This window comes from Pezoporus wallicus, unplaced genomic scaffold (genome assembly GCF_028554395.1).
Source record: "Pezoporus wallicus isolate ANWC-B61680 ecotype Strahan unplaced genomic scaffold, APGP_CSIRO_Pwel_v1 contig_8166, whole genome shotgun sequence".
In the NCBI taxonomy this organism is placed as follows: Eukaryota; Metazoa; Chordata; class Aves; order Psittaciformes; family Psittacidae; genus Pezoporus; species Pezoporus wallicus.
The window spans coordinates 2923515-2975322 of NW_026638114.1; the positions used below are offsets into that span (position 1 = coordinate 2923515).

The 51808-nt window shown below is 48.6% G+C and overlaps 2 protein-coding genes across 2 annotated transcripts; one reads left to right on the plus strand and one right to left on the minus strand.

Moving 5' to 3' along the window:
• Positions 1-5601: 5601 nt before the first annotated feature.
• On the plus strand, positions 5602-24975 carry HMGXB3 (HMG-box containing 3). The gene is made up of 20 exons (XM_057409546.1): positions 5602-5740; positions 6401-6551; positions 6958-7132; positions 7581-8144; positions 8780-8878; positions 10378-10509; positions 12527-12939; positions 13283-13458; positions 13745-13842; positions 14399-14497; positions 15039-15188; positions 16335-16636; positions 18037-18164; positions 18705-18836; positions 19120-19304; positions 19906-20125; positions 21135-21268; positions 21667-21783; positions 22207-22416; positions 22966-24975. Exons 1-20 carry the CDS (start codon positions 5632-5634, stop codon positions 23434-23436), a joined length of 4065 nt encoding a protein of 1354 aa, XP_057265529.1. The 5' UTR covers positions 5602-5631; the 3' UTR covers positions 23437-24975.
• Positions 24976-25558: 583 nt separating this feature from the next.
• Positions 25559-46188, minus strand: CSF1R (colony stimulating factor 1 receptor). Its single transcript, XM_057409549.1, has 22 exons — positions 46081-46188; positions 45630-45773; positions 40633-40878; positions 39544-39828; positions 38887-39023; positions 37993-38152; positions 37037-37226; positions 35933-36048; positions 35581-35701; positions 34753-34940; positions 34068-34180; positions 31969-32095; positions 31406-31510; positions 30984-31094; positions 30573-30735; positions 29932-30032; positions 29667-29785; positions 28810-28932; positions 28579-28690; positions 28251-28350; positions 27583-27688; positions 25559-27090 (listed from the first exon to the last, which is right to left on the minus strand). The coding sequence occupies exons 2-22, from the start codon at positions 45676-45678 to the stop codon at positions 26959-26961; spliced, it is 2904 nt and encodes a 967-aa protein (XP_057265532.1). The 5' UTR covers positions 45679-45773; positions 46081-46188; the 3' UTR covers positions 25559-26958.
• Positions 46189-51808: the final 5620 nt, after the last annotated feature.

Genomic DNA, 51808 nt, shown 5'->3' on the forward strand with positions numbered 1-51808 from the left:
CTCATGATCTTCCCTCCCCTCATGACCGCCCCCCCCCCCCCCCCCCCACTTCATCTTCTTCCCTCATGGCTGCCCCTCATGATCTTCCCTCATGGCTGACCCTCCTCTCCACTCATGATCTTCTCTCACGGCCACCACTCATCTCCCCTCATGACCTCCCCTCATGGCCACCCCTCATGGCTGCCCCTGCTCTCCCCTCATGATCTTCCTTAATGGACACCCCTCCTTCCCCCTCATGATCTCCCCTCATGGCTGCCCTTCCTCTCCCCTCATGATCTTGGATCATGGCCGCACATCATCTCCCCTCATGAGCTCCCTTCATGGCTGCCCCTCCTGTCTTCTCATGATCTCCCCTCATGGCCGCTACTCCTCTCCCCTGATGATCTTCCCTCATGGCTGCCCCTGCTGTCCCCTCATTATCTTCCCTCACCGCCACCCCTCATCTCCCCTCATGATCTTCCCTCATGATCTCCCCTCATGGCCACCCCTGCTCTCCCCTCATGGCCACCCTTCCTCTCCCTTCATGATCTTCCCTCATGGCCGCCCCTCCTATGCCCTCATGATCTTCCCTCATGGCCACCCCTGCTCTCCCCTCATGATCTTCCCTCATGGTTGCCCCTCATGGCTGGCCCTCCTCTCCCCTCATGATCTTTCCTCATGGCCACCCCTCATCTTCCATTATGGCCACACCTCATGGCTGCCCCTCCTGTCTTCTCATGATCTCCCCTCATGGCTGCACCTCATTGCCACCCCTCCTCTCCCCTCATGGCTGCACCTCATGGCCGCCCCTCCTGTGCCCTCATGATCCCCCCTCATGGCTGCCCCTCCTCTCCCCTCATGACCTTTCCTCATGGCCACCCCTCCTCTCCCCTCATGATTCTCCCTCATAGCCGCCCCTGATCTTCCCTCATTAACGCACCTCATGGACACCCCTCCTCTCCCTTCATGATCTTCCCTCATGGCTGCCACTCCTATGCCCTCATGATCTTCCCTCAAGGCCGACCTTATTTCCCCTCATGATCTTCCCTCATGGCCGCCCCTCCTCTCCCCTCATGATCTTTCCTCATGGCTGCCTCTCATCTTCCCTCATGACCGCACCTCATGGCTGCCCCTCCTGTCCTCTCATTATCTCCCCTCATGGCCACCCCTTGTCTCCCCTCATGATCTTCCCTCATGGCTGCCCCTTATGGCCTCCCCTGTTCTCCCCTCATGATCTTCCTTCACGGCTGCCCCTCCTCTACCCTCATGATCTTCCCTCATGGCCACCTCTCCTTTCCCCTCATGATCTTCCCTCATGGCTTCTCATGGCCGCCCCTCATCTTCACTCATGGCTGCTCCTCATGGCTGCCCCTGCTCTCCCCTCATGATCTTCCCTCATGGCCACACCTCATGGCCACCCCTCATCTTCACTCATGGCTGCACCTCCTCTCCCCTTGCAATCTGCTCTCATGGCCACATCTCCTCTCACTTCATGATCTTCTCTCATGGCCGCTCCTCATCTCCCCTCATGATCTTCCTTCATGGCCACCCCTCCTCTCCCGTCATTATCTCTCCTAATGGCTGCCCTTTATGGCTGCCCCTCCTCTCCCCTCATGATCTTCCCTCATGTCTGCCCCTCATCTTCCCTCATTAACGCACCTCATGGCCGCCCCTCTCTCCCTTCATTATTTTCCCTCACGGCCGCACCTCATGGCCACCCCTCCTGTCCTCTCATGATCTCCCCTCATGTCCACCCCTCATCTCCCCTCATGATCTTCCCTGGTGGCTGCCACTCCTGTCCCCTCATGATGTTCCTCATGGCCGCCCCTCCTCTCCCCTCATGATCTTCCCTCATGGCCACCCCTCCTCTCCCGTCATGATCTTCCCTCATGGCTGCCCCTCCCTCTCCCATCATGATCTTCCCTCATGGCTGCCCCTCCTCTCCCCTCATGATCTTCCCTCATGGCTGCCCCTCCTCTCCCCTCATGGCAGCCCCTCCTCTCCCTTCATGATCTCCCCCCATAGCAGACCTTTCTGTCCCCTCATGATCTTCTCTCATGGCCTCCCCTCCTCTCCCCTCGTGATCTCCGCGCATGGCTGCCCCTATCTCCCTCTCCCCCTCCCACCAGCCAAGGCGCTGTCTGTGATCGAGTGGCCACAACGCTGGGTGTGTTCCTCCCGGTGAGCTTTGCACAGCTTTGCTTCAACTGCACTTTCCAAATCTCAAGGAAATGAGAATTTTCAATTTCAAAAGCTATCTCCTTTCCTTTATTGGCAATAACGAAGCGATGGGAACGCTTGCCTCGCCTGTTCTGTGCTGCTCATTACTCTGCACAAATGCATCACTAGGTTTCTCTCCTCCCTCAGGAACCCTCTACAGTCTTTTTAACGGTGCCTCTTCTCCTGGCTGTCATTATTTTCATCACCTAACACATCACAATCCCAGACTGGTTTGGGTTGAAGGGACCTTAAAGCTCATCCAGCTCCAACCCCTGCCACAGGCAGGGACACCTTCCACTAGAGCAGCTTGCTCCAAGCCCCTGTGTCCAACTTGGCCTTGAACACTGCCAGGGATGAGGAAGCCACAGCTTCTCTGGGCACCCTGTGCCAGCGCCTCAGCACCCTCACAGCGAAGCATTTTCCCCCCCTGTGTGCTAACTGTGGCTCTAGCAGCCTTGCAGAGCAATTGAAATCTTTTATGATCCTGGAGGATTAAATGAGAGGTTGGTACAGTAACTCCATCAGTTTGATGCCCGCTTTTTTTGGATAAAACAAGAAGTTACCTTTTGCTACCAAAATGAAATATAGAACTTTCGTTTCCTTTTCTTGCTTGGTTATTTTGTGCTGTGCCTGTTCAATACAGACACCTTGAAGAGACAAAGTACTGTTGCGCTGTAACCCCCAACTCCCCAGACACCTGTGTATATAATTAGAAACACTGTAAATGTTAACATTTCTAAGATCCTTCATGTTTGTTCTTGCAAACAGCTCCCAAACATGCCAGAATTCATCAGAAATACAACCCCCTTTTTGCTTTTCCGCTGGTGCCATTGTATAAATAGCAACATCTTTACTGCAACATTTCTGAGGGGCTCCTTTACCCTTCCACAGACAGACAGACGCTCCTTCCCTGTCTCCAGCCCTCTGACGGCTGCTCCATCACGCTGCTGCAGTTACTATCAGCACAAAGGCTGTGGATGGCAGGGTGAGATGGGAGCTGTAGCAGATGTGTGCAGGGCTTTGGAGGAGCTAGTTCAGTGTCGTTGTACTCTCAAAGGCAAATGTGACCCTACGGTCACCAGTGTAGTGTCCTAGTAGTTTAAAATGACTTAAGACTAATGAAAACTGCTCCTGGTGACTGCAGCTGGTCTACCAGAGTGCTCTTAAATTTCCCTGCACACCTCCTTCACCACAGATGAGGCTCAGCACAGGTCCCATGAGGGTTTTAACCCCTCCACCGTGAGGATCAACCCCCAGAGTCCCTGGCAGTGTTTCCCTCCTCACTTCCACGCTGTCTCAATCTCACACAGCTTTTGTTTCAAGGGCTGGTGTAACGAAAGCCTCTTGGAAGCTGGTGCTGTTTGAGGGGCTGACACAGAGATGATCTCAAATTGCACTGAGAAAAGACGCCTCAGCCGCACATTACAGCCTGACAACTTTGTGTTGATTGAATAGGAGAAGGGATTCAGCCTTGGAAAGCTTTGCAGATGAGGGAGCTCGAGATGGATGAAGCTAATAATAATCTGCTAAGATTTCTCATCTGTTTAAGCAGACTCTGAAGTGACTCTTCAAAAGTAAAGGCTGGTACCTGCTCTAGTTCAGCATGCCTGGCTGCCTTCTGAACTCCCTCCAAGTGGCCTTTGTACTTTATCAGGAAAATGAAGAGGGAGATCCCTGTGTGATCTATCTCCACCATTACCTTTCATTTCTTGAGGTAATGATGCATTAACTGTCCAGGGGGGAGCGTGCCTTCCCCTTCCTGACACAGCTGGTACTCCTTTGTAAAGTCCCTTGGGCTTACAATAGATACCACTAATTAATAATAAATTGTTAATAAATACTAACTACAGCATATTAATTTACCTGCTGTTGATGTCATACTTCTGACATAAAGACATATGTCCATGGAAGAGTCAAGATGCCAAATTCAGGTGTTTCAGTTTCTAACACCATTGACAGCATGCATGCCATTAAAAACTCCTCCACAAACAATGGAAGCACAGCCACTGTCCTTCAAGATTTTTTCTCTTAAATTATCTTTTCCGTCGTTCATGAGTACTGCAAAACCTTTTTTTTTTTTTTTTTTTTAATATATATATTTGGGTAGGTAATAATTCCAACAGTATTCTAGTGTATTGATCCGAACAAAAGTACGGAAAAGCATAGGGCTGTGTGAAGCCACACAGTGTTTGATGCAGAACAGACAGTTTGCCACCAATTATTGCACATAAACACTAGCAGAACACATAAACGCCTGTAGAACTTCAGAGTAACTAACTGGTTGCAGATTTCATACTGTCGTATTGCTGCTCTGTGGCATTTATTAATGGTTTACTAGACAAGAGGAGCCCTTATTGTGCTTCTCTGAGATCCAAAAAGGCACAAGATAGATGTGGTTTGTGTTTCTCTAAAGTTAGAAGCCATGATGTAAAACACAGAAATAGGCATGAATAAAACCACCACAATGTGTAATTTGAAAAACATGCTAAAGCAAGGACTGTGCAACATCCCACTCTCCAAAAGGTGCAAAGGAAGAGGGTTATGAGTAGAGAGCCCTAAGAGGCTATTTGTTCCCTGGAGAGCAAAATGCTATATTTTAGTGTTCATGGAAACAGAGGAAACAATTCTTTTGTTGTGTTTGGGAACTTCTATTCCCCAAAACTAACGAGAAATGTTAAGAAATGCTGGGACACGATGACCCCAAAAATACTTTAAGGGCTGCCATTTCCTGGCAGGAGGATCTGTGGGCTCCCATTCCGCTATGGTGGCACGGCGCTGGATGTACACCCAGCAGTCTGTGGAACACCCACCACCTTAGTCAAGTGGCACTGAGCTTTCTCAGATCTGAACCTCATGCTGCCACTTCATCTGCCTCATCACCAGGAACGGGAAGCAGGGCTGACTACGTTGCCAAAGGAGCAGAGCTTCACCTCCTCCCTCATGAGGGGAAGGGACATGCCTGTGCCTGTGCCTGCGCCTGCTGCTTTGAGACCATCAGGCAGACAGGCTGTGGTAAGCCACACCAAAACCCTGGCCAGCACCACTGGAGAACGCAAGCACAGAGCTCTACTTCCACTTCCAGCAGACAGAGCCCTTTGCTAACCGCGCTCTAACGGCGCCGCGCTCCGCTCCTCCCGCGGCCCCGCGCCGCCGTCAGAACTGGCGGGAAACACCCAGCGCGCGCGCGCACCACCCATTTCCCGCCTCACGCCCCTTCCCGCCACAACACCAACGGACGCTGCCCCAGCCCCGCCCTCCCCGCCGGCGTGGCTCCGCCCTCTCCAGCCGTCACGCAGCGACCCGGATGTTGCCGCCTGCACTTCCGGTGGTGGTGCCGGTGCTGCCCCAGTGCTCCGGGCCGGGCCAGGCCTGCCGCCGGCGCAGTATGCCGGTGTGGCCCGCCCCGCACAGCCCATCTGAGCTCTCCTCTCCATGCGGCTGGCCCGTAGCTCCGGCGCTGCCTCCCCCGCGCCGCTGCGCCCCGGCTGGGATGTGACCACAGCTCGCTGCCTGTCCCGTCGCGCGTCCCCAGTGCTGCCCGGTGAGTGCCCGAGGGAATGGGGCTTTTCCTCGGGGGGCGCATGGGAGGAAAGTTGGCCATTGCTCTGTGGGCGCTGTGCGGGAGACAGGACTGGGTTTAATGGGCTTGCCCAGGATTAGTGACTGCGTGGGGCCGAGGTCGGGTCAGGTGTGGGCTGCGCCTGAGCCCGGGTAGCGTTACCCTTTAGTTCCTGAGGCTTATCGTGTCTTCTCTGCCTCCCAGCGCCCCGAAGGCTGTGGCCGTCATCGGTGTGAAGCCAGGAGCCTTAGAGATCTGGTGGCTTGAGAGGCTTCCGTGCTTATTCAGGCTCTGGCGTCATTTTTTGGGAACATGGCAGGGGTACCTTGTTGCTGGACACCTGCTTCCTGGGCGTGAGGCTCCTTCTGGATTGCCAAACTTAACTGTGAGGTTCCTGGGGAACTGCAGCTTTGGAGTGCAGATGCAGTGTGCCTGCACTGAACAGACGGGATTGAGGTTGTAGTAATAAAAGTGGTTTCTTCTAAAAATTGATAATAGCTAACATGTACTTACCTTAGCTAATAACAGCCAAACTCACAGGCCATTGGTGCTGGCAGCTTACAAAGATGATCAAGAGTGGTCTTTGTTCTGAGAAATTTGGTATAACTTGGCAAGTGCATAACATAAAATACATGTTTTTAGCAATGGAGGCTCCGTATGATGGCACTGAAGTAACTGTGGTAATGGAGGAAATAGAGGGCACTTACACTTATGCATCATCACCAGTGCCATCTAAGAAGAAAAAGAAGTACAAAAGCACTGGTGATCATGGAGAAAAAGCCAAAAAGCCTAGGTAAGTTCCTTGTGTCTTCATTCAGCTCCTGTGTGCTGTGGGAACAGTTTCTGATGAGAATGAACTTTGCCATATGCTTGGGACACTTCGTAGTGTAACACATCACGTAGAAAACATTAGTTTGACACTCTGAGCCTACTCTGATATTCTTGTCTTTAGAGGTGCTACATTGATTGATAGAAAGTTTGTCTACCCCAGAATATTTGCCTTAGACTCTTTGTCCCTACTTAAGAGGTTCTCCCTAGAATGTTAGTTTTCATTTGGTTAAAAACCACATTTACAAGTATAACTGAATGTAACATACTTGTCATCTGACCTTGAGACAAATATAAAACTTGTAGATTTCTTTTGCCAGAAGAATTTATGTAGAATGTCCTTACCATTGTGGTGTCTGATTTAATTTCAGATCTGCTTACCTCCTCTACTATTATGATATTTACTTGAAAGTACAGCAAGAGCTCCCCCACCTCCCTCAATCTGAAATCAACAAAAAGATCAGTGAGAGCTGGAGGTTGCTCAGTGTGGCTGAAAAAAGCTATTACTTGGAGAAAGCCAAGTTAGAGAAAGAGGGATTGGACCCGGTAAGTCTGCTTCCTGACAGCTCTTTGCTGCATAAAGGGAGGCACTTAACTGCTCACCCAGTGCTGTTTGTTGGAAGATCATTTAACTGCAGTTTCCAGTTTGTATTTCTGCTTAGGAGAGCCTGTAAAGAAGCAGTATGTGAGGCCCCTGTGTCTTGCTTTCGCTTTCTGTTCAGTACGGAATAATGTCTTTAAATTCATGACAGATATGTCTAATACGTGCTGATGGGGATAGTCATTTTTGTGTTGTGTCATCAGGCTGACCGATGGTAAAGTGGGTGGTAAAACCAGGGCTGAAAGGGATTCTGCCGGCTCTGTCATGGGGGAAATTCTCAGCAATCTACTTCAGGAAACGATTTAAACTTCAGGCTCTAAAATAGCTGGATTGAGACCTGAATCTCTTCCCTTTCTCTTATTTATTTATTCTGTACTCTGTTTTTGCCAACAGAATTCCAAGGTGTCCGCTCTAACTGCAGTAGTTCCAGACATTCCAGGTTTCCGTAAGATTCTTCCTCGCTCAGACTATATCATTATTCCCAAAACCACTCTTCATGAAGAGAGGAGCAGGCAGTCTCTGGAACTGTGTGTCACACAGGGTCAGGCAGCGTCTGAAGGCTTAAGAGCTTCCACGAACATCACCAGTGTCCCCCGTGATGCTGTGCAGAACGTCCTTTCTGTGGACTCAAGCCATGTGGGCATTTCCCAGCAGTGTCTCGCCATCGAAGGGCTGGCAGAAGACACTGCTTCCTTCACCCAGCCAGATGCTCTGGAGGAAGCAGTTGCAACGGAGGTTCTCTCTCATTATGTTGGGCCTGTGACAGAGAAAGTGGTTGGAGATATCCTCTTGGATGAGGCTTCTTTGGAAATAGAAGGGCAACCATATCAGACAGCTCGGGTAGTTATTGAGGAGACTCTAGTTAACAACCCCACAGACATGTCCAATGGGAACATTGCTGTGGCCCGTCCTCAGGTGTCAGATGGTGTGTCTGTGGTGACCGTGGTGACTGGGAGGGTAAGTTTTAATAGCGAGACTCAGACTCCTGCCAGACTCTCACCTGAAATGCTCCAAATGTTGCTTAACACATTTTACTTAAGATTTTTGATAGCTGCGAAAGGCTTAGGCTCAGTGGGGAAGGAGACAGCACCTTTTGTAACTCTGTGATTAGAGTCCGCTTGCAGATTGGCTCTAACATGTGCTGATATGATGTCTGTCTTCAGATGACTGCTTGAGGTTTTTTAGTTTTTTCTTATAAAAAGACTTGGGGTAGGTTCTACAGTTGAACAGATTTGTGTTTTTTTGGACAGATTTTTAGGGAGGAGAAAATGTTACCTCCTGATAGCTGTTTTTTGGTTGCAGAGAGGTAGAAGGGAGTCATTTTAAGTTGAGGTTTTAGGGATAGGTTATAGAAACCTTTATTTTGGTAAGAATGGGATTTGCTGATTTCAATTTCAATCTGTGGAGAGTTTAGTAATTTCCAGAGTGAACCTGCTAGGCCATTGCTTTTGAAATGATCACTCCTATTTTCTGCTTTCTGTTCTCATCAGTCCTTAAGACACATGTTCAATGGTAGTGTTCATGAGAGAGTGGAACACAGATCACCATGTCTCTTGTTTTCTGGATTTATTTTCCCTTTGACTTCATTTCAGGATACTGAAGAGAGCAGCTCCTCCACACCAGCTACACAGTTCATTATGTTACCTTTGCCAGCTCATTCTGTTGTGGAGAACCCAGCGTCCATTAAATTGGTAAGAGATTCAAAGTCTTGTGTGGTATTTTAAGGTATGGATATGTCACTATAGGTTTGTCGTAACTAGAGTAGGAAGGGTTTGATCATGGTCCAATATGGAGCCATTGTGTCAGTTTATATCTTGTCCGGTTTTATGCATTGTATGTGCTAATGGGGGTCCCTGAATTCTGAAGTGTCTTATAGGGTCTTCTGCTGCCTTCTTTCTCAAGGAGTTCTTGGAAACAGTAGATAATGCTATCACAACACGTCTGGCCAATAGCACTTTGTGTTGCCCTTTCCAGGGTCTGTGTCCTTTACTTTGGATGCGTATTTGTCTTCATAAAATGCCAGTGTCCATCCCTTTAAGGGCAAGAATCTACTCTTTTGACAGGAAAACGTGAACTCTCCAGTCTCTTGGGTGGCTGTTGCTTTGGCCATGTGACAGGCGAGGAACAGTCACTTAAGGTTTTGAGAACTTGCATAAAAGATTTTGTGGCCTGTTGTATTAGGAAGAATACCATTATTTCTCTTCAGTCTAACCACTGCAGCCACCTGTGTTTCTGTAGGCATTGTAGGAATTTATTGTACAGTCAGCACAGCTCCTTGGATTGTATAAGCTAGCCTCAAATCCTGTTTTCCAGGCTCTCTGTACTTCCAGCTGGTGGAAAACTGCAGATACTTGTAGTGGCACATAGTGTCGTATTCTTCCAGGTGTCTTGGGGAGACTAGAAATACCTCAGGTGTTAGTTCCTGAGAAGTACTCGGGTCTTATTTCTTTGACAGCAGCGCTTGCATTTCTCAAGAAACCCCATACCTAGTTAGGGACCTATGGCACAGCAACTGCCACGGGAGTGTTGAGTTCAGAATATCAAGTGCTGTGCTGACAGAAGCTCAAATGTATTGATGGAGTTTTCCTGGCAAAGATGACAGGTTCTGCTTTAGTTGGCTTTTATAAATAGTGCCTGGTGCTGCTGCTGGTGTTACAGTAGTTCACAGTAAGTTACACTAAAGCACCAGGGAGGTGCTTGACCACTGCATCCAAGAGTAAGTCACCAATGAAAACTGCCTCTACATCATGAGTGCTTGGCTTCATGTCTTGTTGCTCTATTGACATGAGTCTATTAATCCCACCTGGCCTTGATGTGGACTGCTGTTCGAACCATTTTTTTTACTCTCTTACTATGATTTGCTCAGAACTGTTACATCACTGTAAACGCAAGGTTAGCGTCTCCTTATGGTAGTTTATACAAATTGTTCATCTCTGCTCTGCAATTTGAACTTAATTCTGGTAACAGTGAAGACTTGTATAGACTGAGCGTTTACACTCAGAGTAGTTATGGTGCTGACTCACTCTGATCCAGCTGTGTGGTGGTTGATCAGTGAAAGGAATAATAGTGGAGTGCTGGTGATTTGCTGAATAACACTTTGTAAAGTGCTTATGAGGAGAAAGGGAGTGATGACCTCAGCTCTGTGGTTTTTTCAGCTCTGTAGAGAAATTCTTGACAACTCTCGTTTCAGACAACCACCTATACTCGAAGGGGACATGGAAATTGCACCAATCCTGGGTGTTCCTTCACTTATGTCACCAGGCATAAGCCACCAAAATGCCCATTATGTGGGAACTTCCTGGGAGGAAAATGGATCCCAAAGGTAAATTTGCCTTTTCTTCCCTGTTTTTTAGACAAAAAGTACTGTCTTTGTGAATGTCTGGTATTTCTAGATGTATAGATCTAGTGCAGGAAGTCAGATAATGCCAGAAGCAATCTGTGTCCTTGTGTTCTGTAGTTCCTGCGACTGGAAGACATTGCCTGTTCTTCCTGCTGCAGCCCTAGCTAAGCTCAGGAAATCGGTTAAGCCATTTTTTTTTTTTTGGTAATTTCTCTATATTTGAAATTCTTCTACAAACTGAGGTTTTCTGTGGTCTTTCAGCATTTTTTTCAACAGAAGGGAGGAACGGTTCTCAACTGTAGTAGGTATATGATCCTTTGGGAGCCAGCTAATAAAGTTGATCTAGTGAAAGCTGAAGTGCCTTTGGGTATTGTTGACTCAAGGCCACATGTCTGATCATTCATGATGTTCTGACCTTTGGCTGGAAGGAAATCACCAGGTGTTGGTGGAGTTGTGAAGTTTGAGTGGAAAAGTCTTCCTCCACATGATACCTACTCTGCCCAAGTTGTTGGCATCTTTACTAGCTGTATACAGCCAAAACAACTTCCTCCAGAAACTTTGGCAATGTCATGGTAACTGGCCAGCTCTGAATAGATGTATGTTCTTCCTTAAATCTCTGTCTGAAACAAGGCTGCTCAAGCACAAGTTCAAGGATAGTCAGTGTGACATTTACACTGACATTCGGTGACTTTTTATGGATTTGTTCTGAAGCTTCTTTGTTTCATTTCCAGGTCCATTAAACATTTAGGGGCAAGAACTTTTGTAGGCAGCTTACAAACTCTGTAGTGTCTGATCTGATGGCTGGACTTCCTGTGTGGTAGGGCATGAATAGTGACGATGGAGTCTTAGCTTTTGTTCTGTAAACCTGCTGAAGTAGGTGACTAACGGCAAAAATGTGTTTCTGGCTAAATATGGCATGCCTGCTCCTGTTAAATCATGCATTGATTAGAGCTGAAAACTTTTAGAGGAGTTTTCCTGCTTTCAGTTTCATTCTACTCTTCTGGGTACACATTTGCATAAACAGTTCAACTTTTTTCCTATGGTATCATGCCTAGGAAAAACATGCACCAGCAGACTTTTTAACTGGCAATAACATCAGTAGGACTGAAACTGAATATGCACATACCCTTCTGTTCCTTAGGAAAGAGCATAGGTTATAAGATGTCAAGGGCAGATTGGACTGGGGCTTTGAGTAGTCTGGTCTAGTGGAAGGTGTTGGAACTAGATGATCTTTAAGGTCCCCTCCAAACAAACCATTCTAAGATTGATTCTGTGTCTGTTTTTAAGCACCTGGATTATCCTTCTGAGTATGAACTCTGTAGAGAGCTTAGAATTAATGTGTTTATCATGCCAGAAGCTCTTGGTTCTATTCCTGGTGTCTTTTTGCATACCAATTCAGTGTTACATCAAACCTTTCTTGGCCCCAGTACATGGGTTCTGTAACCTTAGCCTTGAAGGTAACATTTTTCTTAAAGCCAAAAAACCTTCCTAAAGTAATTCTGTTTCATGACTTGCTCAAATGTATGGTTTTCATATATCAATAGATATATATTTCATATATCAATAGATATATGAAAAGATAGGAAGATAGGCATTCTCTGTCTCCCTCTGGTTTCTCAATCTTGTGAAAGGACAGCATCAGAGCTGAAGCTTTGAAAGGGGAGCGTAGGAGGTGGGCCCTTGTTACAGAGGGTGGTGGGTGAGTTTGTGATGTTGGTGCTAATGATGGTATTTGAGGGAGTTTAAGAAAGACTGATACTTCACAATAAACAGTGTCTAAAAATAATACATGGAGGGCCAGGAGGCTAGGTAAAATGTTAACAGGGACTTGCTTTCGTAGGAGATGATGTCTTTCTGCTCTTGTACAACTTGCTGCTTAAATACTTAGGATTCTGTTGGTTTGATCCAGCATTAAATAAGCCATGGCAAACTGGCATATGTGAAGCGAACTTATCTGTTAAAGTGTAGAGCTCTGAAATATAACTATCTCTATTTCCAGGAAAAGCAACCAAAAAGCAAATCTGAGCCAAATTCAGGCACCTCTCTTAAAACTCCAGCAGCTAAAAGAGGTCAACAGTCAGTATTCACAGAGCCAGCAGCTGTGAGTGAAAGTACCTCCAAGTCTGCCCTGGAAAGCTCTGAAGCTGTCAGCCAGCTGCTGAATGCTGTGCCTGTTGGAGAGCAAATGCAGGAGCTGGAGTGGGAGGAAGTGATCGTCTCTGAGGCTCATGTTCTTGGAAACAGTGTGCTTGCTGAAGCTGGACAGAGTGCTGCTGGAGTGGTGCTGAGTCAAGAGAGTCAACAGCAAGGAGAGTCATCCACAGAGCAGGCAGAGAAAGATAGTGTAGGGATGGGGATGCCACTGTCTTCTGAGGTGACAAGTCCAAATGCCTCTGCAAAAAAGCCAGTGGGGTAAGTCAGTTTTCTGTGTTATGGGAGCATATGATGTCTTGTGTGCCGATGGGACTAACCCAGGAAATTGAAAGCCGTTGGCAGTGCTTCCTGTAAGACCTGTTCTGTTTGCTGTCTGTTTTGTGCTAGTTCTGGATTGTTCCTTTGTGAGTTTGTTTATCAGGGCTGATGTTTTTTAAATGACAAACTGTGGTCACAGGGCAGATGTATCCTTGGTGCTGCTTCTCCTTTCACAATAGCTGTGATTATTGTGCTAATAAAGCACAGCTCAAGAAAGAGAAGAAAATTGAGGTTGAGGGGGAATCAATGGAATTTTTTACCAATTGTAGCTCTCCTTTTTCAGAATTGATGCTCCAACTCCTACACACAAAGGACAAGAAGTAAAGAGTAAACCAAGACCGAAGCCCTCCTTGCTGGCTGCAGCAAGACCCATGCGAGCCATTCTGCCTGCACCAGCCAACGTGGGGAGAGAAGCCAGCACTGAACAGTCAAGCAACAGACAGGCTTTTGGGAATGCTGGTAAGAGCTGTATTCTCTGGAATGCTTTGGGAGCAATTGTCTGTCTTCACCATATTGAGGTGCTCTCTCTCACATAATAAGATAAGCCTGAAGGGAGATAGTGACCTATGCTAGAGAAAAGCACTCTCTGAGTGTGCAGTAAATGGGCCATGAAACACCTGCTTGGGTCATTCCAAGTTGAGAGGAAAAAATCTCACATGACTGTGATGGCATTTAGCAAAGATGTTGAATGAAACAGGTTCTATTTTCTCATATCTAACCTGCTGCATCCCTTTTCTCTTTCAAGACAAGCATTCCCCTGTGAGAACATCAGGCTTGAAGCCCAGTACACTGAAACAATTGGGCCAGTCAGTTCTGCAGCCACCAAGTGCCGAGGAGCGAAAGGTACCTATACTTTATTCTTCAAATGCATATTATTTTCCTGTTTGTTTCTGTGTGTTTTGTTGGTTTTCTTTTCACAGATGATATGACCTGAGTGATGAGAAATAGAATATAAAAATGTAGCAGTCTTATGATAAGATCTATGACTGACAGCTTTTATGATACAGCTCAAAAGCAGCATCAGTGTGACATGGCTGCATGTAGAAGTGAACTGAGAAATGCTGTTGGACACTACTTCTGTTGACTGCATTGAGAACCAGTTACTTCCAGAAGATGTTTTGAGGATCTGCTAGTGCTTTGATAATCTGACATGCAATACTGAGTGTAGAGTCTTTCACCTGTGAAATATGACAAGAGTATGCCAAGATGCTGGAATACTTCTGTGTGAATTGTAATGCCTTAGTATGCAAAACAGTGTGTTGTAGTCCTCTGATATTAAATGAACATTAATTGATTTATTGTGAAGGGAAAAATGCTAATAGGTATTGCTTACAGGATATATGTATTCAGAAGTAGGGATCTCATGGGTGTTTGTTTTTTTTCTGCTTTCAATCTCTAGCCCCACAGTGCTTTGACCAGCAGGGCATCTCAGGTTGAAGTAGTGGAGGTCAAACCAGACATATTCCCTTCCTACAAGTACAGCTGCACTGTAACTTTGGTGAGCATTTTTCAGATGGTCTGACTTGTGCTGCAGGGAATGTCATCTCTGGGATAGGCTGTTCTGTGACTTTACTGACTTGCAGAAATGTCTCTCCTATTTAATGTGAGACAATCTGTACTCTATCATCTGTTGATCTAATCCAGGGTGACTGTATACTGTTCAGTCTTGCTAAGTACTAGATTTTCCTTCATGTCCTAGTGTAATCCCCACCCCTCCTTGAGTTCAGCAGGGAGGATCAGTGCTTTCTGAATGAACTCAGTGTGTGAGTGCTTATGGGCTCTGGAACTGGCCGCAGAATGTTTGAATGCCAGTTAGAAGTATTCTGTGCAAAGTGACAGGGCCTGTTTGACCTTTAAACGGGGCATCGTAAAGTGGGGGAAAAGTGTGATATTCAAGCAGACTTTTCTAGAACTTTGTTGGCTTAGAATCACAACAAGATTTAGGTTGGAAAGGACCTTTGAGATCATCAAGTCCAACTGTTAAAAGTCTAAGATGGCTAAAAGTCAAGTTCAGTAAATGCTTCTTTTGTGTCATTCAGGATTTGGGATTGGCAACATCACGTGGCAGAGGGAAATGCAAGAACCCCTCTTGTAGTTATGTGTATACAAACAGGCACAAGCCACGCATCTGTCCAAGCTGTGGATACAACCTTGCCAAAGACAGAGCTGAGAAAACAGCAAAATCCCTGGTAAGGTTCAGAATAACTTGTATTTTCAAAAGGCTGCCGTGGGGTGGGCAGGGAAGTACCTTAGTTTGCTAGTGCCCATGGGAACATCTTACTGTTTTTTTTCATTATTGTAAGCTTTTGTAACAATAATGTCCTATTGGAAACACTCCTGATGTTACTGTCCAACTCCTGCAGTATTGGTGTTTCAGGCTGAGAATGAGCCTGAGAGCACTCAGTTCTACCACTGGATGTCTCCGTAGCTTAAAAATGCTTATAACATGTCAGTACGTGCTGGGGAAATCACCCCTAAAGTCACGTTCGTTGTGTCAGCTTTGCTGAACTTCATCAAGAAACTCCCAAGTATGCTCTGTTCGTGACCAGTTTGTGGCTAATGTCAGTTAAGTTAGTACATCTTCTATTAGAGTTTCCTATTTTTAAGGGCTTGTAGTGCAACTTCCAGCCTAAATTTATTTCAGGGTGTAGTATTTGTTTCTTGTTGTAGAAAGGTGGTTTTCATCTGTCTGCTATTCTACATGGATATAAATCATAAATTCTGGGGTTGGTTTGTTTGGGGATTTTTTGCATTCAAAGTTTCAGTTTTTCTCATACAGAATTGCTTTAAAAAAAAAGAAGAGGAGAAAAAGGAGGTGTCCTGTTCTTAGCTGAAATGCCCACTCAGCACAGACAGGCTACATTTTAGTCTCTGTGGTAATATGACTCTTCCACTTGTCTTTTTTATTTTGAAGAACATGGCTGTGTAATGTTTTTTAAGTAAATAAACTGAAATGGCCTGTGTGAAACTCAAGTGTAAGCAGCTGTGTCAGGAACAGCAGTGCCCTTAGCTCAGCTTGCATTTTGAGGGGCATGTGCCTCCTCTCTTCCTCATTTAGTTTGTTTTCTTATTTTCTGGTTCTAGATGTGTTTTAACATTCCTGTCACACGGTTGTCCTCACCCTCTTGATCCTTAATCCAAATGCTCCAGTTTAATGACAAATCTGGTGGTTTTAGCAGTATTATAGGAGTTCCTGAAAGACTGAGCTCTGTAATTAAGTCAAGTCTGCTGGGTGCAAAGATTACTGTGTTTCTCCTACCTTTTTTGACTTCTTTGGGCTTCTTAACATTTCACCCCGTGCCTGCCTAGTTGAATATGTTTCGCTTGCTTTTTAGGAGGTGAGTCCATGTCAGTCTGATGTGCTGAACACCAGTGAACCCTTAACCCCCTCCCAGAAAGAGATCCAGCGTCAGTCCACCTTGCAGTTGCTGCGCAAGGTAATGCAGATCCCAGAGAATGAATCAGAGCTGGCAGAGGTCTTCACGCTCATCCAGGAACTCAACAGCTCACGGCTCATCCTGTCCAACGTGAGTGAGGAGACAGTCACCATAGAGCAGACCTCCTGGTCAAACTACTATGAGTCTCCATCTGCGCAGTGCCTCCTCTGTAACAGCCCACTGTTCAAAGGGGGAGAGAAGTAAGATTCTGTTTTAGACTTGTGACTCTTTCAACCTTGTGCTAATACTCTGTTAAAGCGTGCCTGAAATAGTATTTGCTGTAGCCCTGGTACTGAAGCATATATAGGTGGCACTAAGCTAGATGCATGTGGAAAGGGTTTAGCTGCTTTCTCCTGTGCAGTATAATTTGTCATAGTTGCCATTTCTATACAATGGGAGAGCTTGATCAAAAGTGACTGCTAAGTCTAGATCTATTTTTTTCTATCTTGAAACAAAGTCTTTTCATTAGTCATCCCTTTTTTGTTTTCCACTCTGTTTTGAGCCTGACAGATGCAAACTTGTGGGATATGCATTATGTGATTTCTCTTTTCTCTTTCTTCCTGATCTGAATATTTCCTGTGTGATCTTTTTGCTTATGTTGTTTTCATTCTTTTCATGGCTTAGCATGGGCTTGAGTGAATCCTTTTTTTGAACAGATATCCAAATTGAAACCTGAAATACTTTCAGAAGCTACCAGTATGTAGGCTGGATTACCTTAAGCAGGTTTCTGTGAAAGCCTGTAGGATATCTCCTTACCGAGTTTGCCAGACATCCTTTTGTTGTCAAAAGCATGAGCTGAAATGTTTCCCACAGCAAAATGTTGGGTAGTTTACTGTTGTGTTTCCTTCCTCAATGAAAAAGATTTTCTTTATAACCAGTTGTGTGTTTTCCCTTTGGTCAGATTAGTACTAACTGAGGTTTTTTTTCCAGGAGAGGTACTTTTTATACACAGTAATTTTTGCAGAACAGTGCTATCCTGCCCCTTGTCCCTCACCTCGTGACTTACTAACCTGTGCTTTGTAAATCCTTGCTTCCATGCTGGGCTGCTTTGCAGTTGGACTCTCATACGTGTCTGTGTAGCCTCTAATTAAACTCGTGCCAGTGGGAGGGAGCTTAGCTTTCACCTTGATTCCTGGTTTCTCAGCTATATTTCTGGCATTAGGGCAAAACTGGCATTTTTCTATCTGAACTTCCTCCTCAGCAGCTGTACTGCAGAGGAGCAGCCTTTCTGAATCTCTGTGCAGGGACAGGCTAGCAGGGAGAATGTGTTACTAACCACCACTTGTTGTACCAGCAATAGGGCTGACACTTCTTCCAGGGCAGCTGGGGATGTAGATTTTCTCCAACTCTCCAATACTATGTGCCTGATGTATGGAGCTGGAGAGATGTTTTAGTGCTGTTAAAGGAATGTGAGCAGTGACCTGACTCTGCCAGGGGGATCATTTTAATGTAGTTATTTCTTTTTCTGGTGTGAAATGATGTGAACTGGCTTAGACTGACTTACTAATGAACTCATCTCCTCTAGAACATCCAAAGTTACTGCAGGACTGGACTAAAACCCCTTTTGGCTTGACTTTTAGTTGCCTTTTGTCTGTTACAGTTCCCTTGCTGGTCCTCAGGAGTGCTGGCTGCTGACAGCGAATAGATTACAGGTGGTTACAGCTCAAGTCAAAGTGTGCTTGAACCTGCAGTGTCTGGCGCTCCATAGCTTCACTGATATTTACACAGGTAGGAAAAATGTCAGCGTACCAACTTACAGAAAAGCATTTTGCCTTTCCCAGTGTATTCAGCTTGAATTATTTTTGACTTGCACTATTCTTCTGCAAGTAAATCTCTATTTCTGAGGGAAAGCATGTATGAATGCTTTGAGGAAGACTGTGCCTTGCTTCGCTGTGTGAGTGGTAAATGTGTTCTGCAAGACAACCCCTGAGATGAGTCAAAAACATCTCTGCAGGGAGCTGTTTCTCAGTGTTGGCTGGTGAGGCTCGAGTGGCAGTCAGTGTGGGCCTCCTGCAATGCAGTGTGGAGCTGAGGAGATGGATTTGCTGCTGTTCCTTGTAGCTTTTTAAATTTAAAAGCATTTAAATTTAAATGCATGAAGTCTGAGATGTGCTAATCTGTAGAGGGAACAGTCCCAGAAGCACTATCCGCATGATTCCATTATCCTCTGAACCATGTTTGTATGTTACATATCAGTAAGGAATATATTTCTTTGTGAGGAAGATCTGGAACTCTATGAACAATAAGTGTTTTGTGTTTTAACTGCAGGCCTTTTCAATGTGGGTAACAAGTTGTTAGTGAGCTTGGATCTTCTGTTTGCAATCCGAAACCACATTAAACTTGGAGAGGATCCCAGGGTGGCTATTGGCAATATCCTTGACTCTGTTCAGGAGCAAACTGGTGGGTTTTCCTTCTTGGTTTTTTGTGGTTTTTTATTTGTTTTTTTTTTACTGTAACAAACCAAACTGACCTCCTGATGATTGTTAGGTTACAGAAAGGCAAATTCTGGTGTGGTATGTTTCTGTTAAATCACTTCCTAAACCAAACAACATCTTGATGACCAGTTCTTTGTAACAGCTCTCTGGAGAACAGCTTTGTTTTTAACTCTGCATAGGAGAGTTCTAGCACCTCTCCACTGACTTTAGGAAGTGAAAGCTCTAATAGTGGCATGTTCTCTTTTCAGAAAAAAGTCTGAGCCCTGATGAGCAGGTTCAGCTCCAGGAACTGCTGTGCAATGGCTACTGGGCCTTTGAATGCCTGACAGTCCGGGATTACAATGATATGATCTGTGGAATCTGTGGCATAACCCCCAAGGTGGAAATAGCCCAGAGGAATGTGGAAAATGTCCTGGCACTGAAAAACATAGAGGTGGGCTTCTCACAACCTTCAGATCCTGTTTGTGTTCAAAGCAGATCGTAATGATTTTTGCTGACTCTGGTCTTTCTAATGCATAATAATTACATTATACATTTGTGAGCAGTTTTTTGCTGATGGCTAGTAAGAGGATGTGGCTGGAGTGGTGATGCCTGCACTTCCTCTTAGAGGGGTTGATGTATGGTTTGGGGAAAACAAGATCCTTTGTCTCTGGACCACAGCTTTTGTCCAGTAGCCTCTCAGAGTAAGGGACCTTGGATGAAAGCTGCTGAACTTGGCCTTCTTCCTGTGACATGAAAGCATTCTGTTTTTTCTCCAACAGCAGTTTCCTTGAGGTGTTGTCCTCTCTAGTGGGGAGAAAAGCCCCACTTATCCTATGCAGCATGTCTGGCTTTGATGTCAAATAAATGGTTTTGACTCTCACCCGAGGAAAAGTGATGGTGGGGAACTCTAGGAGTCTGAAGCCATCATATTGTATTTGGCTTGAGAGCTCTCCTGTGGAGTCCTTATGCCTTGAGTGAGGCTGTCTCACTCAAAACTGTCAGTTGAGCTAAGGCTATTTGTATTTGACTAGTGTATTTCTTGCTCTTTCTAGTTTACTTGGCCGGAATTCCTGCCATCAAGTGAAGTGAATGTAGAAGACTTCTGGTCCACGATGGAGACAGAGGTGATTGAGCAGATGGCTTTTCCTTCTAGCATCCCCATCACAAAGTTTGATGCTTCTATTGTTGCTCCTTTCTTCCCTCCACTGATGAGAGGAGCAGTGGTGATCAATACTGAGAAGGACAAGAACCTGGATGCACAGCCAATGCCAGGTAACTGCTGAGGTTGTGCTTATTAAGGGAGTGCTTTATGTGGTGGTGGCTTTTGGTGATCTTTAGAGTTGAGAATTATCGATTGCAATTATGTCTGCTGAGAGAAGGCAAGAATGCTGGGGTGAGTAAGCTTGAGCTTTGGCCTGCCCAGGAAAGCTTGAATACATTGGTGTCCTCTGATGCATCTGAGGCTGCACCTCAGATGATATAGTTTGATTGCAGAGGGATGCATGCACAACTTCAATGCCAGTCAGTGTTTGTTTCCTGTTAGACTGATACTTGGACTGTGACAGCTGCAGGCAGTGCAGCTCAATATCACTATTTCAGTAAAGGGTGAATAAGTTTTTACAGAACTTAAAGAGTCTAGGAGGTGGGTGTGGTAGTCCTGATCAGTGTTGTCAATACTGAGTATATGCAGGTCATTGATGGCAAGTAACAAGAAACCATGAGATGAATAAGCTCAGATGTATGAGAGCTGAATTTAGTTAGCGCCCAGTTCCCTTAACAGTTTAGGCATTAGGTATAAGAAGGAAAGCTGGCTTTGCAACCTTAACAAGTGTATGAGTTGGCTTTGCAGATAGGGCTGCAGCTGTTCTAGAGCTGCAGGGGGGTTACATGGGCTTTCCTGGAAATGGAGCTCCAGAGGAAGAACCAGGGAGATGTGAAGGGTAAGCATAGAGCTGCTCAGCGTGAAGGCTGCAGTCACATTTCTCTGCACTCTCCAGTCACTTGTTTATCCTTGTGTCAGTCCAGCAGTAATTTAAAGATTACAAACGACAGGATAGAGAAGTGCTCCTGGAGTCTGCAGCTCTGCTGAGCTCAGTCTGGTGACCTCATTAACAGAGGGTTCGAGAGAAGTGTGGGCTGTGACACACTTCAAGCTATTCATGGGTTTCTCTTGCTGGGCAGTTGATTGTGCAGTCTCTGCTTCTGTAGTCTTTGGAATAAATTATTTGGGTGACTTTCCTTCCTGAGAATGAATGCTGAGACTTGTTTCCTGCCTTTGCAGGTAATGGGAGTGCCTTGGTGAGGCTCCTTCAGGAAGAAATCCTCAGGCTTGAGCTGTTAAGCTCTTACAGTGAAGAAGAGCTGCAGAGCTTTCTGACACAGTGCAGCATCCCCTGGGAGCCTTCAGATACAAAGGTAATGGCTTGTTTGCCCACACGCTCCACAGGAGTGGAGCTTTTCTTCACTCTTTCCCTCATTCACACTTGCCATCCTAGTTAATTAACTTCTCATCTGATTGCACTGAGGGCAGGGGTGGGTTAGAAGTGAATGCCTACACATTATAGGATAATTTACACATGGTAAAATAAATTGAACCTTTGTGGGCTAGAAGAAAGGAAGCCTGTAATTACCTTGTCACAGGCTCAGCATCATGCAATTGCTTGTCATCCTAACAGTGCTGAGTGTGGGACTAGGAAGTTATTGGATGAAGTGCAGATCAGGATTTGGGAAACCTTGCCTGCAGGCTTCTACCCCTGGAGGAGTCCATTAATTTTAACCACATCCAGACTTTTTCTGGGGCCTGTCTTTTCTAGGCCCAGCTCTGCTACTCCCTCCTGGCTCTCTATGAGTTTGTACAGAATGGGACAAGTATTGCACAACCCTCTGCTCATCACACAGGAGGGAAAATCTACAAAGTGTGTCCACATCAGGTAAGGAGGGCTGGAGTTGCAATGTTTTTTCTTGCTTTGCTATATTCAGTGTTACCTGACTGACCAGTGTGGAACTCCCTCATTAAATAGAAGCAATGGAGTCGGTGCCTCTGGGCCTCTGGAATGAAACACACTGCCTTGGGGCTCAGAGTATGACCAGTCCTGGAGGGATTTTAATATCAGCTAGTGATCTGAAGCCTGGTTTTGATGTTGCTCCTGATGTGTAGCTGAAAATTACCTCTTCTTGAACAAGATAAAGTTGAATGCGTATGAGGAGGAAACAGAATGTATTCAGAGACAGTAACGGGCTAGTTACTGTATTTTCTGGAATACCTGAAAGGAAGCTGCATATTTTAAGGCTATATTTTTCCCATAAGTTTTCAGTTTTAGTGTGTTGTTTGGTGTTAATCCTTTTCTTTCCAGGTTGTGTGTGGCTCCAAGTATATTGTAAGAGGAGAAAATGCCCGGGATCACGTGGACTTGTTGGTTTCCTCACGTCACTGGCCTCCAGTGTATGTTGTTGATACAGCGTCCTCAGTGGCACTGTGTGCAGATGTCTGCTGTTCCAGCCTGACTTCCCAGATGTGGGGGAAGAACCAGGGCTGCTTCTCTGACCCCATGGATCCTCCAACGGTTAGTTATGTTCACTTTGCACTCTGCTGTGACAATCCCATATGGAAAAGTTTCAAGTGAGATTTAAGTAACTTTAAAAAAGTATGTGTAACATGTGTTGTGCCTCAAGATAATTTGGCCTGATCAGTGTCTCCTGACTCTCAGCTTTGCCAGCTCACAGCTTCTGAGCACAGTGGAAAGTGTTATCTGTCGGTTGGGGTGTTACATTAAGTTCATGCTTCTTAATAGGAAGAGCAGTTCAAATCCTGAAATTTTGAGTATGTCACTTTGACACAAACACTCCTTTCTCTCAAACTACTGCTGTTGCTTGAAAAATGGGAGAAGAAGAGGGTTGCTAATGCCTTGGGGTTATCTCTGAGGGCATATGAGTGAGGTGGGGTGCATACAGGACTGCCTTTATGGTGTTTAGTGGAAGCCTGAGTCAGTTGGCCCTCCCTCTGTCGTTGGTCATAGTGCTGTTTGGAGTTCCACCAAGTGCTAGCTTTGTCTTGTTCTTCTCAGCTGCGGGAAATTGCTTTTTGTTCTACCTGGTACATGTCTCTCTTGCAGTACGTGTCCTGCCCTGAACTGCTCGACCAGCACTACAGTGTGGACATGACTGTGGCTGAGCACTCTGTGCAGCACCCGATCACCAAGTCCGCAGCACGCCGAATTGTTCACACGGGTTTGGAGCAGAACAGCTCCCGAGACCCAACGGCTCAGCACCACTGCATGTCCCTGTGCCGTGAACTGGAGCCATACAGCGCTATCATCGCTGCTATCAACGACAGCAAAACCAGCAATATCCGCCAAAAGCCCATCACCTTCGAGAATGCCACACACTATTACCTCTACAACCGCCTCATGGACTTCCTCACCAGCAGGGAAATTGTCAATCGGCAGATCCAGGAGATTGTGCAGAGCTGCCAGCCTGGGGAGGTGGTGATTCGCGATGCTTTGTACCGGCTCGGGGTGGCCCAGATTAAAACAGAAACGGAAGAGGATGAGGAGGGGAAGCAGGAGGATGATAGAGGTTGCTGAGTAACAAACCAGCCTGCTGGTGTCTCTCTCTGGTCGTGTGGATGGGTGGGCTTGGTCAGCTTCTGCAAGCTGTCTGGCTTGGGTTTACTTTTTACAGGTTGGAGATGTGATGCTGGTGGCTTTGACTGCTGTTAATGACCAAAGAGCTGTGTGCTTCCATAGTGTCATGATAGCTGCTGTGAGCACAGGTTCATCACCCCCTTGACGAAGGCTGGAGCTGCCTCCTGAGGTGTGTGATGGACCCACTGTGCAAAATATCACCCTTCCTGCAGCAGGCAAGTGGAGAGGGCAGAGGCCTTCCTGGGAGCAGGGAGTATCAAGCACACAGGGATTTTAATTCTGAATCTTGCTTGCTGACTTCTTTGTGCATATTGGTGGCAGGCTGGGGGTGTGGGAGCAGCATGAGTGGCAGACAGCAAAGATTTCCTCCAAAATGGTCCAAATAGATTAATTTAGGACACTGACTCCTGCTTGGAAATCTTGCAGAGGTCTTGTATGCATTGGTTGCAAGGAGGTTTTAGTTGAGGAGGAGCCACGCAGCTTTAACCGGCTGTATCTGGGCAGCAGTCCTGGGTCCAGGGTTATGAGTGCTTCAGCTGCAGAAAGTTGCTAGAATTGTTTGTCCTTTTGATAAACACTAGTAATGTAGAAGCTGAAACATACAGTCAGTGAAGAGTCTTCTGTATGTTAAAGTCAGAATTAACTGGGTGAGCCCCAGGGGAGCCAAGCTCGGTGGTGGGCAGTATGAGCATGATGTGAGGAGGTGGCTGTGGAAAGGAGGACACTCAATTTCTGTGCTGTTGTCCTGGACAGCTTTCTTCAGTGGTTTCATTCTGTTCAAGGACTTGCCTTTCTGTTGTCATGCCCTTAGAACAGAATCACAAAACATGTCTGTGGAGCCAAGGAGGAAGGACGAATGCAGTGTGAGCAGGGCAAGCAGAGTTCTGTCTTCCACCCTCAGGGGAAACACTAGCAGAGCTGCATCCGCACAGGCAGTCTTAGTGGTCTATTAGGTGTCACATTCCTGCCCCTGTCCACACAGTGCTGTGGGGGTTAGAGCAGCCTCCTGCTGCCCAGGTTGCTTTATCAGCTCCTTGAGAAGAGTCAGGCTGAGACCTCTGCCTCCGCAGCATGGCTGGAGAACACCTTGGGCTGCAGCTGTAAAGTTACATGCATTTTTTGCTGCCCTCTCCCTTTTGCTGTTGCTGGTGATGAAGGTGAAGGTGGGTGGGTGGGTGCTGTGACCCACACAAAAGAGAAGTGGAATGCTGGACTGCTGAAGTTGCCATCCAGGAGTTTATTTTGCCGGAGTAAGCAGTGGGGAAGATTCAGAGGCTTGTGGTGTGGTTGAAAACTCCCTTCTGTGAAGGGGAACCTATTGAGTACCATACTGTTAATGTATTAAGTCTGAGCAAATGCAGTATATGGCTTGGGGGTTTTCTGTTAAGAACATTAACTTATTATTAAGAGACATTAGTGACTTTTTCAGTCAGTGATAAAATTTAATAAATTATCTCCAATTTTTGGGGTGAAACTGTGGCTGAGTAACTTGGTTTTTTGTGTACAAGACCTGGAGAGCTGCAGTGTGAAAGGGCACAAACACTGGGTGCACATACATCATGACTCTGCTCAGCACTGCCACGGTGGTAAGGAAGAGCCTGGTGTTCTGAGAGGAGCAGCTTGAGACATGGCTTGGGTCACTTCACCAGAGTGTCAGGTAAAATTATCCTGCTAAATAGAGCTGAGGTACAGTTCTTATAAGCTCTTTTGCAGATGGTCAACTCCCCTGTTCTTGTTCTGCCTTTCCCAGGGCAGCTCCTGAGGTGACTTTCAGAGGTCTGCAGCACATGACAGTAATTTCTCTTCAGGATTGTTTAATAGCCTGGGTAGGAGCTCCTGCTGCATCTAAACAATTGCTATAGGAGGTTCTGCTGCAGTAACCCCGAGTCTCTGCTCACCAGGGCTGTTCTGCCTCTCCCCTGCCCTTGGTGGCTGCCATGTGCTCATCTCAAATGCAGTGACTATTAGATTTCCCATCATCACAATTCAAATTACTCCTCCATTATATCCATTCATGGGGACTACAGTTTTCCTCCGTTACAGACAGGCCACTCAGAGCAAGTGTTTTAAAATCTTGGTTTTAATAAGTTTTTGCATTACACAAGATTGAAGGGTTTTGAGAACTTGTAAAGGGAAAGATGTGTGTGAGGAGTTGGAGCAGAGTTGCAGACCTGTGCTCTGATCCATTCCTCTTTAAGAGCAGTTCTTTTAAAGCTCTAGAAGAGACTCATTTTGCTAAACATTTCATTTTTTTATAATGCTGACAGATAGAAATAAATTAGCTTTGTGTTTAGTAAGGAGGAAAGAATCACTCAGTGTTAGCATAAACCCAGGGTTACTATAATCAGAAGTGGCCCACAAGCTAACTGCTCAGGGTATGACCAAGGCCACCTGTGATAGTCGTGTCTCACTGTAGTTTGCCTGAGTCCTGTCAGTGCCTGTACCTGGTGTACAGAGCCAGGTGAAGTTGAGAAGATTCATTAGCTACTTCCGTTACTGGCACTAGTAGCCCCGAACAAGAGCTCAATGAGAAATAAGTTTAAGGGCATCAGGCCCTAGCTTATGAAAAACTATTCTCTATCTCAGCTCTCCTATTAAAAATACGCTCAGGAAAATATGTACAAGAGCATATCTGTATTTGGGACAAAGGCAGTGATTGCTACATGTTTAATAATGCAGAAGGTTTGTAGGATGTGTGTTATGTTGATCATTTCCAGATCTGTTTAAGCTGCCATTCTTTCCTGGATTTGGGATGTGTTCAGTGCTGACATGGAAGCACACCAGTTATGTCTGTGTTTTACCTGAGAAATAACTGCCCTTCGTCCCCAGGTTCACATAACCATGGGGCTGGCTCCTTGGCTCGCTTCACCCAAACACTCCATGCCAAAGCATCAGCTGTGTAGAGGTAGATTGGGTGAGGAAATGTAGAGGTTAATGCATATTTAATGCTAAGTAGAGGCTTTACCTATATCTAAACACTCACTCTGCACCATCCAGGGTCAGACTGGCAAAGGGAAGAGAGCAGGACCACCAAGAAAGAGGACTGCTTCTGCTGTGTGAAGTAGTTCCTGCTTCAAGATGTGCTCACAAAACACAAGGGTTCAGGTGTGGGAATGACTTACTTGGCTGCAACTAGTATTTGAAAAACCCTCCAAAACCAAAATACTCACAGCCCCACTGGGGATGGGGAGGCAGGTGCCAGGGACCTCTCTGTACCTTGTAGAGATGGAGCGTTTTCCCATCCTCACAGCCTATGCTACACTTCAGGTAAGGCATCAGGGACCCCACGGTGAGTCTTGGTTTTGAGTCACTCTAGCGCTGTCATTTCAGTGAGGGAGTCAGTAACACTCATACTTCAGAAGAAGGAGAGCCAAAGCTGAAGGCATCTTTGTCCTAAGGCAGGGCAGCATCATGCACTCTGCAGATCCAGGAGGATGGGATCCACCTGGGCAATGGTACCAGCTAGCAGAACTGGTAGTTGTTGCCCTTGAGAAGGGGCTGCCCGCTATCCTCTTGCTCGCAGGACTCCTCGCAGCAGCCAGAGGTATCACAGCCACTGTCTTCCTCGGTGGTGGAAGGGAGGTTGGTGTAGTCCTTGAAATCAAGAAAAGACAAAAAACCCACCCCAAGTGTGTTTCAGTCCCTTCAGTGGTGTAGGACATGAGAGGATGACCAGCTAGGGCTGGATGCTCAGTCAGTGCTGCCCTTTGTGCCCACAAGGCATGGCTAGCCCATGCGTTTGTGGAGCTGCAGGAGGGCTAGTGGTAAAGGAGTGTGCCTTTTGTCCAATCCAGGGGAATGGGATGGGGCAGGGCTGCTGTGCTGCCAGTAGTATCACTACCCCTATTGCTGCCCATAGAGGTTGCTGCAAAGCAGCTGTATTTCTTTGTCCAGCCTCCTTTGGTCATGGTGGGGAGTGGCTTAACCCTTGAGCACAGGGAAATCTGGATGCCTTTCTGCACTGCCCACCAGCACTAAACTGCTCCCGTCAGTTAAAGGCAAGGACCAGCAGCCAGGGAGTTGTCCAGGAGGTAAGTTCATGTAGGGGGCAAGCGCATCTCCCCCATTCTCTTCAGAAGTCCTCACCTGCTCCTTATGCACCTCCAGTTCTTTCTGGATGAAGCAGCCGATCTGGTCGAAGGTAGGTCTTGCTGTGGGCTCCAGGCTCCAACATGCCTGCATGATGGTGTACCTGCAGAGCCAAACAGGGACAGGATGGCTGCACTGTGCTGCTGCAGGCTCTGTGCTTCCTTGTGCCATACTCTCAGGCAGGCAGTACTGAGCAGTCCCCTGACTATAAAACCCAGGGTCAGTGCATGTGCAGTGCCCCAGGTAAAGGTGAATATGGAAGTGGATAAACTAATCTATCAATAAGGAGCTTTATGCCTTCAGTACTTCAGTACTTTAAGGTTAAACTCATTACCTTCCTGTAACCTACTCAGACTTGTCTTACAGTCCTAGAGTCAAAACTAGCTGACTTTAAAAGGAGGAAAACCCACCAAGGCCAGAAATATAACATATAACATAAGCACTCCCATCTTCCTGTCCATAGGCAGGAGATAGTGGATACAGCATCCTCACTGACTGCCCCAGGTCCTGCTTTCCTACAGGAGCAAGGAGCAGCCAGTAGGATCCAACCTGAAGCTCAAGGGCATACACTCCTGCACCAAGGTCCCAGTGCCAGCTTCCTGCCCCCCAGGAAGCAGCTCCAGCGACCCTGTCACCCCTAGTGTCACTTCATCATATCCACTCACATTTCCAAGGGAGCAAAGTCAGGCCTGGCCATCTGGTATCCCTGCTTCACCATGCTGTAGAACTTGCTGTTCACCACCATGCCAGGGTATGGACTTTTACCTGTGACAGGAGCAAAGGTGACTCAGGTCAGAGCCTGTAACACTCCAGCCTTATAGAGTGGCTAGGAGCAGCCCGGAGCATCGCCTGAGCTGCTGCTACTTGTTTTCGGGGAGTTCTGAGTTAGAGTAAATCATCCAGAATCCATTTCTTTGGAAAATCTTGCTGAGACATTAGGGCAATGGTAAAGCCATAGAAAACAAGAGGTTTGTAAGCTCATTTCTTTCTTACCAAGGGAGAAGATCTCCCAGAGAAGGATGCCGTAAGACCACACATCGCTCTGCACTGTGTAAATGCAGTCAAAGATGCTCTCTGGAGCCATCCACTTCACGGGCAGGCGGGCCTGGAAGAGCAGAGTCCTGCAGCCTGGGACAAGCTGGCAGCTTACCCTATCCCACATCCTTCATGCTCCAGCGGCACAATACCCTTGTACCTTCCCTTGTCCTCATTTCAATTACTTACATTGCCTTTTACAACATAATTCGAGTCATTCATGATATCCCGGGCCAGGCCAAAGTCACAGATCTTGGCTACCCGTCCATCTGATATGAGCACATTCCTGGCTGCTAAATCGCGGTGGATGCACTGGAGAGAAGAGAGCACAACTGAGACCCAGCCAACATCCCCCAGCAGTCCCAGCTAATTCCCTACAGCCCGGGGCCTGTCACTGAAACAACACGTAACAGAGGCAAAAGGGAACATGTACTGCTTGAAAAGCCCCTGCCATAGGCACTGTGTCACATATAAGGAGTACAGGCTCTGCAATGCTGGTGCAACATAACATTTCTACAAGCTACAGTCACCCCTGGGGGCATCATCTTCCCCGTGGGAGGAGGCTCGGAAGCAGGGGCTGTTGACACTGTCCTCATCTCTGAAACAGTCACACAGTGACTCTCTGGTACTGACCAAATGAGCCAGCTCTGGCAGACAGCTCAATGGCTACTTTTGGTTCCCTGTCCTTGAGGCAGTGGGGAAGCTGCCAAGGTAAGAAAGCTTTGCATCAAGTTCCTGACCTTGTGCAAAAGCTGGGGAGAAGATGGTGAGACCAGCAGGACACACAGCCCTGGGTTCCCAGCCTTAACACTGCCTGTAACCCCTGGGAGACAAAGGCCCTGAAAGGGACACCAGACACCATGGCACAGCATGTCTGAACCCAGCAGACAGAGCAGAGTCCCATTTCCAGCAGCAGTTTGCTTGAGCTTGGCCACCCCATCCAAAAATATCCCAATTCCCATGCAGACAAAGATGGATGGTGCCTGCTGCCTGCACTGGCATTTCCCAGTTGGGACGCTGAGAGCAGTTGTCCTGTTGGCACTCACGTTCTTTGATGCGAGGAATGCCATGCCCTGGGCCACTTGGCTGGAGAACTGCAGGAGGTCAGAGAGGTTGAGGGGACGGAGGTCCTCCCTGCTTCCATCTTCTTCCTCTGGGCTTTTCCCTGAAATTCAAAGTGAAGCTGAAGAGCTGATGCAAACCTGGCGAGTACCAAAAGCTGTGCTGTGCCCTGGCTCCCCAGGATAAACCACATGGGGTGGGGCCAGGATAAAGCAATCACGGAAACTCAGAAGTGAACCTTTATCTCACCCCTGGCTTGTGCAGAATCTGATGATGCTGAAGATGATGATGACGACACGGGCTTCATTTCAACATACATTTCCAAACCCTGGCTCGAAAAGCCACTGTCACTGAGTCAGAAGCAAGAGAGATGGAGGCAGGCTGTTAGCAACCCTCCAGCAGTACCTTCTGCCCTTCACATCCACTGAGAGAAGAAACCAAGTCCCTGCCTGGGGGAAGTGGCTTAGCCTGGGGCTTGAGGATGAAAGGAGAGTCAGTGTTGAGGCCAATTCAGAAAGGGAACCAAGGTGTCTTATGGTGTGGAGGTCCAAATACTGGTACCCTTTTGTCAAGGGGCTGCCCTTTGCTGGTGGGGAGTGCTCAGCCTCTTGTCCTATAAAACCCATGCGCCCAAAAGTGCAGGAAGCCAGAAAGTTTTGATTCCAGATTGTGGGAGGACAGACTGGATTGAAATACGCATTTATTCTGGGATATTCAATGACTGCTGCCAAACACTGAAAAACTTGGGTGTGTAACCAAATCTAAACATACACAGCCCCAGGGGCTTTTACATCCTGGTGTTCTGCAAGCCCCCAAAGCTTTGGCCTCAATCTTTCCCCAGCAGACTTCTCCCAGCAAGTACCCTGTGGCCACCTGAACTCTGCCCTTACCTCCGGATATATTTCTTCTCTAGGTCAATGTTTTTGTAATCAGCAGCACTATCTAAAGAGATGTCCAGTGCAGAATCCTGGATAATGATGGATTCAGCCTTCTTCCGGAGGAAATTCAGCAGGTCTCCATAGCGACAGTACTCTGTGATGACGAGGATTGGGCCTGGGAGAGAGGCAGGAAGGGTTAATTAAGAATTGATGTTGCTGTGGCCTGTCCTGGGGACTGCTTTCCCTGGGAGGGCAGCAGAACCCAGACTGCACCATGAGCACGTCTGGAAACGGGCCCTTGCACAGTTACACATTCAAAAACACTGCCAAGATCATCAGCTCTCTGTTGTGAGATGAGGGAAGAGCCTCAGAGGGGCAGGCAACGGGAGGTGTCCATGGGGAAGCAGGGCTGTAGGATCCTACCTCCATAGGTACATGCTCCCAGCAGGTTGACAATGTTCTCATGGTGTCCCAAATGACTCATGATCTTCAGCTCAGACATGAGAGCCTCCTGCTCGTCCGTGTCTGCTGATGCTGCAAGACAAGAGAGGAAAGGCTGTGTGAAGAAGGGAGGAAGGGGCAAGGAAGAGATGAAGGGAGAGGACAGAAAAAGACGTAGGCACAGGTACGGAACAAAAGGAGGAGGCACACTCAGAGGAAATTGCATCCCCTGTGCCTTTGGCCATGCATGTCTACAAGGATGGCAGCAATGTGATTCCAACACCAGTACTTGTCACAGGAACATCCAACAAAAGTAGGAGCACCAACACATGGTGAGCACACCCTGCATCCTGCCCAAAGGATATGGGGGGGTGTTCAGCCTTTGCAGATTGCTCTGGGCTTACACTTTAGCATCTTCACAGCAACTTTGAGGACGGAATCTTCTTTGCCCAGCCCAAAAGCAGTGGCTTCTACCACTTTTCCAAAGGCTCCTGCTCCAAGAGTTTTTCCTGCAAAGGGAATAAAAAATGTGCTTATGAGATGCTTCATAGAAAAAGATTGAGCAGTTGTCCCGCATGAGCCTCAAGGAGGATGTCTGGTGGGAGGGGATTCCTGCTGAGCCCAGGCAAGATGACACATCCCTTAGTCAGGAGCTGATTAACATCTGAGGGGAACTCTGCTGTGAGCAAAGAGGGTAGGAAAGAGGCCATGTCCAACCGTGGGCTCACCAGCTCTGTTCCAGAGGGACATGATTCTCTCAACCTTCCTCAGAGCAATAGAGGGAGGTTGTACCCTAAGATTTGCCACCCTGTGTGGAAGAGGGCAGCAACACCTGGGCAAGGATGTTGCTGTGATGCCTGGATGCAGCTTTGGATACTGCCCAGTTGCTTTGGCTCTGTCCCTTGGAGCATTTCAGCTCTGTAATGAGCTGCACACCACCAGGCAAGCAGTGAGGAAAGTTTCTTACCAAACTGGAGGTTATTCCTGGGGAACTCCCATTTCTCATTGTATGGGAGCTGAGTGGGATCGATAAAGATGTAGTTATTCCCTTCACAGGCCTCAATGATCTTCCACCGCACCTGGTACTTGGGTTTCTGTAAGGAAGACACTCCAGTTATTCAATGTTCCTCAAGTCCCGGGGGTTCCCCAGTCCCAGCTCTCACTGCAGGCACAGAGGGAGGACAGGCTTCAGCCCATCAAAGACTTCTTGCTTTGAACCTGGACTGAGTGATACAGGGTCTTCCTGGACAACCTGGTCCCTTTGCTGTTCCAAAGCCCTCCAAGTCATGACCCATGGTTGCAGGAGGCTCTCTTGCCTCTTACTCAAAGTAGCCCTCACTTGGGATGGCAGAGCTGGGACCAGCAATGTTCCACCAGGCCAGTGTCTGGCAGTGCCCAGCTGGCGCTGGAGGGAGATGTCTGCACTGTATGCCCTTGGCTGGTGCCCTGTGCTGCTGAGCACAGCAGAACAATGGCGTTGCCCCAGCCCCACCTCCCTTACAGGGGAAAAAAGAAACGGAGAAAGAGAAGTCAGAATTTCTTCTCTTTTCTGTGAATCTCATGGCAGAAGTAACCCGGCAAGGCAGGGAGAAGCAGTGCTGGATGGAGCCTGTGAGCAGAGCTTGTGCCGCAGGTTGTCTTTCATGTTGAGAGGGCTCAGGAGCCAGGCTGGAGCACACATACAAATACAGACAGTGAAATAGCTTTGTGTGCGTGGCCTTTGCTCCTGTTCAAGGAGACAGGCAAGGACCAGCGTGGTAAAGGCAGTCTCAGATCCATCAAGGCAGACACAGGGTGGAATGACCATGGCTGTGATGGAGACCCTCAGGTCCCAGCTACCAGGAGGTGTGTGCCGGAATGCTTCTCCTCACCACTGCCACATAGTTGCAGAGAAGGATGCAGTGTGTGAAGAGATGCTCAAAGCTCGGTTAGCACAGGCATGAGGGACCATAACTGAATCAAACAGATCTGCAGTTTTGATGCAAAGCATCTGCTTGTTTTCTCCCCCACACTGCTTCTATTTTCTTTGCCTGAAAGCTGAACATCCTCGCCCATGCAGGCTGCTGAAAAAGGCTCAGACAGGATGCTCCAAGCAGCACAGTTTCTGGTGGAGATCCCTTATAAAAGATGCCACATGCACTCAGTGTATTCGCTGTTGTCTGCTCCTAGAGGGTGAGCATTGCTGCTTTCTGCTCCACGATTCACCGGTAGCACTGCAGCAATCAGCCATGGCTAAAGAAGCTTATGGCTGAGACTGTTTATAAACACATCTCGCTTCTCTTGAGCTTGCAAGACCTTCCTAAAAGCTATTCCTTCAGAGCTACTTGCACATCAATGCACCCTTCATGTCTCTGGACTACAGGCCCAGTACAGCTCTGCCTGCAAAGCTGTAGGTGTTTGGGAGAGGGCTCTATTGGATCTTCTGACAACCAGCACCAGAACTTTGGTGTGAAATCCGCAGCCTTGATAGGCTGTCAAAGGATGAGTGCCAAAAGGGAGAGCTGAGAACCAGGAGGTTGTCACCCACTGATGGAGCAGGGGTGGCTGTTGATGGGTACAGTTTATGGAAACAACCAGAAGATTCTAAATGCTGCAAATGAGTTCTTGCAGAGAAAATGGGGCAGGTTCTTGTATAAAAATAGTGACCAAGTCTTCCTGGAGACAAACGCCTTCTAACATCATCCTGTTCCCCCATAAAGACAACGTTGCATAAAGCAGGGAGGAGAATAAGAAGTAGCTGCAAGCTGCAAACCACTTTTTGTTTTCCCCTCTGTTAATTCAGCCTGTGGATTCAGGCTACCAGAGCGAAACCATCTGCAACTGACAGCCCAGAATGAGCACCTTTGACGCCAAGAAATAGCCACACTGACCTCTGGGCTACAGGACTAAGGGGCCAGGGCAGGAGAGGTGTTAACAGAGTGGGTACAGTGCAGGGAACACCTGGGAGAAGTTGGGAGGCATCGGAGATGAGGGAGGCAGTTGCCTGGTGCCTCCAGGCTGAATGGTCCCTGCCTGTGGCTGCCAGCAGAAGGTGGGCAGCCCTTGCTACACAACAGGGAATCTGACCTGGTGGTACTTGTAGAGGAGGAAGAGCAGGAGAAGGAGCAGCAGAACCGATGTGCCGATGCAGGTGGAGAGAATGGGGCTGAAGAGTTTGTTTGGGGGGGCCATGACACTTCCTGGAGGAGAAAAACACAGGAATGAGTTAAACACTCTTATTTCAGCTGTACCTCTACGAGCATTTTGCCCATCTAATCACTTCAGCTTCCCCCGTACGCAACACAACCCAGCACTGACCTCACAGACACCCTAAAATGCTGCTGGGAACTGAGAAAGGTTCTTGATGCCAAACTTAAAGCTGCAGTGGCTCCCCTCATGCACCCAATTTCCACACAAACAGCACCAGGTACTGGTCAGACTGACTGGGGACTGAGATACGTGCAGCAGGAACAGTCCCATTAAAGGATGCAACCCCCGGACTCCAGTGGGCAACAGCTCCTGCGCTCTGGAGCTGGGTCCTGCAGTTATAAGGTGTTCATGGCATGGCTCAGCCTTTGCCCAGCCAGCAATTCCCACATGGCTCCCAGGACTGACAAATGCCAAAGCCTCCCCACTCCTGGGAGGACAGGCGGCTTGTGGAATCTATTCCACCTCTCAGGAAAGACAATAGGGATATACGTGTAGAAAGATGCATCCTCAAAAAGCCCCCACATCCTTCCCCACTCTGCCAAGCTACCAGTTTGTATCTTACTGGTGATGGTGAGTGAATGAAACACGTCAGAAGCGTTCCCCTCTCTGTTAATGGCCATACAACAGAAGGTGAAGTTGGCACCCAGCTCCTGGAAGGGGATGCTGCTCTCCACCTCCATCTCTCGGAAGGGCAACACGTTCACCACTTGGGGATTGGAGTCATTCAGTAGCAGCCTATAGTCCTCGTATCTGCAGAGATACCAAGCAGGAGAGAATGAGTGTTCCTTGCAGCACAGTTGCTCATAAATGAATTGATGTCTGTATCAGTCTAGGGAGGAGACACAGGGAACTAATGCAGTTCTGTGATTTAATACTCTTGGCCCAGTTAAAGACCTGCCTCTTAACATAAAGCCCTGTGTAGACAGAGCCTTGACTGCCTTTATGTGGCTACAACTGTGTTCTGCCAGCAGTTCCCTCCTTGAATGGGTGTGAGACACAGCAACCGCTGACCAGGCAGCCGCTGTTGTCTCCATCACACTGTAGTTCAGTAATCCTGTGCTCTATGGAGATTTAGACCAGTGGAGGCCCCAGAAAGACGACTAGGACCAGCCAGGATGTAGCTCTACAGCAAGGCGCTTTTCCAAGGGATCCACATGTTCCTCAGAAAAGCATTGGGAGAACATGAATCACAGGTGTCTGAACTCTTTAAGGTCAGGACTTTAGGAACAGTAACTGCTCCTCTCCTCAGTCCCCAGGAACCTTTTTAGGAGGGCAGCATCCCTGTTGCTGTTACTGATCAGGCTCTGCTATATTACCTGCTCCATGGATGTCAGCATTGCAAGAGGAGCTGCGCACCTTGGAGGTGCTCGGTCTCCTGGGCATTTCTTACCTATCAGAGTGAACGGGGCACTGGTACCACTCAATGCGTGGGGCAGGGTAGCCGATGGCCATGCACTGGAGGATGCTGGAGTCGTTGGCTGCCACCTTGATTTTGCAGAGCCTTGGAGGAGCTGTTGGGGAAGGCACATGAACAGTGAATGCTATGACCACATTCTCTGTGCTCTGATTTACTTTCCATGTGCGCAATGATAAAACAGAAGGAAGCCCTGTGCTATGCATGGGTTTGGGCTGTGTGTTGTGTGAGCACTGGGCTGCAAGCACCCTCGTAGTCCATCCTACCTGCTGCCAGCTGAGCAGCAGCCCCAGGGCAAGCAGAATGAAAGAGCAATGAAAGCACTTACATTTCAAAGAGATACTGAAGGTAACTGATGCATTGGTTTCATTGTTGATGGCATAAAACATATAGAGACCTCCTTCTCCTTCCTGCAGGCGGTTCAGGAAGAGCGTGTTGTTATACCTGCTCACACAGAGAGAGTAAACACCATGAATAAGCTGTTCTGAGGAAACCCAGGCACTCATAGTCTTTGCTCAGTGAGATGCTGCTGCTTCCCATGCCCTGGAGTGGGTGAACATTTCTCAGCATTGATCCCAGCTTTTGCTACTTCTTCTGCAGGAGAAGGTCTGATCTTCCTTAGAGGAAAGACCTTTTGCCATCAAGTGCACAGCACTTCCGAAAGGCTATGGTGGGTGAAAGTTCAGAAAGAAGAGTTTAACATCTGAACCATCACCTTTGAAGGCCCAGAGGATGCTGGTCCTCCTGCCTTTGACAGAACGAGTTATTCCATTTCTTAGCCCATCAAGTCACAGTCCCTACTGCCCACTCCATTCTGCCCCAGCCCATTTCTCAGACCCCAATGCAAGAAATAATTTGCCCTAAATCCATTCTGCTTTGCTGAGTGGTGCAGTTCCTCTTGTGGATTAATTCTGTTTTCTAAGAAAATGAAAGGGGAATTATTTCCTTTCTTTTGGTCTCCCTTTGGCCTCAGTTGGCTGGTGGCTTTGGGAGAGCAGGCCTGTGCCCTCCATGAGGTCCTATGGCTCCTCTTGACATGGGTGCACAGTGCCGCTGGATGCATACACTCCCCAGACCTCAGAGCATGGGGCAGGTCTGAGAAGCCCCAAGGGAATTCAGTGTTTTGTACTGTTCATCCACCCCTGCAATGTCTTCCTTCAAAGAGAGCGTGCACTTGAGCAACCAGACCACAAATGGGATCTGACTTCAGCAAGGTTTTCTATAGAGAAGGCTGCCAAGTCAGACAGAGGTGGTGTCCTCCTTGACCTGATCAGAGCTGCTCACTGTGGTTTGCTAATAATAATGTCGGAAAGGGAAGACTGAAAGGCAGAACAGCTCCCCTCTTTACATCCAGTGTTCCGTCTGGCTGTATCACAAGGAAAGCCTTGCTGGAAACACGCCATGGCCTGGGTATAAGCCAGAAAGCACATACCGGTTGTTTCCGGGCATCATCTGGCCCTGCACTGGGGTGCTCTCAGTGTTCTTCAGGGGGTTTGTGTGCTCCCAGCCCCAGCGGAGAAGTTTTGGGTAAGCCTCAATCTGGACCTGCAGCATCAGACTCTCTCCCAAAGCAACCTCCTGGCTGGTGGCTTGCAGCGGGGTGAGGAACACGTAACCTCTCTCTGGAGGATGGAAGAGAGCATGGCCATCAGCAGGCATGTCCGGAGACATGGAATAAACTCCTACCAGCTTCATAAATGGACTGTTATTGGAAAGGGCAGCTTCAGCAGTGAGACTGCAGGAGGGAATGAGGCATTGAACAGCTCACGTTGCCAGAGGAGTACTTGTAAGGGGCTGCTCTGTGATGGCAGCTTGGATTACACTCTGCCTGAGGAGAGCTGGAAAACCTTAATGAACGGGCAAAGAGGTTTTACATGCCATATCCTAGTAAGTGATGAGGCTAAAACTGTATCTCCTTGATCACCTGTAGAAGACAGGCTGCTGAGCTGAACTGCTGGCTTCTCACTTGGAAACAGACCAAGCCCTTTCTAAGCCATGGTATGCACAAATCTGGGTCATCAGCAAACCCCAGTTATGAGCTGCAAGGATGAATTTTCCTTCTTGAGGTACAAACAAACATATAATATACCTGAATCCTCTTATGTGGGTCTGTTTCTGAAAGAGACAAAGATCCATACTCTGCTCATGTGGCTTGCCCTTCCTTGTAGCCAGTCTTTCCTGGTCTTTTTGTTTTAAAGATCTTTATAAACACACAGAAACTCAGCAGAGCTTTCAGGTGTTCATCCAAAACACGACTTTCTTCCCCTCAAGACACGGAAGGAACACCAGTTCTTCTCCTAGCAGCTCCACAGCTCTCAAGCACAAGCAAGGACCATGTTTCCAACAACAAACCTAGGAACAGGATGGAGGCAGGATCAAGGCGCTCACCTACTACCCGAAGCATTGTGGAGGCATTCCTGACTCCTACTGAGTTGTTAGCTACGCAGGTGTACTTCCCACTGTCTTCCATGGACACCGCTGGAACGGACAGGACATCGCTGATGAAGTAGTTCTCATTCTCAAAGCTACGATTCTGAGCTGTGGAGACCTGTCAGGCAGGGAGGGAGCATCAGGCACTTCCTTGGAAGGGGGAAGGTGGAACCGAATATTTATGGCACAAACACCCACCCCCTCTTGTTCTGGGCTACTGAGCTTGGTTATGGAGACTGTCAGTGAAAGCCATTTGGGTGGAGACCAAGAGGCATATTAAACTGAAGTATTCAGGGCAGACATTCCACATCAGTTCTGGTTATAATAGCTGTTGTCAGCCTTTTGACTGCAAGCTGGGCTTACATTGTGTGATCCAAACGTATCTTGTACGTTATTTCAACTCCTTAATAAAGACATCGGTATAATAAGGACTTCTAACAAACCCCATCTAACCACCAGCAGTTAAAAGCCAGCACCACAGATATTCTGAAGCGCATTCCCTTTCATTACCCATATTTTTCCTCTGGGGAATTGGGTGTCCTGAACATATTTGCTACTTCATAAGCCCTGGCTTACAAAATGAACAAGTGTTGCCTTAGTAGGTACTGTGGCTCCTGATCAATAAACTCACCTGAGACAATACGCTTTCCTTCTCTCTTGCAGCAAGATCCTGACCATGGACAGGTATTTCCTAACCCTGTGTCATCCCAAGGAAATGACATATCCATATTCATATTTCTACAGCTTGCTTGAATAGCTGCTTTGGCTGGGCAGGTGACTTGAGTCTGGGTACTTCTTACATCTCCCAGTCTCCAGGAAAGCCCTATTCCCTCTTGAAGCTCCACAACTTACGTTCTTTGCTGCCGTCACCCATCTGACATCGTACTTGTGGGAAGGAGCAGTTATTCTGCAAGTGACTTTGAAAGGCTCGCCCACAATTCGCACGTGGTCTATAGGGTCCATCATCACTGACACAGGCTTCTCCAGAGCTACACAAAGGCAAGCATGGAAAGATTGAGCATCAGCTGGTCTAGAGACCTCAAGTGCTTTGGAGACTCCCTAGGGCCTGGCTACCTTTTTCTTTCCATCCTCTCCAGTATCTTTACCTTCCCTAGCCCTCTCCTTCCCTAGCAATCACCACTCCTTTAGTGCATGTGTCTATGGGGAGTAGTACAGGTAGAGCACAGCAGTCAGCACTGTGGGTTGAAAGGGAAGAGGAACCTTCTGCCATGGGTATGACCTGAGCATCAGGGCCTGAGGACCTGCAGAAGTACATCAGGGAGATAGGTGGATTTTTTTCCCTCTGTTCTGAGATAGTGCTGGCAAAGATTTTAATGCTGCCGGTAATTTGCCAGGAGCTGATGGAATTTTGCCTCCATTAAACACCCTTTAAAGACTGCAGGTTCAGGTCTTTCCTTCCACTGGTGAGGAGTTTTTCCTTAACTACGTGTTGTGGCCATCTTAGCTATTGCCGTCTCCCTGAGGACACCAGCAACCCCAAGCCTTTACCTTCTTCCACAAGCAGTCTCATTCTTGGCGACTTCTCAGTTTTTCCATTTATCGCTGCTTGGCATCTGTAAAAGCCCTTCTGCTTGCTTTGCACATTGTACAGTGTCATTCCTTTCTCGGCACTGAAAGAATAGTTGGTCCCGGGTGGGAGATGAGAGCCACCATCCATTATCAGGGTCACACTGGATCCATACTCGGGGGCCGTGATGAGACAGGGCAGCTCAGCGTTACCACCCCTGGTCACACCGACCCGGAAAGCCAGGGTGTTCCACACGTTATTGGGATCTGTGGGGGAGGCAAGGTCAGCCAAGGAATGGGATCAGAAAATGCATCAGAAACACACCCCAACAAAGGCAAATCTCCAGCACTGCTGCCCAGTGGGAGTTCGACGCGGGGGCAGCCCTGCTCGACGCCTGCCTGACTCAGCCTCCGAAAACCCACACGACAAGCCCAATTTCAGCCAAGGCATTTAAGGAGAGCGCAGCAACCAACCCCAAAACGCACAGAGGCAAGAGAGCCTGGCAAGGATGATTACTTCTAATTAAACTCTTCACCATGGTGTTAGTTTTAGTTATCAGACCTCCAGCTTCCCTGCCCAGGGTAGAATCTCTGGTACAAGGGAAGAGGTCAACTCAAGTGATGGAGCTGCACAGTATAACTTCTTCTGGGGTAAAAGAATATTTTGGGTTTCAGGTCATGTTGTAAGGATGTGATTCATGTGATTCTCTCCCTTATCTGCGGTACTGTTAATATGGTCTCTGATTTCCAGATCTCGCTGTTCAAAACACCAACAAACAGACTTTCATCATGGTTTTTCAGGAAGGAAAGCAAAGTTAAATGGAGGGAGAGGTTCCGGCCATTCCCACACATGCAGGAGATGCAGCTCTGTACTCCAGTGCTTCATCCCCGTGCCCCATTTTATGTGGGTTTACATGGTTGTGGGTGAGCCACTGCCCCACAAGGAGCCCACACTGGTCCCCAAACACACACACAACCACAGCCATAGAAAGGAGCTGTGTAATGGGCATGAACCCTGCCTGGAAGGAGGCTCTTCTGCCAGCACAGGTTGGAAGAGGGAAGCATGGTTACCTCGTACAAACAGATGCACAGTTGCAATGCTCTTGTCGCTGCTGTTGACATAAGCACACACGTAGGTGCCTGTATCCCTGTAAGTGGTCTTGGGAATGCTGAGCGTGCTGCTGGTGTCATTGCTGAATACATCCTTTTTGGTTTGCCATTCAACTTTGGACTTCCCTGAGCAGTGCAAGGTGACTGGATCACCTGTGCTGACAACCAGAGCAGGGACGTCAGGACTGATCACCAGGGATGCTGAGCCTACAAAGGAAAGAGAAAGAGTGAGGATGCAAAAATGGTCCTTAAAGATGCTCTGTTGGAGTTCATGCTGCTGAGTATGGAGTAGCTCAGCACCAGGAGGAGGCTGAGCCTGGCATTCAGACAGGCTGTCATCACTCCATTCTCTATCCACCAGACAGACACAGCTGATACTCCTAGGAATGAATTGAGGGAAGGCAGAAAACCCCACATGTGAACATTCTGAGTACTGGGACAGGAAAATCGATCATCTGGAGCCGATAAGGTCTGATGCTAGCTTGCAGACTGCTCCTGTTGGGTTTTGCCTCATCTTACAACAGTTTTCCTTTTGTGACAAAGCTGGAGTTACTAAATGAACTGGGTTAGCCCATAGCACCATTTGGTGAAGTTTAGGTAAGGTCTAGTGGATGGGGCTCTCTGTTGCTGTGATGAGCTCAGACCTGAAAAGCTTATGCAGAGCAGGAGGTCAGTGTATGCCCTTGCACTGACTTTTTGGTTACCAGGTACTAGATTTTCAGGGACACCAACATGCCTTGTCATGGAACCACACAGTGCATTCTATTCCCAGATACCATCAAAACATTACAAAAGGAGTCAGCATTATTATATATTTTATATAGTATAGTATATGTGGGAAACTGAGACACAGGAAAGTTGAACAGCTCATGAAAGCCCATGGCTGCAGTTGTAGATAAGCACCCTGGGCCATGCTGACAGTGGCATCGCAGCCCATCTGGGTTTCCAAAGCCATCTCTATGTTGAAGATGGCTTCTCTGCTGGCTGAATAAAGGGGAACCAGGGTCCCACTCCAGCCCTCGGTGTCAGGGGGAAATATTCTTTCCCTGTTTTGCCGTGTCAGCGAGTTCTTTGAGTCACCACCTATATTTAGGGTGGGGGGAAGTGAGAAATGAATCAGTGCCGCGGGGCTGGGGAAGCAGTGGTACTGCCACCCCCACGACAGGCCTTCGGGACGACAGGAAACACATTGCAAAGGGCTATCTGTGCTCGGGGGGCTCCGCACCCCCCTCCAGCCCCATCCAGGGCTATTCTCCCACTTCTGCTTTCCCTCCCAGTCGCTAACAGCTTAAAGGGACACACACCAAGGTTTAAATAACACTAAGTATAAAGGTAGCTGCCCAGTTTACCAATTGATGCTCTTTGCAGAGGAGGGCACTGCAGGCTGTGCTCCTCTGGGGAGGGGGGGACAGAAACAGGGGCTGGGTTTGGGCTTGTGACGGTCAAACTCTGCAGCAGATTGCTCTGAACTCATAGGAGCTCTTTAGCTGAATGATCTGAAGTCTGAATGAACTCATCAGGAGGTGGGAGAGGGAAAAGCACCCTATAATGATACCATTAATCCAGCTACATATATGTATACATACAACATATATGTTCCTTCAAGGGAATGGGAATAGTGGTCAGATACGACAGCCCTTGTTGCAGGGAGGAGGGAAGAGAAGGCTGCTATGGTCATGGGTAGCAAAGACAGTTTAAAGCAAATCCATTCTCTGGTGCTGCCTTAGACACTGTCCCTGTAACACACCAGCAGCAGCAGCAGCATCCACCCCTGCTCACAGCTCATGTGGTGAGCAAGACTATGTTCAGGGTACAAATGTGCCCTGTGCTTCCAGCTGTGCTCAGGGCTGTAAGACCAGAGCCCATCCGTAAGAGCCCAAGAGCATCATTTAAGCAGTCTTGGATGGATGCTTTCCGTCCATGCAACAATGGGCTGAGAACATGAGACTCAAGGCCCTGGAGAGTGTTACTGGTGCATGACGAGGATATAGTTGTTCAGGGGAAACCCAAACAAGGCCTGTATCAACTTGACTGCCCCTGTGGGAAGCAGCAGAGGACACGGAGCTTCAGAGCATGGAATATTTGTCATTTTATCTGTTGAGGCTTTTTTTTTTTCTGTTTGGGTTTGTGTGCGTGATGCCTTTATCTTTCTGTGGAAAGAGGAAAAGCCTCATTTATTCCCTAAGTGGAGAAAAACATATCCCAGAATCCTTCACAAACCCACATTTTCCACATACATGAGGTACAAGGTTTCTCCCTTTTTGGTGTGTTTTCTAGCAGGCCTTGACACATTTCTGTTGCTTTAGCTGTCATTGGATGCTTATCCCTACTTTCTGCTTCAGCTATCCCTCCACATCCAAGGCTTCAGCATCATTTGATGGGGTACACAAGCCCTCTGACGCAGAGCTGCATTCAAAGTGGCTCAGGGAGGAGAGACCATGTTCTAACTGGTCCTTGGTTTGGCCACACCAGGAGGACAGGAAAAACAAGAGTCACATCACTCTGCATCCTTGTTGTCACCATCCTCCACTGAGATACTGTGGCCAGAAAGGGTCAGGGTGGTTGCTCTGTATAACAGTGAAGAAGCCAGCAGCCTTCAGGCTGTCACTGGAGGCTCCTGTCACTAGCACAACCACCACACAAGTGCAGTGAGGGCAGGCAGGGCAGACACTGAATGCAGGGGAAGGGCACCCAAGCATCCACTCCTTTGTGTGTGCTGGGGATAAGTCAGAGCAGCAGGTCCCTATCCAGAATGGGGAAGCAGTGCTGCTGGGCAGGCTCTCTCCCTGCTGACCACGGTGCAATCTTGCATGAAGCCCAAGGATGTCTCTGCTGCTCTCCAGCAGCTTCCGCAGCACTGCCAGGAACTGCTGGCCAATGGTTTTACCACACTTGGGTTGTGTAACCCCGACCTCCAGTTACAGCTGCAGGCTCCGTCCCTGCCTCTCCCATGCCAGCCAAAACATTGCTTTCCTCTGCCGATGGTTTGGAAATGGCGAGGAAGAAGGGAAGGCTGTAACAGAGATGCTCGAGAGCCTTACCACAGAAGCCAGTCATCAGGCCCTCGACTTGACCCAGGGGATAACTAGGCTAAGGTCTGGCCCTGGCACTCATACAAGGCATGAGGTCTCCTTGCTCTCCCCACTCAGTGATGGCAAGGAAATGCTTTGTTGGAGGACACCTTCCCCAGAGTCACCCACAGCACCTGTGAGGCAGGGCACAGGGAAAAGGGTGCTCATCACGTGTGTGTCAAGGGTTTCTACCTCAGGAGTTTAAATTGCCCACAGTAACAAAAGAAACCCCAGGAAGACCTCTCAAGATGGCCAAAACCACAGATGTGACCTGATCAGGTTTCAAGTCTTTCTGCTGCTTGATCTGAAACTGGGATTGGAGCCCCTGACACTCCCCTCAGCAAGAGCCCATGGGTATGATGGGTGGTCATACCATGACATACACATCAGCCCTGGTTACTCTCAGAAGATGCATTTGCAATCCAAGAGGTAGAAGGAAGCTGGGCTCTGACTCCAGCTTGAGGCAATGGCTTTGGACAACCCTGGCACAATGCAGGTTTGTGCTGCAGATGGCCAACAGTGCTAGTACTCAGACAAACGTGTGTCTGACACCCTTTCTCAGGCCCTGCCTGCCATGCCAGGCTATCACATAAACATAAGGAATTACAAGTCCTGAAGGCTTCACAACCCAGACGCCAGCAGAGCGGGCATGGAAAAAGACATGACTTGAAGTGAAAAAAACCCTGCAGTGCAACAGCAAGTGGGATACAAATATGCTGGGTGAAAGCAGGAACAGTGAAGTGGCTCAGGGATACTCTTTGCTCCCGGACTGCCCCCTTCCAGGGGGGAATCTTACACCAAAGTCTCATTGTGCCCCCAAGCAAGCTCAAGAGGAAAGTGCCACACAAGGTTTGAGAGGCTGCCAGCACTTCAGATGTAAGATTAGTAATGCTGGTCTGTCTGCTTGGTTGGAAACCTCAGAACAGGCTCAGTGACTCTTGAGGTTGATGGGTTACTGCCTCTTGGCAATCTCCGCAGCCTCATAACCCAGGCGGATTCACCTTTCCCTTTTTGGCTGCCCAAGTTCTGTTTCCATCACATCCCGGCCCCACAGCCCTGTTGTGTGTGCCAGCACCGCCAGAGAACAGCGATCCTCAGACATCCCCAAGGTGCGGATGCAGCTGACTTCCGACTCCCTCACTGCAGCCCAAGCACCTTCAACTCCCACCCGTCTGGACAAAGGTTTATTTCAGATGTAGCTCCCCTCAGGACCCACGTTCTGCTGAACCTCTCCTCCTTCCTGACCCCTGCCCAGACCCAAACAGGGTGAAGACTCCCTTCCCCTTCTCCCTATTCCCAAGGCTCTTCCTATGCTATGTGCTCCTTTCCATACCCCTTGGCCTTACCCTGGCAGTGCTGCAGGCAACCACAAGCCAGCCCTCAGCACTGCGGGGCTTCAGAGCCAACACAGACTTCACAACACACCCTCTTTCCACCACTGCCCTCCCTCTATAATGACAACAATAAACCAGCTCTGGATGACCTTCAGAAAGCTGCTAAGCCCAGGCTGCACTAAATGCCAAGCTGGTGTCTCTCCATGCAATGCCATGGAGAAGAAATGTTCTCCTGCCTGCCCCCTATGAATTCCAAGGCTCCTTGAACCTGTCTGCAGCAGCCTCCACAAGCAGCTTCACACAGCAGCCTCCACAAGCAGGGACCCTCCCAGCCCACAGCAAGTTTTCAGTGGACACAACTGGGGGCTCAGCTTTGTGCCCCTTAGTCCAAGTTCAGCATTGCCCTGTCCCCAGCACCACTGTGGCTGTCACCCCTCCTCACCTGAGGGATGGAGCACCCACACCAGACACCAAGGAAACCCTCACTGCACCCCCAAACTGCCCCAGGGTAGCATGGAGACAATGGGGCACTTTGGGGTGCCAATGGACCTACCGTGCCAGGTGCTGGCTGTGGTGAGCAGCAGCAGGACAGCAGGACCCATGTCCCCAGGGAGCACGGTGCCCGCAGCACAGAGCAGGGATGCGGTGCAGGATCCTCTCGAGCAGCAGCTCCGTCCCCAGTGGGAGCTTCTCCTTTCTGAGAGACCGCAAGTGAAGAAATTCCCTTTTTTTTGTTTGTTTTTGAAACAGGAGGGGAAAAATACAAAACAAGCAGAGCTTTGGGACGTCACCAGGGACAAGCCCCCGTGCAGAGGTGGGGCCAGGCATGCACCCCACTGCTGGCCCCCCACTGCTGTTAGGGTCACCCTAACGCCCCAGACTAGGGCTCAGCCCCAGGGACCACTGCACCATGCCAGGGATTAGGAGCATGCCAGTGAGCCCTAGCTATTGCCACCCAAACCCCCAAGGAATCCTGTACTCTTAATGGGGGGACTCCATTTTACCTCAGGCCTGGTGGATCTTGCTGGCTTCAGGTCCTGAGGACCCACACAGGAGCATGGCCATCACCCTCACAACAGGTCCACAGAGATGGCTCAACCTGGAGCAGCTCCCTGTGAAGAGGGCAGCTTACTTTGCTTTGACCAAGAGCGCAACCCCTGGTGCAAAGAGGGCTCCTGTGGCCACACGGGATCATCCCCAAGCCCCACTCTAGCACCATGCAGAGGAAGGATCAAGCCCAGCCAGCTGCAGGCTTTGCCTTCACCCCCCTCCCCAACCAGGAGACACATTGGATCCAGCCTGCAGACCCTTCCTTATCCTCAGCAGGGCTGGGAGAACACATGAGGACCCAGCTCTCCTCCTCTCCTAGTACCTCCAAGCCTGAGGCTCGCAGCAACCCCTATTACCATCAGGGCTCAAGCAATTACTAACCCCCTCAGAACCCCATCCAACCCATCACACTGCCTGGCTGGAGGAGAGGCCTTTTAAAGCCACTTTCTAATGAAGAACCTGCCAGGCACCTGGGAGCAATAATGAGGCACTTTGTTAACCCTCCCCTGAGCCTCTTCCAAAGCAGTAAGCTTGAAGCAAACCAGTGGTCCTAGGGATGCTCAAGTCAGCAAGATGCTAGCACATCCAGTCAGACCCAGCGTGCCCTTTGCTCTCTGCTCTATCTCTTGATAACCCTGCACTGCAGCAGAAGTTCGTGATGGTTCATGGTAGTTCTGGGATGGGAAGTTACGGTCAGCACCTGACAGTGCTGGGAAGCACAGGGAGGAAGGTCCTGATGGAAAGCTCCTCTTAGCAGCACCCAGCTGCAGCCCCGTCAGTGGGCAGGTGGCAGGGACACTGGCTCTAAACCATGGGCAGAAAGGGATGTACTTATCCAGAATGACTGCACAAAGGTGGCTGCTGAGCCTGCACTTGCAATGCAAAGGTGCATGTGGAGAAGGGCTCCCATGTCTCCACAAACTGAGGGGAATGGGCTTCTCCAAAGAGGGCAGTTAGAGAGGTACCAACAAGACAAGGTCCCAAGGGATGAGAGCACGGCTGATTGTACTGGGGATGACTAAGAGTCATGCGAGCATGGAGACAGCTCCTGGTTTTGGCCAGGAGGATGGCTGGAGAGCCGGAGCGAATCCAGAGAGGAGGAAAGGCAGCTCTTGGCCAGAGGAGATTTCCTCTCAGCACTTTTTCCTGGCAGGATGTGGGGAAGAAGAACACGAAGTGTGGTGTGCTGGGGGGCTCCTGCCCAGAGCTGGGGGGCTGTCAAGCAGTGGGGCCACAGGAGATGTCTGCCTGATGATTCTTTCCTCCTTTTGAGCCAAAGGGGCTTTTTAAAGGATGTTTGGTTCCCTCCTTCTTCTTTTTAACTCTTTTTTCCAGGAACACATGCCAGCTGGGAGAGAACTGACTCACCAGTGAGAACAAGCACTGAACCAGGCAGGTTTAATGCAGAGAAGGGAAGCAATCGCTCAGACTCTGCTCTTTGAGGAGGCCCTCTGCATCTCAAGGGGATGTGGGTCCACAGGTGGCAAGTCACAGCCTGCACACACGCAGTGTACAGCGCATCTCCACAAGCAGACCTGCCAGGCAGGGATCGGGCAGTGGGAGCCAGCTGGGTTCAGGGCTGAGGTCTCCCAGTTCCCCCTCCCTGCTCCCCCCCAGCCTTTCCTGCAGCCCCTCTGGACACAAGGTGATTGTTTCCCTGCTGATTCAGCCCTGTCTGCCTGTCGTGGCTGAGTCTTGCCAGGTGACTCAGAGAATATCTGGGGAGAATCAGCCTGAGCTGCTCCGGAGCCTCCAAACCTCCTCTCTGGCAAACTGAGCAGAGGCAGGAAAAGCATGGAAAAGGGACTTGGAGCTGCCTTCTGCTGCAGCCAGTGCCTTTGGTCTTTGGGTGCACAAGGGGTTTCCAGAGAGAGGCACAACTGCTGCCAATGGCAACTTGCATTGGGCTGCATCTTGCAGCCTCAAAACAGCGTCAGCATGGATCTATTTGAACCTCAGCTCAAAAATCCCTCTTCACATCAACCCCAGGCTTTAGAGCTCGCTTCAAACTGCTCCCTCAGCAGCCTGGGGGCATTTTCTGTAAGAGCAGCTCCATTGGAGCCAGGAGAGCAGAGAACTTTGGGCTGGACTCAGGAGGTGCCTGTCTCACAGGGCTGGGGAGGAGCAGCAGTGTGGGGAGCAGGGGTTTTGGGGTTCATCCTTAAAGGGTATCGGTGAATTCCTCATCCCAGAGGCAGGGGAGAACCCAGCCTGGAGGAGAGCTGGACATGGGGAGCACTGTGCACTGCAGCGTGGCTGCTGGTGCCCTGCCCCATTGCTACCTCCAGGCTCTCCCATCACCCTGAGCCATTAAACTATGGGGGAAAGCTAACAAACAGCACTGTGCTGTCTCCCAGCTCCTTTAGCTCAGCACTGCTCAGCCTGGCATCTCCTGCACCCCTACCCAGATCTGAGCACAGGCACAGCAATGATCCCAAGGAGCACATCACACCTTTGTTTGGTGCTGCTGGCCCAAACCTCAGGCACAGGGAATACACATGGGAACTCCTCTGTGTCCTTCCCTGTACCCACCTCCTCCCGGTGCAATGGGATCCACAAACTGGTCAGTTACCAACGTGACAGGGCAGATCGTTCCCTATTTGCAGCCCCTTTTCCTTACCATGTCCCAGGGCTCAGCTGTAGCCTTGCTGTGCTTCTCTCTGCCTGGCTCCCAGCTTGGCTTTCACTAAGCGTTGGGGTCATGCACAGCGTATTAACATGCTTAGCCTTCACCCACCACACACTTAAGCTGTATTCCCAGCCCCATCTGAGTGGGAGCAACCAAAACCAGCACACAAAAGGAAGAGATGGAACTTTGCAAAAAGAAAAAACACCTTTATTTTTAAACTCTTTCTTTAAAAATGTATTTGTAAAAGTTTACAGCATAAAAATAGTATCTCATGGCTATAGATGTGACATAGTACAAACCCTACAAATATATCTGTAAACCTAGGAAAACGTTAACTCTTTGGTACCTTAGTCTGAACTCTGTTTTTGTCTTTGCCCTCGGGATGGTTTCTGACAGACAGCACGGAGGCAGATGCTGCTTCTGTTTAGAGATGATGCAGAGCAACAGCGCGATGCCAACAAGCCAGCGCAGCAGGAGGGGGAGAGGGCAGGATTTGGGCAAGCTCTGCAGTTCTGGTGAAGTCCATGAGGAGGAAAGGACAGGGCTGATGGGACACTGCAGCCTCCCAGCATGAGTTGGCTTCCCTGCCTCCTCCCACCCCTGCAAGGGTCATCTCTCCAAAGTGCCGATGCAGCCACACCGGAGCAGTCCCCTGCCCTTGCCAAAGCCAACCGGATTGATCTTGGCATGTCCCAGGGCAACCTTCATGCTCCCCAAGTGGGAGCACAGTCAGGCTGTGTCTGCACCCCCCAGAGCTGGCTTGGCAGCCAAGGACTCTCCCTTGGTCTGTGTGGTTTGCATTGTGAACTAGCCACAAGACCCTGGGACCTGAGCTAAGTGCTGAGCCCGACCAGAGCCTTTCCTCATGCTTATGTGTTGGATTTGCCTCCTTAGCACATTAGGTGAGATCTCAGTTTAGGAAAAGCCCCCATAAGGAGACATCTGTGAAATCCCCCTCTCCAGATCTGCCCATCTTCACACCCTGCGCTTCCCCACAGCCAGAACCCTCAGTACCCTGTATGTGTGGTGCTGCCTCCCCTCCAGCCCAGAGCCCTGACTGGGAAGAAGGGGAAGAGCCGTTTCTCACTTCTGGCTGACTTCCTCCTGGCTGCACATCTGCACTGCGCTTCTGCCTCCGGTCCCCGTGGGACTCCACCACGGTGCCCTTGGCAGGTGAACAGAGACAATTCAGTTACGAGTAAAGTCCGCTGTGCTCTACATTTCTTTACATGACACAAACAAACACTAAACGTGACACTCGCGCTTAAAAACGTTATAACACGCTCAAACCGAGAAGGACAACAGGGTTAAAACCTGTGCACACAGGCTGGGAAGCGTCTTACATGTGGAAGGAGACACCAAAGTGTCACAGTTTCTGGGATACACGTAGGTATGTATGAAATAGTGACTGGCAGTAGGATTATGTATACACTGGTGCTGATAACGATGTGACAGCTGCAGAGTAAAATACAATCTACACATAAAAGATATTGCACGAGAGATGGGCCCAAGCTGTGCAAGATGTGTCCCTTTTTTGGGGGGGTCAGTTTGGGTCCACCTCTAAACACAAAACCACACCCAAATAAAAATGCTGATCACTGAAACTAGAAACCCAGAGGGATTGATTCCCTTTGGAGACTCACCGGGGAAATTATGGCTGCAAAACTGATGGGTGCAGAACAGCCGACCCCTTCTCCTGGTCCTCACCCTTTGGGACACGTGGGGACTGGAATGTCGGCAGCAGAGAGAGCTTGTCTGGGGACTGCTGTAAGCCTCAGCTTTACCAAGCCTTCTCTTAGAGGAGGGTCACAGGGATGCTTAGCAAAAGATGTTGGCTTTGCCCACTGCCAGCCTGGTAGAGATCTGCTCGCTGCAGCCAGTGTGCATGCTCCAAGTGATGATGGGAAGAGTTGAGTAGGGACAGGGAAGTACCACAAAGTGCGAGACTTGGCCAAAGGCAGATATTTGGTCCTATCTCTCTGGAGAATTGTACTGTTTTGCAAAGAGTCTGGCGTACCTGCTTTAAGAAGGAAGAGGGAGGGGGGGTTAGCACCATGTCAGCAGCCACGACAGGTTTTGATGGAAATAATAGTTGCAATACATCTACAAATGGGACAAAATGCAGTAGGCATCTAAGGGTAATGCCCAGCTAATAGGACAGGATACCTGAGTTCCCCCAGCAAGGAGCAGACAAAGATCTCATCTATCAGCACGGTGGAAGCTCTTTGATAGTGGGAAATCACTAATTTAATTAATAATCAATCTGTACAAGGTGGAGTTTAGTATGGGATTTGTGAAGTAAAAAAGTAAATGGCCAAAGGGAGGATGAGAAAGGGTTAACTGATGGGGAAATCTTTGGGCTGGACAGAGGTAGTAAAAGCAGCTCTCTAGTGTTGCTCTGGATGCTACAAGTATTTAATATTTTTATTAGTCAGTCCAGCCCCAAAATAACAGTTTGTTAACAAAATGTGCTGATGACCCAATGTCTGGAACAGCAGGGAGTAGCTGGGTTAGAAACGCTGGAGGAGCAGAAAGACGTAGGTGCATGGACTGGTCAGAGGATGACTCCTAACAGCCAGTATGTTGTGGCTGGGAAAAGGCCAACATCAGGCAAGCCAAATCCAGTACAGACCAGAACTATTAATGCCCTATGTGAGGTCTACATTTGACCTCACCTGGAGTACTGGGTACTTCTGGTCACCTTTAATAGGGAATGACAAAACGGAGCTGGTGCAGACAGGGGCTATTAGGATGATCTGATGTGCCATCCCATGGGCTCACGTTGCAGTGACATGGATCTTACCAAGCACCTTACACAGATAAAGTGGTCTGACCCTAAGGATCTGATCAGTTACTGCTTCTCTGCGGTCGGGATCTTTTCTGTAGCCACAGAAGATGGTTCCTTCGTTACAAGCAGTGGGAACAGAGCATGGAAAAACAGTTGTTATTCACAGTGTGTTTCCTACGGATGGTGGGGAATCTGACCACATGAGCTGAAAATACACTCCACCGGCTGCCAATAAAAGTGCTATTCCTTATGTTCACATCTTAGC

What these genes read in the sequence shown, in the direction of transcription:
- CSF1R (XM_057409549.1), bottom strand. Translation starts at nt 45,678, where the DNA reads ATGGGTCCTGCTGTCCTGCTGCTGCTCACCACAGCCAGCACCTGGCAC. An exon ending in GAGACTGCTTGTGGAAGAAG is followed by an intron (nt 39,024 to 39,543) that starts GTAAAGGCTTGG and finishes GCCTTTGTGTAG; the next exon opens with CTCTGGAGAAGCCTGTGTCA. An exon ending in AGATTCTGCACAAGCCAGGG is followed by an intron (nt 29,786 to 29,931) that starts GTGAGATAAAGG and finishes TTTGAATTTCAG; the next exon opens with GGAAAAGCCCAGAGGAAGAA.
- HMGXB3 (XM_057409546.1), top strand. Translation starts at nt 5,632, where the DNA reads ATGCGGCTGGCCCGTAGCTCCGGCGCTGCCTCCCCCGCGCCGCTGCGC. An exon ending in CTGTTCAAAGGGGGAGAGAA is followed by an intron (nt 16,637 to 18,036) that starts GTAAGATTCTGT and finishes TGTCTGTTACAG; the next exon opens with TTCCCTTGCTGGTCCTCAGG. An exon ending in CTCTGTTCAGGAGCAAACTG is followed by an intron (nt 18,837 to 19,119) that starts GTGGGTTTTCCT and finishes TTCTCTTTTCAG; the next exon opens with AAAAAAGTCTGAGCCCTGAT.